General features: G+C 52.0%; 1 protein-coding gene and 1 non-coding gene across 2 annotated transcripts; one reads left to right on the forward strand and one right to left on the reverse strand.

Moving 5' to 3' along the window:
- The first annotated feature begins 31,588 nt into the window (after positions 1 to 31,588).
- Positions 31,589 to 41,863, forward strand: LOC135326025 (coiled-coil domain-containing protein 81-like). Its single transcript, XM_064503917.1, has 14 exons — positions 31,589 to 31,655; positions 32,138 to 32,199; positions 32,486 to 32,642; positions 33,743 to 33,999; positions 35,057 to 35,142; positions 35,472 to 35,578; positions 36,445 to 36,562; positions 37,665 to 37,818; positions 38,485 to 38,718; positions 39,084 to 39,175; positions 39,486 to 39,608; positions 40,393 to 40,516; positions 40,982 to 41,110; positions 41,660 to 41,863. Exons 1-14 carry the CDS (start codon positions 31,589 to 31,591, stop codon positions 41,861 to 41,863), a joined length of 1,914 nt encoding a protein of 637 aa, XP_064359987.1.
- A 23,286-nt stretch (positions 41,864 to 65,149) lies between these two features.
- On the reverse strand, positions 65,150 to 65,222 carry TRNAN-GUU (transfer RNA asparagine (anticodon GUU)). The gene has a single exon. It is a non-coding gene; the product is annotated as a tRNA-Asn (tRNA).
- Positions 65,223 to 70,215: the final 4,993 nt, after the last annotated feature.

Consider the following 70,215-nt stretch of genomic DNA (forward strand, 5'->3'; position numbering starts at 1 on the left):
GCAGACAGTGATTAGATGAACATCCCCACGACTATGGGGGACTTTTGCGGTAAGCCCTGCTAAAATATGGAGGACTGACCCCACAAAACTTCAATGATGCTCTTGCAATTAGTGTTTTTATAGATCAAGCAGCCCCTGATACACAAAAGTATTTTGAAGAGCGTATGCCAGGCTGGCAAGGGGAGGTGGTGCGGAAGAACCAGGAGACATAGATGGAATCAAAGTGAAGGTGGTGTACAATTAAGAGTTAATGATGTTTGTCATTATTGAGGGGAACAAGGGCACTGCAAGCAGGAATGCCCAGTGAGGCCCCATGTACTTGGGAATAGAGGGGCCAGCATGAGACAATCAAACACTAAGAATGAGACCAGGCAATTCCCAGTCAGTCCACAATGACAGGAGATAGGAGACTCAGAAGATACTGTGGAAATTGGGGTAAATTAATGGGATATAGATTTGGATTTTGAGGGGCAGGTAATGGCAAATATAGAAGGTTTAGAAGTTCCTTTTCTAGTGAATACTGGAGCCACCCTTTCCCTTTTAAATTTTGAGCCTAAAGGATGCAAGTCATCAGATAAAATGATGTGAGGAGTAGCGGGAAAAGGTGAACAAATGTTATCTAAGCCCTTATTGCTCACTCTTGCAGGAAAAAGAGTGTGGGGACGTTTTATAACTTCCACAGACTCACCCTCTTGCCTCTTAGGGAGAGATCTCCTGCAAGACTCAGATACTCAGATCTGTTTACAGCCGGAAGGGATAAAGCTAATAATTATGGGTTCATGTGTTCTGGCTAAGACACCAGAACCAGAGTCAACTAATCTGCAAATTCCAACAGGTTTAGAATCAGTTCCTAGAAAGTTATGGAGCTCTTCAGGAATGGATGTGGGACTACTGAAATCAGCTAGTCCAGTCTCGATAAAAACAAAGGGGGGATTGCCTCCCGCAGTTAAGCAATACCCTATCCCAAAGGAAGCAGAGATGAGCATCCAAAACCAAATCAATCATTTGAAACTGGGTATCCTTAGAGTCTGTGAATCCCTGTATAACACCCCAATTCTACCAGTTAAAAAGAACAGGCAAGATTCTGGTGGTGATCCAGAGTATTGGTTTGTACAAGATTTAAGGGCTATAAACCAACATGTAATTGCTCCACACCCAGTAGTTCCTGACCCATCAACCATATTATTACAGATACCTCATTGGGCAACTTATTTTACTGTGACTGATCTAACAGCAGCCTTTTTTAGTATACCGATAGCTGAGGACAGCCAAGATCTCTTTGCTTTCACTTGGAAGGGACAACAATTAACTTGGATGAGGTTGCCACAGGGATTTACTGGGTCTCCAACTATTTTTTCGCGTATACTCAAAAATGACCTCTCAGATATCGAACTTCCAGCACATTCAGTGTCAATACAATATGTGGATGATTTGTTATAAGCAGGTAAAGATTATGAGACATGTTTAAAGACACTATTTCTCTATGTAATGCTCTTGCAGAAAAAGGGCGTTCAGCATCTCTGTCTAAACTTCAGCTGTGTCAATGAGAGGTAAAATATTTGGGTTTTATTTTAAAGGAAGGACACAGGTTAATTGATGCAGAACGAGTAAAGACAATTCTTAATATGCCCCATCCTGTAACAAAAAAGCAACTTAGGGGATTTTTAGGAGCTGTAGGATTTTGCTGACCATGGATTCCTGGGTTAGGAGAACTTACTAAGCCTTTAGTGACGGCAACAAAAAAAGAGGAGATAGAGCCTGTGGCCTGGGCTCCAGAAAGGGAGAAAGCTTTTACATCTGTAAAAAAGGCATTGGTTTCAGCCCCTGCTCTAGGGTTACCAGATTATAGCAAACCGTTGAACTGTTTATCCATGAACAACAGGGAGTAGCTAGACGTGGTAGCTAAAGGCACTCCAGGATGCATCAGAGAAATAGCAGCTACTGCAGCTCTTATTGAAAAAACACGACCTGTAGTTTTGGGTCACTCATTGACTGTGTCTGTGCCACATGAAGTAGAACTGTTAATGAAACAATACGCAGCTCAAGCACTATCCCCACAGAGAGCTCACCGCTATGCACTGATAATACTGCATGCAGATAATGTGACCTTAAAGAGATGCAATATCTTAAATCCAGCAACGCTACTGCCTCTACCGGACGATGGAGAACCGCATCATTCCTGTGAGCAGGTGGTCGTCAGCTCGAGCAAGCCCCGGGAGGATCTTAAAGACAAACCTTTGGGAAACCCGGACTTAGTTCTGTTTACAGATGGATCATCCTATTTGGACGGAAGGCACCACTCAGGTTATCCTGTCAAGGAGCAGAATTAATAGCATTGACCCAAGCAGCAAAAATCGGTTAAGAACCTGCAGGTAAATATCTATACCGATTCTAAATATGCATTTGGAGTGTGTCATGCAACAGGGATGTTATGGAAAGAGCGAGGATTTTTTTTTTTTTTTACATCATCAGGAAAGAAAATAGCTAATGGAGAAGAAATACGTAATTTGCTGCAAGCAATCCAACTGCCCAAAAGAAATTGTTGTAATACACTGCCCAGCCCATACTAAAGACACTATAGAAATTAGTAAAGGAAATGCTTTAGCCGACACCGCTGCAAAGGCTGTAGCCCGATAACCTCTGAGAGAATGCATGGGTGTAGTTCCAAGGAGGAACCAAACTGCATGGCCAAATTTAATAGGCCCCAAAACCATGTATGAAAAGGACTGCTCAGTGGAAGAGAAAAAAACAATGGGAATAGTGGGAAGCAAAACAAGATGATGATGGAATATGGAAAAATTGGAAGAAAATCAATTCTACCAAAGAAAAAAATATTTAATTACTATAGCTAGGTGGTTTCATAATAAAGTTCATGGGGGAGCCAAGGCGGTAGCTAAGCAGGTACAGAAAGTATGGGCCACTCCAGGAATTTATGCGGCTGCAAAAAGAATAACGAATAGCTGCCTGACCTGCCAGAAGTTTTTAAGTAGCAAACCAAGCTCAGAATTAGGGGAATGACCATGGGCCCACTTCCCTTTCCAGAAGCTACAAACAGATTATGCGGATATGCCATCCGCCAATGGGTACAAACACTTGTTAGTGACAGCAGATCAGTTATCAGGCTGGGTAGGAGCTTTCCCAACAAGAAAGGCTGATGCAGGGGGAGTGGTAAAAGCCTTCCTGAAAGAAATCATACCCAGGTATGGGGTCCCAGAAGCCATTGATTCAGATAGGAGTGTCCATTTTATGGCAAGGATAATCACTCAATTATATAAATTGTTAGGAATAAGAAGAAACCTGTGTACCCCTTATCACCCACAATCTTCAGGACAAGTAGAAAGAATGAACAGAACATTAAAAGAAAAAATAGCAAGAATATGCACACGTGCTAGCCTAAAATGGCCAGAAACATTAAACTTAGCTCTATGGGATGTTTGAAATGTCCCACGGAAACCCATAGGACTAACAGCAGCAGAAATTCTCTTCGGGAGACATTTAGCTGTACCAGGGACTTATTATTCTAGCTAAGACCAGCCTGGTAGACAGAGATGAACGACTAGCCCAGTATGTTCTAAGTATGCAAAAAAGGTTTGAAAATCTTTAAAATAAATAAATAAATAAATGCTCAATGATATCAATCCACACCACCTGAAATACAAGTACCTGGTATACAGCCTGGGGATGAAGTTTTAGTTAAAGTATTTTCACAAAAAATCCAGGTTAAAACCTAAATGGAACGGGCCATATACTATCCTAAATGGAACGGGCCATATACTGTCATACTATGTTTTTATTTTGCTGTTAAAGTTGAACTGTACTTGTATATGTTGAAAAAGGATGTGTATGTGTAAGAACACTTTGTAATCTTATATTCATAGATAACGTTATTGTAGATACAAGTAATCACTCAAGTATTTGTAATTGTAACTTTACCCAAAATTATGGGATGTGACTTTAATTATTCAGCTCCTATTAGATCTTATCAATTGTTACAATCTAATTATACCCTGAGCCAAAATTTACTACCTACCCCATTGGGATGAATCTCACCCTGGTAAGGAAACTACTACAACATGATGATTTGCGTTGACTGCTAGAACACACCCGAAAGAATGGACAAAAAACTCTGATTACCATTCATCATTATACAGAAGAGATGCACCATATCTTGGAAAGGGTAAAGAGGGACGGAGAACATCATGGCTGGGAAACTCTTCTAGGGTGGTCACCAACTGCAACAGGGATTTGTGGTCACATGTTCAACTCAGTAGCAACTGTGTTAAGTTTGTCTAATTGTGTTATGCCTGTTACTTACGATCATATTATACATAAGGCTATGGAAAGTACTAGTACGCCTCGAAAAACTTTGAGAACTCTGTTTAAAGTATTAGCAGGGATGCTCCATAAAAACAAAGGGGGGACTGTTAAGGAATAGTGAACTGAAACTGTCTAGAGGTAGCCGCTTAGCACAACTTCTATAAAACTTGCTTAGCATGAGGAGCTAAATTTGCTGAAGCCTTAGGCTGCACTTAGATAAAATAATGAACTTTTACTTAGTCCAGGAAGAAAAGGGCCTCAGAGCTGGTTCAAGCTAGGAAGATAAGGGAGTTACAAGCAGTCTGCATTCCTGTGTCTCACACTCCGAAAGGGAGGGTGTCAAGGCTTTGAAATAAGACCAGTGCAGGGCATTAGGACCTTGAGGGACAAAGCCTTAGCTCACTGCTGGGGCAGTGTTAATTGTTATGATTTAGAATCACATCCACCTCCTCAGGACCTTAAGAGAAAACAGTAAGACCCAACGAAAATAAAGGTACAACCGTCAGCAGAAACCACAACAGTAAAGATAAGGAAGAAAAACAGCCTGCCTAGGAACAACCATGAGAGCCAATAAGGAGCAGGAGACCCCAGACATAAAAATTACTGTTGGTCTGAACTACCATGTGAAGGGTGGGAAACTTAATTTGAAAAAGCTGTAATTGCGCAGGGATTTCTTTGTTCGGGGTCCCTCTTTGGAGGCACCCAGCTTGAGCTGTAATTACTGCACGCGCGTCATTAAAATTTAATTATTTAATTTGTTTTGATTTGGCTCTGAACTTTTCTGCGGGAAGCTAGGGTGAGGCCCTGTTATGGTTGCTAACAAGCCTAATTTCCATAACAGTCAGTAAAATCCCAGAGACTCAGGGAAGCATCAAGACCGTCAGAAAGTGCAAGCCTGAACCTCAGCTGACAGAAACCACCAAACTGCGAGCATCCCTGGGTCGCACCAGGATGCTCCAAGGAGGGAACACGGTCACCAACAGGCCTCACCCAGGTCTCCCAGAAGGACACTGATGGCAGGCTGGGCTCTGGGAGCAGAGCACTGCTGTCGCCAGCCACCTCCTCCCGTGCTGAGCAGCAAAACACTGGGGCCACCACCCAGCTCCACCACAGGGCACCCGACACCGTGGCACGCCGCTACCCCCGCACCTCACAGAGGGTTGGCAGCCAACACGCGCCTCTGCATCAGCGACACACAGGGCACCCCGAAGGGCCACGAAACACAGAAAGCCCAACTCTCCATCCATTCAGTTCCCTTCTAGTCCTCCAAGGCCTTGCAACAGGCACTGCCTCTGAACAGCCACTCACAGCCCGGGGCCTGCTCACTTCCCACCTCCAGGAAGCAGAGGAGAAGGACTCTCACAGGGGCTCATCAGGCAGCTCTTGCCTCTCACTTGTGCCTCACCTTCTCTGAAAGCATCTCTCAGAGCCACTCAGAAATGCCATTTTCAGAACAAGAGAGACCCCTGGGAAGGGCCCCTCGTGAGGACACCAGCAGCCTGCTCACGCTTTGCCACCTGCAGCTCCCAAACGCAGCTCTGAGCTGCTCCTGGGGGCTGCGGTGGCAGCAGCTGCTCAGGGAAACCCTTGAAAATGGGTCTCAGGCCCAGGGCAGGGGCAAAGCTTCCTGCCCCCAAACCCCTCCAGCCGCCCCGGCCCAGCTGCTCGGGGGCAGCCGGCACGTCTGGCTCGCAGGGCAGCTCCCCCGGGGCCAGGGCGCTTTGTCCCGTGCTCGGCCCCACCAGCCCCCGCCCTGGTGGGAGGGAACCTGCCGCCATCGGGATGCACCCGCAGCCCTGCCAGCCCCGCTCTTGTCCCCTCCTCACTCCCGCTTTGATCCCGCCCCGCTTCCAGGGCTGTTTTTCCACATACTGCACTCCGATTGGCTGACAGAGATATCAGTCAATCCCAACCCGGCCCTCCTCTTCACACCAGCCAATAGGAGGCAGTCCTGGGGCGTTGCCAGGGGAACGCTGCAGCCTCCTGCCCTGGCAGCCAGCTCTGCCCCCCCCGCCCCCCCCCCCCCCCTCCCGCGGTGGGTCGCCATGTTGTGGGTGGCAGCGCGGGGCGCGGCGGGGCCTGGGGGAAGCCCGGCGCCGTGTGCCCGGGCAGTGCGGGGTCCCGGGGCCTGGCCACTGCGCCGCAGGGGCTGGGCTCTGCCGCAGGGGGCCCGCGGGGCGCCTGGCTGCCCTGCACCCGGCAGGGCTGGGCCGTGGCCAGGCAGGGGCTGCTCTCTGCGGGGCCGGGCTGGGCCCTGGCGCGTCGCTCCGCAGGGCTGAGGAGCCCCAGGGCAGCCAGGGCCAGAGCAGCTCCGGGCCTGCCGGTGCTGGGCAGCGGAGGGGTGGGGCCGGGAGGGGCCGGGGGAGATGGCCCTGCTGGGCTCCCCCCAGCACTGCCCCCCACGGCTCAGAGAAACAGGCTTGGGGGCAGCAGGGACTTGTGGGGTGGCGATGGCACCCCCACCTGTTCCCAAGCTGCTCCCCCAAACAGGCTGCCTTTTGGGTGCAGAGGTCTGACCCCCGTTTGCAGGAGGACAGGGGCTGTGGCCGTCAGAGGACAACATCTCTGAGCCCAAAACATGCTCTGCCATGTTATAAGAGTAAAAGGATTCAGGGGGAAGGAAGAGAGCTTCTCCCAAACAAGTGGACACCTTGGGGTTATTACAAGGTGAAGGATCCATTTCCAACATGGGCCTTTCCAGCAGGCTCTTGAGAGCGACACAGGAGCTGCAGGACACCCCAGCCTCCAGGACGCAGCAACCCTTTCCTGCCAGAGCCAGATCCCCAAGGGGAACCCACTCTCAGGGAAGCCTGGCCATGGATTGCCCCCCACCCTCCCCACAGGGATGGAGCCAGCCCCACAGGAGGCCTGGGGCTCAGGATAGCCACAGCCCTAGGACCCAGGAGTCCTGGCTGCCACATTGTCCCCTGAGCCAGGTAGACCCTACAGCAGGGCTCTCGTGGCAGCCCCAAGCCCCGTCCAGCCACTCCCAGAGCCCAGGATCCACAGCCATTTTTGTAGTTAATGGTCTCTGTGCGACCCCTCAGCAAGGAACTCCTGAAGCCCTTCCCCTTGGTGGAGAGCTGCAGGAGTGTTGGGAACAAGGAACTGGAGTGCAGGCTGACGGTCTTGGTCCAGCAGCCCTCCATCTCGCTTGCCCCCCTTGCCCGCTTGCCCTCGGATTGCCTCTCCAGCTGGGGAGGACGGACGGTCTTCTCATCTCGTCACCCAAACTCCTCTCCAGTGTGCCCCTTCTCCTCTGCCTGTTGACAAGGGGCCCCAACGTGGCCCTGCTGCCTCCTGTCCCCCATCCTTGCCACTGAGCAGCTCTGAAGAGCAGCAGTGGGGAGTGTATGAGCAGTGCTGAGCAGCTCTTGAGCCTTGCAGGGAAGTGAGGGCACTGCTGCGGCACCAGGCAGACCTCCCTGTGATGTGGCACATCCGACTGTGGATAGCTGTGTTCCCACGTGGTCCTGGAGATTTTGGAGGCGGCTCCTACGGGACCTTAGCTTGTCATGAGGAAAAGTATCTCCAAACACCTCAGCTGAGAAACCTATTTGCCTCCATTGACTAGAGAGGGAAGTCCCGACAGCTGGCTTAGGCAGAGACATCTGCACTGATAGGGTCTGGCATGGGCCATGTGGGATCAGCCTCCTCCCGGTTGTCCCCTAAAAGGAAGTAGCACTTCACTGACTTCCTGCAGGGAATGCCAAGGGCGTGTGGCTAGATGTTTTAGGGCCTCCTTTCAAACATCGCTTTAAGACTGGTATGCTGAGATTTGTGCAAATTTGGCCATGCAAAACTAGACGAAGCGGGTCCCCCTGCTTTCCTCATCAGTTGAGAGAGCTGGATGCCTCAGAGTGCGACATGCTCTGTGCAAAGAGTGAGGAGTGGCATAGACAGCCGTGGGCAGGGGGTGGTTTTCTGAGTACCAGGCTCTGTGGGAGACAAAAAAAATATCTTGCTTAACGGGGCAGGCCTGATTATAGCAGAAATGTTTAGAAAATGACATTACAAATGAAACAAGAAAGCAATTGAAAAAAAGATATTTAAGAGATTTAAAGCAATGTGTTGTTATACTTTCTAGCTTTTTTTTGTGCTCTTCTTGTCTTTCTTGATTTGTTCTGTTTCAGTATACTAGTCTTCTGTGGCGATTAGGCATTCTCTTTTTGTCTGAAAAGGAAAGCGCTTTTCAGAACTGGGGTGTGATGTAGTCACAGGGTCCTGGATTTCAGGTGCCCTGCTCCCCTCTGCCCAGCCTCCCTCTGCAGCTCCCAGGGGCTGCGGTCTCCCACAGGTAACGTGGGAGAGCTGCCAGGCCCAGGCAGGTGCCTCACACACACCGGGGCTTCTCCAAGGGCCACCGGGTGCTTGTGGTTGGACACCTGAGCTCTGCCTGGAAAGGTGAAGAACTCTTCTCAACATTACAAAAAGAAAAAAAAAAAAGAGAGAGACCATTTTCATCAGCTGAAAGGACTGAATAATTCTAATCAAATGTCTGTATTTTCCCATGATGACGTAATGGAAATTTTGAGGAAGGTCATGAATCTGGGGGAAGAACTATTGATGTGCCCCTTGACTTGCATTACCACTGCTCCGTCTTTTATGCTGTGGCTTTAACCTCACTAATGTTTCACCTATTTCCACATGCCCTGATTAATTTGATCACTTCTAAAGTCAACTTTGCGTCAGACGATCTGGGCATATGCACTTTTCATCGTTTCCCAGTCTTCCTCCTCCCCTTGCTCTTTCTCTCAGCCTTTCAAACAGGACAGGATGCAGGGTATACCCCTGCATGCCCCACCTTTACCTGACTTCCCAGTAAAGCATGACCATTCATGAAAATCCTCTGAGCTTGATCATCCAAGCAGCTTTTTGCCCATCTGGGTGTCTACTGGACATCCATGCCTGTCCTCTCCTCCACAAGTGCAGGTCTTTTATCACAGCAGGCAATCAGGTGGGTCAGGAATGATTCACCATCAGGAAATCCATGCTGACTGTTGCCAGGCACCTTCTTCGTGTGCCCAGAAATGGGATCAGAGAGCACTGGCTCCACAACACACTCCTCCTCAGAGGGAGGCTGAATGGCCTGCAGCTCCCTGTTTTGTCCTTGTGGCCTTTTTGGAAGATGGGCACAGCGTATTCCTTTTTCTGCTCATTGGGACCTGCCCTGATCTCCACAACCTTTCCAAGATGACAGAGAGCAGCCTTGCTGTCACTGCAGCCAGCTCTGTGCATGTCCGTGGATGCCAGCCACCCAGTCCCCTAGACTTCTAGGGGTTGAGTTTGAGAGACTTGGGCACTGCGGGTTGTTTTTCTCCTCAGGACTCCTGACTCGAGGCACAACAGCTCAGGAGAACTTGTTGGGGAAGGCTGAAGCCCGAAGGACTGGACTTGCCCAGACTTATCTACATCCACTTTACAACAATCCCTGCCCCTTTCAGCAGTGAGCCCACATCTCCTTGTCGATTCTTTTCCTGTCACTGAAGCAGTAGCAGCTTTTCTTCCTGTCCTTCACATGCCCTGCAAGTGTCTGTATCCCAGAGGAGCTTTGGCTTCCTTAACACCATGCCTACTTTGCTGGACAAGGTTTCCAAATTCCTCCTTTGCAGCCTCTGCCTTCTTCCCCTTTCCAAAGGCTGCCTTATTAGCCTGGAGCTCCCGTGGCAATTCCCTGTTTAGCCATGCTGGGGTCCAGAGAGGTCCCATTTTACAAACTCTTCCTATGGAGGATTCTTGTGCTTGACGGCTGCTGTCTTCAATGACCTAATGGCTTTCCTGAGCTCCTCTGCCCTTCAGAGCTGCCTCTCTTGGTCCATCCCATGGAAGAGCTCCATACATCCAAGATACCCCTTCACACATAGGGCATGCCCCTCCTCATCTTCCCTGGTGGTCTCTCGTGAAGAACTTGCACCCTGCCATTGAAGGACTCCATCATGGGAGTGATCCCACCACATCTCTGGTATTCCAACCATGTGGCAGTCCTGCGACAGCTTGTGCATCTCCATTTGCTCCTGCCCGAACCTCAGGCTGCATGTGTTTGCATCTGTGTTGGCTTCAGCACCTCAGCTGTGGTGCCGACTGAAGATTTGTCACAGGAAAACATGTGACCAAGGACGTCATGTATGCCAAGGCTTTGATTGGAAGTGGTGATATAGTGGCATGGCTAGCAGGTGGCAATGTAATGGTGAAAGGAGGTTGCCACGAAGAAAGCAAAGCCTGCAGGGCCCAAGGCCAGGGAGAAACAGAGCTGGGCTGTGCAGGAATGCCAGGAGAGGGTTTTGCTGCCTGAGCTGACTCTGCAGCACCTTGGGGCCTGTGGCAGACTTGAACCAGTCTCCAGGAAGGACAGGGTGCAACTGAGGAAGGCCCTGGGCCTGGGCAGCTTGTGATCCAGCCACCCTGAGGACGCCATTAGCCCAGTCCCCGTTCTTCTCATCTTGGGGGGTGAGAGGACATTCAGGGGGAGGAGAGCTAGAAGGCTTGGAGAGTGTAGCGACTAGAGCGGAGACCTTGCTGTGATGTGCCTCTCCCATTTAGGAAGCATACTTGGATGCAAAGAGTGCAGACTGCCTAAAGACAGTGGTGGGATTCCTTTGTTTGGGCACAGGCAGGAAACCTGAGATGCCCTGGGACACTGGCACAGCAACCCCTCTGAAGGGGCATAGTTTTCCTGTAGGTCCCATGCTGTATCTAGTAGGAACATGTAGTTATCCTGGACACCCCAGGCATCTGAAATGGCCCTGTAGGCCTCTTTCCGTGTCATTAAATCAAGGGTCTGCACTCAACCACAAGAGCTGTTTTTAACATTGGGATCTTCAGTTGTCTCAGCTTCCTAGTGAGATGAGCTTTAGTTGTCGTAGGCGTCCAGGGTCATTTGAGACACCCAAGAAGACTGCCCAGCTGCTCTTGCCTTGCCCTTCCTGCCACTTGCTCTTGCCTTGCCCTCAGCTCTTCTGTGCATCCAGGGAAAAAGGAGGCTCTTTGCCTCTCGTCAGCCAAAACTCCTCAACCTGCTCTTCTGCCTTTCAGCGAGGGGCCCCAAGGCGGCCCGCTGCCTCCTGTCCCCCCACCTTGCCACTGAGCAGCTCCAAAGGGAAGAGGTGAGCAGTGCGTGAGCAGTGCCCAGCAGCTCCTGGGCCTCACAGGGAAGTGAGGGCACTGCTGCGGCACCGGGCAGACCTCCCTGGGATGCAGCACATCCCACTGTGACCTCAGCTTGTGTCGTCAGGGGGCTCCCTAGGTCACCGCCATGGAGATGGCACAGTCAGGGAGAGAGCAGAGAGATTTCCCCTCCCCTCCCCTCCCTTCACCCCAGGGATTTGCCAAAAACTTGCTGATAAATTCTTCAGCAACATCTCCAGATGGTGCCAAAGGCTGTGATACATCTAAAAGGGGGGCACTGCAGAGGTCACTTCTGCATCCCGGCACTGACAGGTCTCTGCACTGGGCAGATGTGTGTGGGAAGCTGGGGCGTGGGGGTTGGTTTGGGGTTTGGCATTTTTTCAAGACAGGATCAAAGTCATGTGGAATGAAACAGCACAAAGCATGGCCACAGGCTGAGATGCTTTGGTGAGCCTCAAAACTGGTTTCTACTGGGAGTTGCTCTTTTTGCAGAATCAGGATGTAGGACCACATGGGGAGAGGATACAGCCTTCCTCCTTGAGGCACCAAAGCAGGCTCTTTGTTTTTCAAAGTCCTCAGCAAGGTTTCTCGGTCTGCGGTGCTTAAGATAGAGATGATACACCAGAAAAGAGCCAATGTGCCCTGAACACAGAGCATCCTGAGAGCTTTAGCTGGGACCCTGGTCTCTGCCATGCTTCATAGCCATGGTTACTGGAGTGCATTAAGAGGAAAGAAAAAATATATATTTAGCAATGGTCAAAATGTGTGACGTTTTGAAGAGGATTTTTTTGGTCAGTTATCACCTTGAGTTATTTTTGGAGACGATTTCAGCTTATGACTAGATTCTCCTTTTGGGGCTTGATTCATTTGAGCACATAGAGAGGCTGCTGCTGCCTGAGATGCCCTGGGATAGCTGTGTTCCCACGTGGTCCTGGAGATTTTGGAGGCGGCTTCTACGGGACCTTAGCTTGTCATGAGGAAAAGTCTCTCAAAACACCTCAGCTGAGAAACCTATTTGCCTCCATTGACTAGAGAGGGAAGTCCCGACAGCTGGCTTAGACAGAGACATCTGCACTGACAGGGTCTGGCATGGGCCATGTGGGATCAGCCTCCTCCCTGTTGTCCCCTAAAAGGAAGTAGCACTTCACTGACTTCCTGCAGGGAATGTCAAGGGTGTGTGGCTAGATGTTTTAGGGCCTCCTTTCAAACATCGCTTTAAGACTGGTATGCTGAGATTTGTGCAAATTTGGCCATGCAAAACTAGACGAAGCGGGTCCCCCTGCTTTCCTCATCAGTTGAGAGAGCTGGATGCCTCAGAGTGCGACATGCTCTGTGCAAAGAGTGAGGAGTGGCATAGACAGCCGTGGGCAGGGGGTGGTTTTCTGAGTACCAGGCTCTGTGGGAGACAAAAAAAATATCTTGCTTAACGGGGCAGGCCTGATTATAGCAGAAATGTTTAGAAAATGACATTACAAATGAAACAAGAAAGCAATTGAAAAAAAGATATTTAAGAGATTTAAAGCAATGTGTTGTTATACTTTCTAGCTTTTTTTTGTGCTCTTCTTGTCTTTCTTGATTTGTTCTGTTTCAGTATACTAGTCTTCTGTGGCGATTAGGCATTCTCTTTTTGTCTGAAAAGGAAAGCGCTTTTCAGAACTGGGGTGTGATGTAGTCACAGGGTCCTGGATTTCAGGTGCCCTGCTCCCCTCTGCCCAGCCTCCCTCTGCAGCTCCCAGGGGCTGCGGTCTCCCACAGGTAACGTGGGAGAGCTGCCAGGCCCAGGCAGGTGCCTCACACACACCGGGGCTTCTCCAAGGGCCACCGGGTGCTTGTGGTTGGACACCTGAGCTCTGCCTGGAAAGGTGAAGAACTCTTCTCAACATTACAAAAAGAAAAAAAAAAAAGAGAGAGACCATTTTCATCAGCTGAAAGGACTGAATAATTCTAATCAAATGTCTGTATTTTCCCATGATGACGTAATGGAAATTTTGAGGAAGGTCATGAATCTGGGGGAAGAACTATTGATGTGCCCCTTGACTTGCATTACCACTGCTCCGTCTTTTATGCTGTGGCTTTAACCTCACTAATGTTTCACCTATTTCCACATGCCCTGATTAATTTGATCACTTCTAAAGTCAACTTTGCGTCAGACGATCTGGGCATATGCACTTTTCATCGTTTCCCAGTCTTCCTCCTCCCCTTGCTCTTTCTCTCAGCCTTTCAAACAGGACAGGATGCAGGGTATACCCCTGCATGCCCCACCTTTACCTGACTTCCCAGTAAAGCATGACCATTCATGAAAATCCTCTGAGCTTGATCATCCAAGCAGCTTTTTGCCCATCTGGGTGTCTACTGGACATCCATGCCTGTCCTCTCCTCCACAAGTGCAGGTCTTTTATCACAGCAGGCAATCAGGTGGGTCAGGAATGATTCACCATCAGGAAATCCATGCTGACTGTTGCCAGGCACCTTCTTCGTGTGCCCAGAAATGGGATCAGAGAGCACTGGCTCCACAACACACTCCTCCTCAGAGGGAGGCTGAATGGCCTGCAGCTCCCTGTTTTGTCCTTGTGGCCTTTTTGGAAGATGGGCACAGCGTATTCCTTTTTCTGCTCATTGGGACCTGCCCTGATCTCCACAACCTTTCCAAGATGACAGAGAGCAGCCTTGCTGTCACTGCAGCCAGCTCTGTGCATGTCCGTGGATGCCAGCCACCCAGTCCCCTAGACTTCTAGGGGTTGAGTTTGAGAGACTTGGGCACTGCGGGTTGTTTTTCTCCTCAGGACTCCTGACTCGAGGCACAACAGCTCAGGAGAACTTGTTGGGGAAGGCTGAAGCCCGAAGGACTGGACTTGCCCAGACTTATCTACATCCACTTTACAACAATCCCTGCCCCTTTCAGCAGTGAGCCCACATCTCCTTGTCGATTCTTTTCCTGTCACTGAAGCAGTAGCAGCTTTTCTTCCTGTCCTTCACATGCCCTGCAAGTGTCTGTATCCCAGAGGAGCTTTGGCTTCCTTAACACCATGCCTACTTTGCTGGACAAGGTTTCCAAATTCCTCCTTTGCAGCCTCTGCCTTCTTCCCCTTTCCAAAGGCTGCCTTATTAGCCTGGAGCTCCCGTGGCAATTCCCTGTTTAGCCATGCTGGGGTCCAGAGAGGTCCCATTTTACAAACTCTTCCTATGGAGGATTCTTGTGCTTGACGGCTGCTGTCTTCAATGACCTAATGGCTTTCCTGAGCTCCTCTGCCCTTCAGAGCTGCCTCTCTTGGTCCATCCCATGGAAGAGCTCCATACATCCAAGATACCCCTTCACACATAGGGCATGCCCCTCCTCATCTTCCCTGGTGGTCTCTCGTGAAGAACTTGCACCCTGCCATTGAAGGACTCCATCATGGGAGTGATCCCACCACATCTCTGGTATTCCAACCATGTGGCAGTCCTGCGACAGCTTGTGCATCTCCATTTGCTCCTGCCCGAACCTCAGGCTGCATGTGTTTGCATCTGTGTTGGCTTCAGCACCTCAGCTGTGGTGCCGACTGAAGATTTGTCACAGGAAAACATGTGACCAAGGACGTCATGTATGCCAAGGCTTTGATTGGAAGTGGTGATATAGTGGCATGGCTAGCAGGTGGCAATGTAATGGTGAAAGGAGGTTGCCACGAAGAAAGCAAAGCCTGCAGGGCCCAAGGCCAGGGAGAAACAGAGCTGGGCTGTGCAGGAATGCCAGGAGAGGGTTTTGCTGCCTGAGCTGACTCTGCAGCACCTTGGGGCCTGTGGCAGACTTGAACCAGTCTCCAGGAAGGACAGGGTGCAACTGAGGAAGGCCCTGGGCCTGGGCAGCTTGTGATCCAGCCACCCTGAGGACGCCATTAGCCCAGTCCCCGTTCTTCTCATCTTGGGGGGTGAGAGGACATTCAGGGGGAGGAGAGCTAGAAGGCTTGGAGAGTGTAGCGACTAGAGCGGAGACCTTGCTGTGATGTGCCTCTCCCATTTAGGAAGCATACTTGGATGCAAAGAGTGCAGACTGCCTAAAGACAGTGGTGGGATTCCTTTGTTTGGGCACAGGCAGGAAACCTGAGATGCCCTGGGACACTGGCACAGCAACCCCTCTGAAGGGGCATAGTTTTCCTGTAGGTCCCATGCTGTATCTAGTAGGAACATGTAGTTATCCTGGACACCCCAGGCATCTGAAATGGCCCTGTAGGCCTCTTTCCGTGTCATTAAATCAAGGGTCTGCACTCAACCACAAGAGCTGTTTTTAACATTGGGATCTTCAGTTGTCTCAGCTTCCTAGTGAGATGAGCTTTAGTTGTCGTAGGCGTCCAGGGTCATTTGAGACACCCAAGAAGACTGCCCAGCTGCTCTTGCCTTGCCCTTCCTGCCACTTGCTCTTGCCTTGCCCTCAGCTCTTCTGTGCATCCAGGGAAAAAGGAGGCTCTTTGCCTCTCGTCAGCCAAAACTCCTCAACCTGCTCTTCTGCCTTTCAGCGAGGGGCCCCAAGGCGGCCCGCTGCCTCCTGTCCCCCCACCTTGCCACTGAGCAGCTCCAAAGGGAAGAGGTGAGCAGTGCGTGAGCAGTGCCCAGCAGCTCCTGGGCCTCACAGGGAAGTGAGGGCACTGCTGCGGCACCGGGCAGACCTCCCTGGGATGCAGCACATCCCACTGTGACCTCAGCTTGTGTCGTCAGGGGGCTCCCTAGGTCACCGCCATGGAGATGGCACAGTCAGGGAGAGAGCAGAGAGATTTCCCCTCCCCTCCCCTCCCTTCACCCCAGGGATTTGCCAAAAACTTGCTGATAAATTCTTCAGCAACATCTCCAGATGGTGCCAAAGGCTGTGATACATCTAAAAGGGGGGCACTGCAGAGGTCACTTCTGCATCCCGGCACTGACAGGTCTCTGCACTGGGCAGATGTGTGTGGGAAGCTGGGGCGTGGGGGTTGGTTTGGGGTTTGGCATTTTTTCAAGACAGGATCAAAGTCATGTGGAATGAAACAGCACAAAGCATGGCCACAGGCTGAGATGCTTTGGTGAGCCTCAAAACTGGTTTCTACTGGGAGTTGCTCTTTTTGCAGAATCAGGATGTAGGACCACATGGGGAGAGGATACAGCCTTCCTCCTTGAGGCACCAAAGCAGGCTCTTTGTTTTTCAAAGTCCTCAGCAAGGTTTCTCGGTCTGCGGTGCTTAAGATAGAGATGATACACCAGAAAAGAGCCAATGTGCCCTGAACACAGAGCATCCTGAGAGCTTTAGCTGGGACCCTGGTCTCTGCCATGCTTCATAGCCATGGTTACTGGAGTGCATTAAGAGGAAAGAAAAAATATATATTTAGCAATGGTCAAAATGTGTGACGTTTTGAAGAGGATTTTTTTGGTCAGTTATCACCTTGAGTTATTTTTGGAGACGATTTCAGCTTATGACTAGATTCTCCTTTTGGGGCTTGATTCATTTGAGCACATAGAGAGGCTGCTGCTGCCTGAGATGCCCTGGGATAGCTGTGTTCCCACGTGGTCCTGGAGATTTTGGAGGCGGCTTCTACGGGACCTTAGCTTGTCATGAGGAAAAGTCTCTCAAAACACCTCAGCTGAGAAACCTATTTGCCTCCATTGACTAGAGAGGGAAGTCCCGACAGCTGGCTTAGACAGAGACATCTGCACTGACAGGGTCTGGCATGGGCCATGTGGGATCAGCCTCCTCCCTGTTGTCCCCTAAAAGGAAGTAGCACTTCACTGACTTCCTGCAGGGAATGTCAAGGGTGTGTGGCTAGATGTTTTAGGGCCTCCTTTCAAACATCGCTTTAAGACTGGTATGCTGAGATTTGTGCAAATTTGGCCATGCAAAACTAGACGAAGCGGGTCCCCCTGCTTTCCTCATCAGTTGAGAGAGCCGGATGCCTCAGAGTGCGACATGCTCTGTGCACCTCAGCTGTGGTGCCGACTGAAGATTTGTCACAGGAAAACATGTTACCAAGTGTGGCATACAATAACACAGACCTGAGGTAGGGTAGTGCAAAAGATCCTTTATTGAAAACACAATGGCCGGTTATATAGCAATCAAGCTCAGCCACTCCTCCAAGTACCTCCTAGGCATTGTGGCATCTTGTGATAGGTAGGAAGACGTCTCCTGATGCCTGGCAGGCGGGCAGGACAGTCCAGCAGGACAGGCCCACCGCAGCTGCTGGCACGTAGGCAGGAAGGCACACCGTGACTGCTGGCACGTAGGCAAGAAGGCACATGATCACTGGCGACTCACGTGCACACATTCTGGCCACAAATCATAGTTACCACATCATTACTTTCTGCCTTAGAGATTCTCTGCTGTCTTACACAGCATCATTCTATCTTGGTCCCCAACACCCCAGGGCAGCCCGTCCCCCTTCCACCCTCTGGGCACTTCTCCCCTGCGGCACCCTGAGTGCTGGTGCTGCCAGGGCAGAGGTGCAGGATCCCCCGGAGCGGCTCCTCCGGGAGCTCCCCCGGGAAAAGCTGTGCCAGCCCCAGCCTCAGCCCCAGCCCCAGCGTGGCAGAGGGGAGCTGCCCTCTCCCAACCCACCCTGGCGGTACCAGCCCCACCTCAGTCTGCTCCTGAAAGGCTTCAGCACAGCCCTGGAGGGGCCCTGTGGTGTGTGGCGGCAGGATGGTTTGACATGGGCACAGCAGCAGCGGTGCCAGGAGCAGGAGGAGGAGCAGGGAAACTGGGGTGAAGACCCCTGCCCTTGGCTGCATGGCCATGGCACTGGATGGGCGATGCCTTGGTGGCCGGCCAGGCTCCAGGTTTGGGGTGGATGCCAGCTCAAGGGCAGGAGCACCGGCATTTTCATGGGCTTCCAGTGCAGCCGTGGCTGTGGTGAAGGCAAGTGGGCAGAGCAGGCAAACGCAACTGCAAAGGCTGGGCATGAGAAAGGCACAGGGGTAAGGGGGAGCATGGAGGGGCAGTGGGGCAGGGTGAGCAGCCTGGCTCAGGGCCCCACGACTGGCCCGGGGAATGTTGAGGGCTCAGGGGCTGGCTGGGCTCCAGATGCTGCTTCATTGTCAGCTCCGTGCTGGGAACGTTGGGGTCTCACCCTTTGCAGGGAGCAGCCTGCAGTGGGGCCGTGAGCGGGGCCCTATCTGGACCCAGACGATGTTCTGCTCAGAGGCAGAGGAGCACGAGGGAGCGTGGGGCCAGCCAAGGGCTCTGCACTCGCCCAGCAGCAGAGCAGCCCATGGGACAGGCAGAGCCAGTCTCCGTACCCAGGCTTTTACCATTCATGGATTTACAGAGGAGTTTTGGTGGGAAGGCACCTCTGGTCCAACCTCCCACACAAAGCAGGGCTGGTTGGAGCCCTATGGTCTTGTCTGGTGATCACTGGCCTGTGCCTGATGCCGGTTACCAGCCCCAGTCCTGCTCTGCTCCTCTTGTCCGGGCACTGCAGGACAGCATTTCACACCAGTGGGTCACTGCCCTGCCTGCCTTGCCGGCACCCTTGCCTCCCATCTCCCCTTCCCGTACGCAGCAGCTCTGCTCTTGCTGCTCCTGACAACACACTCTTTGTAGCAGGAACCCAGCCACAAGTGATGCATAAACCCTTGAGCTGTGACACAGAAAGACCTGCTCTCCTAACTACCCATCGTAAAATCAGACCCTTTGGCTGCCTTCACTTTGTCACCCAGCTAAGACCATGTGCAGTGGTAGCTGGGTAGTGGGTCCAAACCCAAATCACTCCTTACATATTGAATTTGGCTGTCAGGCAAGAGTTGCTGTGGGGCGGTTTGGGACGCTCTGTACTCACAACCTTCTCTGGGATCTGCCTGCATCCAGCTTTCTTTGCCAACGCTTTCTGACTGCAGTGCCCAGGTCTGTCCGAGGTAGAGATGGGGAGTCAGGTCAGCAGGACGAGGACAGGGTCAGGTCAGGACCTGCGAGGTGCAAGGTCAGGCACAGGCATGTCCACAGCTTAACTCAGGCCAGGCCCAAGGACAAGGGGAGCAGTTCCCCAACAAGGGGGAGGAGGCCCCGCAATGCCGCCGGTCACTCTGTGTCTCCGCTGCTCTTGTGTCCAGCAGATCCCCTCCCTGTCTGCCTGCAGCCCCTCCATGCCCACCCCACTGCCCAGCACAGCACAAGAGCCCTGGCCCTGCAGCCCCTCCAGCAGCTCCTGCTGCCGCAGGGACAGAGCAGCCTGCCCCGAGCTGGGGCACACAGAAACCTGGGTCTCCTTCTCATTTTCCATCTCTGAAGGCTGCCCTGCTTTTCCCCTGCGACATCCCTGCTCCCCAGAGAGCCTTTCCCAGGTGACAACGTCCATGCTGGCCTGCCCAGCCATTCCTGCACCCTTCCCTGCTGCTCCCTGCAGGGTCCCAGGCTGGCGGTGCTGCTCTGCAGCGTGAGCAAACTGGGGGCCGCAGGGTGACTCCTGACTGGGCACTGGCCGTGCTGGTCAGGTGGGAAGCGGGCCCAGCCAGACAGGGATCACCACCACCGACACTGCTGGCACGTGTCTGTGCTCATGGACAGTGCTCAGAGTGACCCCAAGGTGTTTGCAATGGCAGGAGATGTGTTTGGGTGGGCACGAACTCCAGCCTGGGGTGTTTCCCTGAGGGTGCACGAATCCCTCTCCAGGGCCCCTTCCCTGGGCCTCCTGGGTCCCCACTGCCCCTCCACGGGTGGCAGAGCCCTCATTTCCCTGGGCATACCTGCATTTAGTGCTTTACATTCTGGTGACTCCACCATGGACTGTCCCTCCCTTGGTGAGCCTCCACTCACCGCCCACCCCCAGGCACACATTGTCCCCAGAGATCCCCTGAGCTCTGCTGGTGGCTCAGAATCCCCTCCAGAAGAGTGGCCATATGTCATCGGCACTGTCACCTGTGGGATAGCCCAGGGGAGGCAACTCAGAGACCATTCTGCATCTCCACTGGCACCGCTCGCTGAGAAAGGAGCCCCAAATCCAACCTGCGGTCCCTATCAGATCCCATGGAGACTCTGAGCTTCTCCTCCAGAGCCTAGAGAGCTCACAAGCAGGACAGCGAGACCTTCTGTGGTGCAATCCCTTGGGAGTCTTTTGGACTCCCCCTTCTGAAGAAAGGCCAGGCTTGAGGCACATCACAGAGGAGATCCCCTTTCATTATAAAATGTTTTTTGGAGGCCAGGTCTGGCAGAAAGGTGCCCAAAGCCTGCTCCTGCCTGCATTCACAGGAATGCCCAGGGAAGCACAACCCTACCACCACCCATTAGGAGAGTGCTTAGGCCATATATCCACAGCAGAGCACAGCAGGAGAGTGTGGAAAGAAGGAGAATAGCCCTGAAAGGGGAAAGTCCTGCTGGCATTGCTGGATGTGTCTCCAGGAAAGCTGCAGTCCTTGTGCAAAGGCTGCAACCAGGAAATTCCTGCTGTGGCAGTGGGGCGATGGTCCTGAGGAGCACAGGGTCTGTCCCCACAAGCTGCATCCAGACTCCTCTGCCCTCCTGCTCTGCTTTGAGTGTTGGAGCAGTGCAGAGGCAAGGGACCAAGCCACAGTGACAGCTGGCTGCCACCCTTGCAGAAGAGGGCAGTGAAATCACCCTCTGACTGTGGCCAGGGGAGCTGAGCTCTCCTAATGGACACGGGACCCACGGTCTCACCCCAGCTGTGCTCATCCCAGCCTGACTCTGTTCCCCTGCACTCCCTTGGTGTCAGTGCCAAAAGCGACACTGCAAAGGGAAACTCTCCTCATTGCCCTGGGGGCATTGGAGGCAGCTCAGACCAGCGGGCTCCGAGGTTGCCCCTCTCTGCTGATGAAGGGTGAAGCCTGGCTTCCTGCTCCAACACGATCTCTGGGTCAGATTCAAATGAGAGTTTCCTGAGGAGAGGTGGCAGGAACCAAAACAATGTTTTCTGTTAACAATTAGGTAAAAGAGCAAAGTAGGCAAGAAAGAAAAGCACACAGAGCCTTGATGCCAGATAACCTGGGAATGATGAGTGGATGCACGTGGGACAGTTATTGGTGCTGACACTGTCCCAGTTGAATCAGTTTCTTCAGTGCCTCCTTGAGCTCCTTGTTCCTCAAGCTGTAGATGAGCGGGTTCAGTGTTGGAGGCACCACCACGTACAGAACAGCCACCACCAGATCCTGAGCTGGGGAGGACATGGAGGGGGGCTTCAGATGGGAAAACGCAACAGTGCTGACAAACAGGGAGACGACAGCCAGGTGAGGGAGGCACATGGAAAAGGCTTTGTGCCGGCCCTGCTCGGAGGGGATCCTCAACACCACCGTGAGGATCTGCCCGTAGGACAGAATAATGAAAACAAAGCACCCAAAGAATAAAAAGCCACTAGCCTCAATAACCCTGTCTTCCCTGAGGTGGAAGTCTGTGCAGGAGAGCTTGAGGATCTGGGGAATTTCACAGAAGAACTGCTCTATGGCATTGCCTTGGCAGAGTGGTATTGAAAATGTGTTTCCAGTGTGCAGCACAGCATTGAGAAAACCACTGCCCCAGGCAGCTGCTGCCATTTTGACACAAGCTCTGCTGCCCATGAGGGTCTCGTAGTGCAGGGGTCTGCAGATGGCAACAAAGCGATCGTAGGCCATGACAGTGAGAACATAATATTCTGCTGAGAACAAAAAGAAAAGCAGAAAGAACTGGGCAGCACATCCTGCATAGGAAATGGCCCTAGTGTCCCACAGGGAATTGGCCATGGATTTGGGGACAGTGACAGAGATGGAGCCAAGGTCGAGGACTGAGATATTGAGGAGGAAGAAGTACATGGGGGTGTGGAGGCGGTGGTCACAGGCGATGGCAGCGATGATGACGCCGTTTCCCAGGAGGGCAGCCAGGTAGATGCCCAGGAAGAGCGAGAAGTGCAGAAGCTGCATCTCCCGTGTTTCCGCAAATGCCAGGAGGAGGAACTCGGTGGGGGAGCTGCTGTTGGGCATTTGCTCCCTCAGGGCCCACAGGGACTATGCAAGGAAGAGGAGACAATGAGGAGACAGGAGAGCCTTCTACAAACAAAACTTTCACATAGGCTCCACCCCCACCCGCATAGAAGCTTCTTCCCCCTCAAACATACACATTTTCTCTCCTCCTCTTGCCAGGACCATCACTGAGCTCCATGGCTTGAGCTCCCCTTTGTGCTGCCTGAGTTTGCCATGAGGAGCGGGGGCCTCTTCCCATGGGCTCCAGAGGACTCAGTCCTGACCTGCAGCAGTGGGTGCATGGGAACATGGGTATCTAAACTTTCAAATTCATAGTCTTAGTGAGATTTTATCCACTCATAATGTTGAAGGGCTTTTCAGCATCTTCACTCTCAGTTCTAAACAATGGGTGTTCTTAACTAGTTTCAAGGATTCTTTTGTTTTCTTTTAGATTCTCCTGAGTCATCATCCCTGAGGAGGATTCTTGGAGACAGAGATCCTCAGCATTGCAACTGCACTCAGAGTGAATAGCTGTGATTCCTGAGAGGCAAAAGGATTCACTCTCTTTAGTGCAGAGTGAGGAGAGCTGGCCTCTCCATCAGTCTTGCTCCCAGCTGCCCTGTGCTTGCACCTCTGAGGTGCAGGACATTTGCACTCATGCTGACCGTGACCCTGCTGCCTGGAGTTGTCCCTGCAGGGAGCTCTTTCTCTGTCCCACGTGTCATGCCAGTGCTCACAGACCCCCCCATGCCACCCCTGGGTGCTCAGCTCTGCCCTGCAGAAACCTCCTGGGGGCTGGATGAGCTTGATGGGGCTGGAAAGTTGATGCTGGTTCTGTCTGTAGGCTGAGGGGTGGGGGACGGGATTTCTTGAGTTTCTCCCACAACTGTTCCTCTCTCACTGTCGCTATTTGGAAATCTCAAGCCCCTATTTAAAGCGGCCAGATCCAAAGACATTTCATCCTAACAAAGAGAATAAAACTGAAAGCAGAGACTCAGGAAAGCTCCTTCCCTTTCAGGCATCCCAGTCTTGACCTTCCTTTTGGAAAGCCCCCTCCAGAAATGTTCTCAGGCTGAGCCGCAGCTGAGAGCAGCCCTGACCCATGCAGCACCCTCTCAACAGAGGAGGGAACATGTCCTGCCAGGGGTCAGTCATCCCACCCAGAGCTTCTCCCCACAGCACCGTGGGGAGTTCCCTGGGCAGGCTGAGTGCTGACCCTCACAGGTGGCCAAGTCACTGCCCTGGGCACATGGCACCCTGGGGCACAGGCACACTGCTCTGAATTACAGCCCTGGGCAGACCTGTGTGCACACCCCGGCTTCACACCCTTGCAGCATCCCTGGGAGAAGGTGGCAGGATGCCGTTTCCCTGTGATGGTGTGGCTGGAAATCCCTGCTCTAAAGCACCTCCTGCTCCACTCAGGAGGGACTGGCATACCCATCCTGGCAGACCCCATCAGCCATGGCATGTGGTAGCTTTAGAGAACCCCTCAGGATGCCTCAGCTGCATTGCCCTGCAGCCAGAGACTTACTGTGTTAGGGGCTGTGAAGATTTCTCCTCCAGTCACCTCTCAGCCATCTACCCACTCCTGATTGCCTTCAACTCCTGTCTCACTCTTGCTCATCTCCTTTGTCTCGTCGTGGCACCTGCAGGCAGTGCCTGCAGCCCTGCTGCTCTTTGCAGGAGAGCTGCTCCTGGACAGAGCTGACTCTCAGCAGTGCTGCCAGGTTGCCATGAGCTCCCTCCGTCCCAGGAGCCTGGCCCCTCGTGGGAACAGTGGCCCAGCTGAAGAGGTGACTTTATTTGTCCTTTGTACTCCCTCCTCCTGGGAAATGTTCAGTGAGGAAGACTAAAATAATCACTGAGGGTCTCTCTCTAAACACTGCAGACAGACCGATTCCAGCATTGCAGTTTGTCTCATCAGAGGACGTTTATCTACCAGAGGTGGAAATGTCCCACTCTGGAAGCCCCTATTCCATCTCTTAACTAGGCAGGACACCTGGACAGGGACAAGAAGGGAATTCATTTTCCCATGGCTAAGGGATTGATTCAGATGACTTAATCTGCACATCTCATGCCATCTTGGAAGCCCCTGGGATGGAGTGGCATTCAGCTGCCTCTACAAATACCTTGAGGTGTCAAGAGGATGGGGCCAGGGTCTTTTCAGTGGTGCCCAGCGACAGGACAAGAGGCAATGGGCACAAACTGAAACCCAGGAAGTTCCATGTGGACATGAGGAAAATCTTTGCTGTGAGGGGGACAGAGCACTGGAACAGGTTGTCCAGAGAGGTTGTGCAGTCTCCATCTCTGGAGACATTCAAAACCCACCTGGATGCAATCCTGTGCAATGTGCTCTAGGTGACTTTGCTGGTGGGGGGGGGGGGGAAGGGGCAGGGGGTTGCACTAGATGATCTCCAGAGGTTCCTTCCAACCTCAGCCATTCTCTGATTCTGTGTCCTGCACTCGGTGTTGCACACCCCCACCCTCACACTGCCCCCAGGAAGAGCCCTGAGCAAAGCCTGAGGGAAAGGATCACCCCTTTCCAGGGGCTGCCTGTCGGTGCCTGGCCAATCTGCTTGATAAAACGCATCAAGGTTTACTGGACATCAGAGCCAGCTGCACATTGCCTTTGCCTACCTGCAATCAGTGCCTCCAACTTTCTGCTCTAATCAGCCCCCAGGGAGCCTTTTATTGGCAACGTCCCTCAGTGGGACCTATTAACGCTCCAAGAAACTTTGGCGTTTGCTTCTGACTTCAACTTCTGGAGTGGTTTGATCAATCTCCTCTCAGCATCTGAGGTTCGTGGACTCAGCACCAAATACACCCGAGGGGCCATTCAAATGCCAAAAGCCCTAACAACCCATGTCACTCTCCAGGATCTTCTTCAGTTCTTCAATTTCTGTGTGGCTAATTGGAGATTTTTTAGAAGTGTATTAAAATGAGGAGGATTTCAATGAGCAAAGTTTGTCTTATTTTTAAGTTTTATTTACCAGCTTGCAGAACAAGTGATATGCACATTCTCCACTTCATACTGACCCAGAGTGTCTCTTAATGAAGTGTGGACATGTAGGGAAAGCAGTAGCCTTGATGGGAGGGAGATCTTTAGGGACAGCCTTCCTCCTCACCTCCCCAGCCCTGCCGTTTCTCTCATCAGCCACTGGGGACTTAGATCACTCCTGTTAAAATCCAACCTTTTTCCACTCAAGTCTCTAGCTGCATGCTACACTCCCACCTGCTTTCCTTAGAGAACTAGTTGTAGATGCAGAAGAATTTCCCTTAACTGCTGACAAACAAATATAACATACGATAGAGTTTACTAAAAAAATAAAATACACTCCCCAACTGTATGCTAAGTGCAAGCTGCCTCCAGTGAGGTCCACTTGCCACAAGAAAAACTGTCCCTGAAATGGTTTTGACAGAGAGATAGGAAAGGAGAGCTGGAAACACAACTAAGGAGGTGGCTAAAGAGACAATGAGACTCCTGAGAGACAAGGCAAGCTGCAGACTCCCTGAAGCTCAGAGCAGCAACTGGGAGGTGAGAGGCATCTGAATGGCTAAAGAGTAAAGGCAGGAGGGAAACTGGGCAGCTATGGAAAGCACAGAAGTCCAGATCGTCTGAGGCAAAGATGCCTTTAGAAATGATCAATTTAGTCAGGACATGTGAAAATAGGTGAGAGATTACTGAGACTACCTCCACAGTATAACAGACAGAGCAGTGGTAACGCAGGTTAAGGGGACAGATCAACATTTCTTCGCCTGAGATTAAGACTCTTCCTGAAAATTGCCACTATTTCCACTATCACGGGAAAACATTGACATTAAAATTAGCCAATCATTTTAGCTGGTGAAAGTGTGTTCATACTTTTCAGATGTTGAAAACAGTTCTTCCCCTTTCCAGGCAGAGCTCAGGTGTCCAACCACAAAGACCCAGCAGCACTTGGAGAGGCCCCGGTGTCTCTGAGGCACCTGCCTGGGCCTGGCAGCTCTCACGGGGCACCTGCGGGAGACCAGAGCCCCTCCGGGCTGCAGGTGGAGGCTGGGCAGAGGGCACCAGGGCACCTGCGATGGCACCAGATGTCCATGACCCTGTGACGGCATCCCACCCCAATTCGGAGAAGCACTTTCCTTAAAGAAGACCACACACAAAAGCCCCTCAAAACACCAGCATATTGAGAAAACACACCACCAACAACAAAATAAAAAAAGAAATCGAAACAAGGAGGGTTATAAGAACAAAGAATGTTAACAACTGAAAAGTGTAACTAAACATTTCCTTGTTTAACATCCTTTTTAAAATTTCTGTCTTGATTCATTTTTATTGACATTTTCTAAACATTTTTGTTATAATCAGACCCACATGATTAAAAAAGATATTTTTATGTCTCACACAGCACTTAGTGGCCCAAACCACTCCCTGCCTGGGACAGTCCATGCAACTCCTCACTCTTTGCACAGAGCCATTCCTGCTCTGAGGTGTCGAGCTCTCTTGACTCAGAGAGGGCAGCAGGGTAACCAGCTCCAATGAAACACTCTATTTTTTGATGGCCAAATCTTTAACAATCTCAGCACACCTGTGTTATAGTGATGTCTTGAAGGAGTCCCTAAACATCCAGCTGCACTCCCTTTCCATTCCCTGCCCAGGAAATGAAGTGCAACTCCATTTGAGGGGACAACAGGGAGGAGACAGATCTCACCCCATGCCAGACCCCTCCAGTGCAGATGTCTCTGTCTAATCCAGGTGTCTGGACTTCCCTTTCTAGTCAAGGGAGAGAAATAAGGCGTCTCCCTGAGAGGTCTGGAGAGACTTCTCTTGGTGACCAGCTCATGCTTCAGACAGCTTCCCACAGGTCCTGGGCCACCTTTCCCAGCACCACATGGGAACACAGGTACCCCTGGGCATCTTGGGCAGCAATCATCTCTGTATGTGGGCAAATGAACAAAGACCTGAAAACCTATCCAAACAATATCTCCATGCAAAGACTGAAAAGAAAATATATTCATGGGTAGCTCCCCTGCATACCCTGCAGTTCTGATGCTTTAAAATCTCTCATCGTTGTGGTCCCCTCACACTGACTGCATTCAGTCCGGTAAGCCACTGCTCTGCCACCGGCCGGACAGCACCTCCCGCTCATGCAGTAAACCCCGCGCAGAGCTGCTGGAGCGGTGGCTGCACCTTCAGCTGGAGCAACACACACAGCCCCCGGGGGTGGGGGAGTGCGGCGAGCAGCCTGGAGAGCACAGGGGGGTCCCGCGACACCCACTGCCCTGCCGGCAGCGTGCGTGGACAGGGAGCTGCCAGGGGCACAAACCGGGGCCAGGCAGCGTTGCCCACGTTGTACCCGCTTAGCTCCACGGCAGTTGTGGACCAAAAAGCCTTATATCCAGCTGCACTGGAGGACACAGGCATCTTGTGCCGCCTTCAGTTTTACCTTCTGAAATAGCAGCCTGTGCTGACTGAGAATGTATTTTGATAGGAATGGATTGGCATTTAAAATCTACTCCCTCCAATTTTCTCTGCTCGACTTTAGTAGCATATTGACAGCCAATGTTCCCTGTGTGATAGGAAAGGGGCAGTTAAGGATATCGCCTAGGCTCTGGGGGCGTTTTGTGTATCTGTTAGAAAAGGCAGCTAATGCAGTAGTGATGGTACTGGCTGGGTTTGGGAGCAAAAGAGAGGCAAATAATTGATTTTGTTGAGGAAATGGCAGAATATCCTTGCAGTGTCTCCTATTCTTTTTCAAAGGAAATGGGAAAAAACAAAAAACAAAAAACAAAAAACCACCCGAACTTGGAAGTTGCTTTCAGGGCAGCACAACCAATTTTCCTCTCCCCAGCTCTCTGCTCCCTGCGCCTTGCACAGGCTGCCCTTCTTCAGGCACTCCCTAACAGGCATCCACTACAAGGCCACCCCTGCTGCTCTGCCCACTAATCCTCACCCACACGCTCTCCACTGCCTCATCGCCCGTCCCTGCGCAGAGCTCCCTGCATGCCGCTGCTCTCTCTCCAGGGTTTCTTTCCTCCACATCACCCTGCACCTTTTCCTTGCCATCCCACACCACCACTTCCTCACTCTTTCTGCGGTCAGCCTCTCCCCTGAGCTGCCCCCAGTTTAAAGCTCTCCTCACCAGCTTGCCCACCTGGTTGGCCATCAGGTCGGCAGATGGGAACAGTCTCCTTCCAAATGAAGCGTGACAACCTGCAGCTTTGCTCCCTCTCTGTGGGCTCCCCTTCAGGACCTCCTCCAGCTGCTGTAACCCCAGGCCAGCCGGGGAAGCAGCCGCTCCCCTCTCCTGGGAACCTCTTCCTGCTCTTGGGACTCATTTTCAGCCAGAAATCCTGCTGACCACAAAACTGCAAGGACTGTCACGGGCTAAGAGCAGGACTGTAGGCGATGGACCATGCGCTGCTGCAGCATGGTTTTACACCCCCCCCCCCACCTCCATGTGTCACCAGCCCCTAACCTGCCACCCTGAGAAGGGAAAAAAAGGCTCAGCTCTAGTGCTGAGGGTCAGCACATGGGCTAGCTTTCCTCCACGCTCATTCACCACCCCCGAGCCCCCGGCCCTGTGGCTGCCCTGCAGAGCCAGGCCGTAGCCCCTTGACTCTGCCTTTCCCATCCTGCCCCTGACACACTCAGAATGATATTAAGGCCTGGCATTTGAAAGGTGCAGGGGGTATTAATAAAATTAATGAATTGCAATTAAGATGTAAACTATTGACTTTTATTTAAGAAAAAATGCTTCTCCTCTGTTCTTCCTTTCTCTTTCTCTCTCGCTCTCTCACACACACAACCCTTAGTTCCTTCTAAAAAAGGTTCTTCTCTTTTCTCACCCCCCCCACCCACCCCCAGCTCCTTCCCTTTGCTTCAGCAGCATGCTAAGATTGAGAAAGCAGAAGTGGGGAGGGAAAGAAAAGGAGATGCAGGAATGAACAGCAGAGGGAAGAGAAAAGAAGACCTTCTCAGTCAGCACATGCTGCTATTTCAGAAGGTAAAACTCAAGGCGGCACAAAATGCCTCCAGTGTCCTCCAGGGCAGCTTTTAGCCAGAGACACATTTCATGCTGCTCCTTCAGTCACACCTCGCCAGCATCGGTCTCCCAGCAGACACAAAGCACAAGCCAGCCTTCTCCAGCGGTAACTGCAAAGAGGCTGAACACGGGCTGGGGAAGCTCTGGGGGGAGCAGCGGCCCCGGCAGGGCAGGGGCATTCCCCCAGGCAGAGGGGCTGCGTGGGGCAGGGCTGCTCACAGCTCCCGCTCGCCCCCAGGACACTTCCCCAGGGGCTTCTCAGCAGGAAGCTCCAGGCAGGGACCACACCAAAGGCAAGCAGCTTCCCAGAGTCTCTGCTTCCAGATCCCTGCTGCTGGCGTGGCGGGAAGGGAAAAGCAGCTGCCCAGCCGCAACAAGCCCAGCTGCCCCCACGCCCGCCCCGCACACAGGCCACAGCACCCAGAAACGGCCACCGCAGCCGGCACCGAGCCGTGGGGCCGCCGGCAGAAGGGGCACAAGAGCCGGGGGCTCCCGCGGGGCCGCAGGCGGCCCAGGCCGCGCCGGGCCTTCCCCAGCAGCTGCTCGCACCCAGCCGGGCCGCGGCGGCTCCGGCCACCCCCGCGCGCACAGCCGCTCGCTCTGCCCAGCCCAAGGCCCTCGGCCCCGGCGCGGCAGCTCCCGGCGCTGCGGCTCGAGGCTCCGGGCGGCCCCGCCCCAGGACACGCTGCCCCGCGCGGCCGGCAGCAGCCGCCTCTCGGCCCCTCCCTCCCCGCAGGGCCCGGGCAGCCCCGGCACCGCCCCCGCCCCGCCCCTGGGCCACCTCCTCTGCACCAGTGCGCATGCTCCGCCCCGCCCCTCCCAGTTCCTCCCCCTCTGCCCCGCCCCTCCCCTCCCCTCCCCTCCCCGCCCGACCGCCCAGCGCACGCGCACTGCCGCCCCCCGCCCCTCCCTCCCTGCTGCCCGGCCCCGGGAGGCCCCGCCCCGCGGGAGCCAATGGGGGAGGCGGGGCGGAGGCTCTGTCTGCTGGGAGAGCGGTGCTGGCGAGGGGGTGGGGGAGGTGCAGGGCAGGAGATCAGCTTTGTTCTGGGCACCTTTGTGCAGGGGATGCCAAAAGGAGACAGTCGAGGAGTGACGGTACCACCTGGGTCTGGGAGCCTAACAGTGGAAAAGGAGTGAATTTGTTGAAGAAAGGCCAGAGTATCCTTGCAGTGTCTCCTGTTCTTTTTCAAAGGAAATGGAAAAAACAAAACAACAACAAAAACCCCTTAGAAGCTGCTTTCAGTGTCTGTTCCTGAAGGAGAAGTTTCCACAAGACTTCCTCTCTGTCTTAGCTGACGTAATACTTTGACTCTTGCCTTCTGCGTCGTGGGGAAGTGTGCAGCTGAGAAGTTTTGAAAGACCTCGCTCCTGAGCCCTGCTGGAGCAGCAGGTTATTTAAGTGTGCGTATGAGTTGCTCTTCCGTCTTGTCTTTCCTCACCGCCTTCGACATTTCTGCCCTCGATTGGAGTGTGTTCAAAGCAGAGGTGTGTGGAAGACCTTTGAGTGTCTCTTGATTCTCCCAGCTGGTTCTTGTGGCACCTTTTTGAAATGTTGAGAGCTTGCGTTTGACCTGCTGCCAAGTCCCTGCAGCTGCTCCCTCCCTCCCTCCCTCCCTCCGTCCGTCCCTCCGCGAGGGTCAGCCACCCGTGTGGCTGTGGGTTGTCAGCGCTGGCTGCCCCGGTGGCAGCAGCCGCCTCCGCTGTGCCGCCGTGGGGCGAGCGCGGCGCAGGGCCCCCTGCCCTCCCTCGCAGGCAGGTTTCCCTGGGGGGGCCACGGCCGGGGCAGCGCAGCCGCCTGTGCCGGCCCGGCCGGGCCCCGCGGCGGGGTTGTCCCTGCGGCCCGGCCTGCGTGGGGCAGGGGCAGCCCCCGGGCGCCCCGCGCAGCCCCTGCCCGCTGCAGGGCCAGCCCTGGCCGGGGCCCTGGGGGCGAGGGGGGCCGGGCCCCCTCTGTGACATGGGCTGTGCTCACAGGGGACATCCCGTGTCATGGCCACAGCTGCCCTCTCCCGCGCGGCCCCGGCCTCTCCCCACACGTCCCGGCGAGGCCGCGCCAGCCCAGGCGCTGGGGCTGCTCTCGGCACCGCTCTGCTGCCAGGAGCCACCGAGCCCCAGCGGGAGCCGGCGAGGGGAGGCCGGGGCAGCGCGGGGCTGCGGGGAAGTGCGGAGGAGGAGGAGGAGCAGGAGAGGAGCTGTTTCCTCATCATCTTCCGCCGTGGGGGTGACCCAGGGCGAGGAGGACAAGGATGGAGCTCTGGGACGCTGGCCACGGGACGCGGCGTGGGCAGGGGGTGCCAGCGCTCCCCCCGCAGGGTGAGGCCTTGAGGAGCTCTTTCCCGGGAGCTGTCGCAGAGACCATGAACTCTGAGCGTGGCTCCTGCTGGGCTCTGGAGATGCTGCTGGGAACACATGTGCTCCAAAGGAATCCTTGGACTTTTCCTCAGCTCAGCGGGGACTTTTGTCCAGGATCCCAGCCACTGCCCCTAGTTCCTTCCCACTGGATCTCCTTGTACCTGCAATTGAGCTCAGGGACACACTGTGGATGTCCCGTGGCAGGATCTCCATGTCCTAATGCCTCTGTTTCAGCTCCAGAGCCCTCGTGGGGGCAGATATAAGGTTCTACCTCAAGGCAGTGCCCACCTCAGCCGCTGAGCCCCTGTCAGGACTGGGGTTAATTTGGGGAGGGGGATGCTTTTGGAAGACACTTGCACCTGTCATCCCCTTGGTTAGGCATGTGCTGAATGGTTGTGAGCTGGCCCAGCCAGAGCATGACGTGTCTTTCCCTTCTTTTCCAGAGCGCCTTGCTATCTGGGAAGGTGTGTCTGACTACATTGTATGGCAACTGATGCTGAGCCAGGTGGGTCTGCCCTCCTGGGCCTGCCCAGGAAAGCCTTCTTCTGCCTCCTCTGTACCTGAGGGGTGACCTCTGTGCTTTGGCTTGTATTTTTGAGAGGCTGCAGAGGAGGGGGATGAAATCATCTGGAAGATTCTTCTAAAGAACTTCTCCAAAGCTTTCCCGAGTGCTCCATCTGTCCCTTTTGTACAGCAGGAGTGGGCAGGGCACCGAGCACCATCACCATGTGCTGACAAGTCACCAGCCTGTCCACCTAACACTCTCATAACTCTTCTCTTCCTGTTTTCAGGGAGTCAGGATTATTCGGCTGGGCACCTTCAGTGTTGTGAGGGAACAAGTTGTTGGTGGGAAACATGGTCTTCTGACTGTTCGCAGACCCGTGTTCCATCTTTCAAAGAATATTGCACAGGTTCTCGGCCTCTCCCATGATGAGGCCTATGCTCCTGGTAAGAAGACAGGTGGAAACTTTTGCTTCGCCTTGGGACATCTTTGGGCTGTGCATAATTGCTGCTCAGCAGTGACTGTTAGAAATCTGGAATTCCAGCACCAGGTCCTCAGAAGAGGTTCAGATTTTTTTAAATACTCATGACATCATCGTGCACATGACAATTATACTCCCTCTCTGCATGAGTTGCTTGAACAGCTGGCTACATGCCAGATGTGTGGGGGCTGCTGCTTCTCATCAGCTTTCGTTGAAACTGTTGGTCTGTGTTTACTGCCTCAGCAGACCTTGTAAAGGCAAACACCAGCATTCATGCTGGCTCTTCCCTTCTACTTAGAGGTGGGTCAAGGTCATCTGTAGAGAGCCTTGAAACAGAGATGGGGAGCAGAGTGTGTATGAAAAGCCACCCGAGGCCAGCTTTGCTGGGATTGCTGGTCAGTGCTGCCAGCACTGCAGCTGTAGTGGACATCAGTGATGCCTGTGAGGCAGCAGGAGCTCCGAGCTGTGTTTGGAGTGGGTCTTTCCTTTGAAAGGCCTCCATCTTCTCTGGGATGGCAACATCATTCTGGCACGTGCTGGGGACAGCCCTCTGGCAGCAAAAGCAGGGATGTTTGCTGTGCCCTTGTGAGGGTGCTGGGGGTGGCCGGAAGGATCTGAAGGGGTGGAGTGGAGTGCTTGTGTTTTCCTTCTTCCTTGCATCCCCGTGACAAGGCACAGCTAAATGTCTGCCAACCTGGAATGCGCTGAGTGTGGGCACAAGTACTGTGACCTGGCAGCCACTCCCCCAGCATGGGAACTGGCCCCCTTTCTGCTCCCCTTGTCCTGCCATCATGGCTCCTGTTCCTGCCAGATGGCTAGAGCCCTTTCTTTCTCTCTGTGGAGGCAAGAAAGCATTGCTGCACACTTGGCACGTCCGGCTGTAGAGTGCTTTGGAGTTCTCCTGGGGAGGGATGGCATCAGCTTCCCCCATGAGCTTTCCCAGAGGCTTAAAGAAGACAGCTGTGTAGCAGTGTCTTGCTTGAAGCCCTCCAAGCTGCTGATGCTCTCTTTTTGCCTGCTGCAGTGCTCTGTTAGTGACAGTGTTGTTGTTATGTTGCTTGCTAGGTCACAAGGAAATGGAGCCCCTGAAGTGTGCTCGCATAGCCTCGGACATGTCTGTTCCTCGGCAAACAGTGGAGGCTTGCGTAGAAGAGACCCTGCGTGAGTTCTGCCGCTGCCTCAAGAGTGGGCAGAATGTTGCCTTTGTGTTGAAGGACGTTGGCATGCTTGTTATTCAAGGGACCAACGTGAAAATGAGATTTTACAAAAGCCTTCTGCAAAGGCTGAATGGGACTGAACAGCGGCTTGCAGCTCTTCTTGGGGTGAGTTTTCCATTTCTCCAGCACTTCTTGTAGTCCTCTGGAAACCCCAGCACAGTGCAAGTGAATGCATTTCTGTTGGCCTGCCACGACCTCTCTGGGCACCTGGATAGCTGTGGCCTAGAGTAATGCCAGTTCCCGGCACAATTTCTCTTGAGTGGACTTGGTGACCTAGAAGACCCTGGGAATTTCTGTACTGGGTCAAACCACAGCTGCCTGCACCCAGGATCCCGTTCCAATGTGGTCAGGGAAAACTTCCAAGGAAAGGGCAGGTCTATTGTGTGTTTTCCCATGAGATTTCTCTCCTCCTTGAAAGCCACGGTTTAGCGCCATGGTGTTTTAGGATCACATTTGAATGCATGGGTGGCAGTGGAGACACAGGCAGAGCAAGGCCCCGCTGGGAGCAGACCCCTTTTGCTGCTGTCACTGGGTCGGTCTAGTTGTGCTGACCAGCTCTTGCCAGTGCCCCTGGAGCCAGAGGAGCACAAAGCGGGGCTTTTCCTGCTGTGTGCATCTGCACGCTGCTAGTGGTGGCCACAGTGTGTTACAGAGAGAATTGCTCCAGCCCTTGCCCTTCCCCAGGTCTCTAGCTCAGTGCAGCGCAGGCTGTGTCCCTCCATTCCTCCATGCTGCAGACGCAGCCGTTTGAATGTTAGGAGAGACTGTGGGGTTAACCCCACGTCTGACCCCTTTGTTCTCAGCTCAGGAGGCATCAACTCAAGCCAGCAGGGAAAACACAGCAGCCAGGAACCCCGGCTAGTGAAATGCCTGCTCCTGTGCTTGCCTCCATGGACTTCTGCATTAGGAAAGACCTGGTCTCCACGCTGAGTCCCTAGATTCTTACCCCTGCCCAAAGCCTGACAGTGTCCTTACCCTTTCTCATGTATTTCCCTCCAGCTGCTCTGCTGTAGAAGTGAGGGGCTGCTGAGAGGAAGGGAGTTCTTTGTCTCAGCATTTCTGAGAGGAAGCGTCTTCTCTGAGCAGTGGAAAAGTCTGCTGCCCTTGTGAGCACTGCTCTGATTTTCTTGGCATCATCTCCCATGTGTCTCTCACCTTGCAGATGCCAGAGATGAGGGATTCAGTGCTCTCGCGCACCAAAACTGCTGCTTCCCAGACCCTTTCTGGTCGTGTCTTTGTCTTCCCAGAGTGAGTATGTTTGCTTCTTAGCCCCTGGCTCCCACAGGAGATGGGAGATGGTCCCCAATGGCAGCCCAGAGGATTGAGGTTAAAATGAGCTTTCTCACAGGAAGCATGGGGAAGCCCTGGAAGAGCTTGATGAGGAAGCTGGTGCCCCTCGAGGCCCCTCCTGTTACTCAGCTTGCTAATACACGCTTGCAGGATCTGGCATATTCTGCTTTGGGAAAGGATGGACTTCCCAGGAGCTCCCAAATACCACTGTGTTCCCATTATTCACACAAGGTGCAAAGGCAGTGTGGTGCCCTCCCTTTGGACTGATGTGTTTTTCCTGTGTCCAGGTACAAGCTTGAGAGTGTAGCTAGAAAGCCACCTGTGAGGCCCGTGGCAGCTGTGAAGGCCACCCAGGCAGAGGAGAGGGGAAAAGCTGACTGCAGTGGCAGGAAAGGTAATGCAAGAGCTGATTTCTGACAGGGGGTTGTGCCTTCTCCTCGTGTGCTCATGGGTAGGGCATCGGAGCCAGGGTGACAGTGCGATGGCTCAGGGAGCATGAGGTCCTAGAGGTGATGCTGCTTACCCGTTATGGGAAATCTCCTGAGGGAACAAGCCCTCGGGGCAGCCCATCACTCCCACCTGCCGTGGATCCCTCTGATTAAACTTTCCCCCATTTCCATGGGGACTGCATGCCTTGGTGTGTGCATTGCAAGCACTTCTGTTTGAGGAGGTGGTGCAGGAACGAATCAAACTTGTGACCAATCCTTGATTACTGTGAATCCAAAGTTGTGCCTAGAACTGTAGGTGATGGAGGGGCTGAGCTATCTCATGGACTCAATGTGTTTTCTTGTGCCCAGACTTCCTCTCATTTTCCAAGCAAGGAGTAACCTTGCTTTCTTAGTTTCTCGTAATCATCCCCCAAACAATGCCTTTGGGTTGCCTGTGCCAACAGAGGAACTGTAGGCACATGAGACCAGGAGACAGACCCAAAGATGTGTTCCCCTTGTGTGAAATGATTGCCCCCAGAGAGACTCTGTTAGATCACCAGCACATGCCAGCAAGCCCCCTTTCCCATCATGTGAAGAGGATAGAACGTGAGAAAACCAGTAGCACAAGAAATGATGTTGCCCGGGAAAACCTGCAAATTGGACAGGAGCCAGCGTCCAGAAGGGCCTAAGACTGCCCAAGAAACAAGGCTGGAAAGGAATCGGCTTGAGGCCTCCCAGTTTGACCACAGGCTTGAGGAAATCTGCATATCCTTCCTGTTCCAAAGGTCTCCACAGTGCTGTCCTGAAGTGTTTTCTTGTCTCCTGCTTACAGGCAATCTCCCTGCCAACCACCTCCTCTTGAGAGAGCGGCTTCCTGCACGCAGACTAACTGCTCTGAACATGGAGAAAGGAAAGGGAGACACAGGCAAGGGCAAAGCTCCTCCTGGCAGGTGAGAGCCTTGGAGAAATGGCTGAGGGTGAGCCTGTGCTATCATGGTTGTTTGGGTGAGATGTTTGCTTTGGACACAGTGTTTATGGTAACTCTGAGTGCCTTTGACTGTGTCCTAATGCCTGCTGATCCCTTGCTGGATGGCCAGCACACCTGAAGTTCTTGGGAGACACCCGTGTTTGCTTCCTGTTTCTCCTGACTCTGCCTCCAGGTTACAAGCTTTTTGGAAACTCAGTGCAAACCCAGCTTCTGGAAGAGGAGGGCCCTTCTCTCATACCCTTCAGATTTAAGTCAACAGCATCATTTTTCCTTGGTGACAAGAGTGCTGGGAGTCTATAGACATTTTCTGAGGATGAGAGAAAGCCCGAATGCTCTTGTAATGCCTTTTAAGCAGAGGAGGTGTTTGTCTGAAGTCTCTGGGCTGTTCCCAATGGCCAATGAGTACTAAGTGAGAATGGATTAGACCTGGAGGAGCTCTTTCTTTGAATGGAAAGGATGTTGCTTTGCAAGGCAAAGTGAAATTGCACTCATCCTGCCACCCAGGATGCAGAGCAGAGTGTCTTTTCATGATTTCAGTTTAATTTGTTTCCCTCAAAGCCTTCTCATTCATATGAAACCTTGTCTTGTGGCTGGCACAAGAGAGTGGCAGGGACAGGTAAATGGCAGGCACGCTTTACTCCCTCAATGACTTGCTCCCTCTTTGGCACTGGGTCCCCCTAATAATCCATTGTACATCCCCAGACACAGAGTGTTTCGGGCTACCGAGCAGTGACAAATGCAACTGCCAGGAAGCGGGGGGTGGGGGGTAAAGGTGTCTCTTGGAGCCTGTCCTTGCAGAAGACCTGGCTCCGCTCCTTGCTGCGTCAAGAGAGAGGCTGGCTTTGGGCATCCTGAGCATTTCTCTGAACATGTTAGTACAGCCTGGGGCGTTTCAGCCTGGGGGGATCTCTGTCTCTGTGGAAGTGAAGACATTTCTTTGAACCCAAGTCATTGCCCTGCAGAGCTGCCTTGTGCTGCAGAAGCAAGAGCCCAGCTTGTGAGCTGGGGATGGAGTCCAAGCTCGCCCTGTGCTCACACCACCTCCCCGGGATGTGTGTTTCCAGTGTGCTCCCAGCCATCGGAGAGAGCTCCTTGAGGAAGGTGGAGAAAGGCAGGAGGAAGCCAAGTGCTGAAGAATCATCAGCAAAGCCAAAGGAAAAGAAAGAAAGGGCAGCACTGAAGGCAAAGAGAGACATGGAAGAGTCAGAGGGGATCCAGGTACGGGAAGCCTTTATAAACCTTCAGACAGGAAAGGCCTTTCGTCTACTGCAGGGGAGCTGAACCTTGAAGGTCCCTCAGTGAGCCTGTCACAGGTGCCTTGAAATGCATCTGTAAGAGGCAAAGCACCATCAGGAGTGGGGTTTGTAGTCCAAGAGAAGCCCCAGTGTTCTTAAAGGCCCATTGCTGGTCTCTTGGGTGTTAGGGAAGCAGCAAGTGAGGCCATGAAGAGTCATGCTAAGAGTAAGAGCTAAGGTCAGAATGGGTGTTTAGGGGGGGTTGTTCTGGCCGGGTGACCCCAACAGCAGGGCTGCATTCATAGGTTCTGCTCAGGCAACAGCAGTTCCTTCCCCTCCTTTGCTAGGCTATGAGAGAGGTGTGCGACTGGGATGGGAAGTTTGGCTGTGAGGGCTGGTGAGCCTTGGTGAGGCTGGCACATGCCCTGAGGGCTGTGTGGAGGCGGCTGTGCTGTTTCAGCAGCTCTGACTGCAGCGTCCCTGCCTGAGCAAGGGGTTTCTCCTGCCTTGGGGGGCCTGAGGCCCCACCAGACTTGGGGGCTGGTGAAGGCCCAGCTCCCGCAGGCGCCAGCTGCTCTAGTGCAGCATGTTCAGAGCGTCCGAGTGAGGGGAGACCCAGCATACAAATCCTGCTGTGATGCCCATGCAGGTTCGGCGGATGTCAAGGACCCTGACAAACCTGCGGCCTGACCTCAGCCTGCCCACGACCAGCAGGGACGAGAGGGCTGATGACCGTGCTGGGGAGAAAAAGCCAAGCATTAAGGATGTGTACATCTACCACCTGGGGCCAGAGGAGGAGATGACGGTCTACGTTTACTTCTCCCACATAGACGAAGAGGAGAAGAAGAAAGAGCAGCAGTCATCGCAAGAGACAGTATATGGCGTGAGTGTGTGTGATTGTCAGGGTGAAACCTGAGCTGAGAAGGGCTTGTGAGGATTGTGTGGTGTGAGCTGCTGAGCATGGTAGCAGCATTTCCTTTTGGAGTTCTGCTCTGCCAAAGGGATTGCCTTCCCCTCATTGGTGATGTGAGGAGTGAGATCCCGGGGGGACATTGGGGTCCAATGGGCAATTGCTGGGATGCCCTGGTCACTCAACAGTTTCCCCCTGAGAGCATGCAGAGGTCCAAGCTTTCTGGGTTGTCCAGCTGCTGCAAAGTGCTCCCGTGGGAAACTGTCTGTGGGTCTTGTGGGCTGGGCAGCAGCACTGCACAGTCTTGAGGTTGTATGAGAATCTCTCTGCATGTGCAGGATTCGTTCACTTGCTGGATGATGGAGGAGTGGGAGGAATATAAAGGAGCATCATCTGCAGAGTACAAGGCCAGCAGCACCTCCCCAAAAAGGTACGTGTGCCCCAGCTGCAGCAAGGGCTGTGGCATCTGGATGGTGGTGAGCCTCTGGCTGCGGGGTGAGCAAGGCACATTGCTGGGTGGTGGAGCTGGCCTGCCCCAGGAGCCTCTGATTTCTCTGGGCATGGCAATGACTGGGGTAGAGCCTGCTGGCAGGCGCCTCTCTGCATCCTCCAACAAGTACGGAAACCTTGTGCGGAGTTGCAGGCTGCAAGTCCAGCTGGGAGTGTGTGTGTACAGGGCCTTTGGGAGACAGGAGGGCTCCATGCAGAGCGTGAGAGAGACCCTGTGCCCGCTCTCGCAGGATGGTTTCCAAGCAAAGTCTCCAGGCGCTTCAAGCAGCAGTGACGAGCCTAGTGAAGGAGGCAAAGAGTTTTGTAGAAGAGGTGGGAACAAAGAATGCTACTGAAGAACCCGAGTGCCTCAGGTGAGTATCTCTAAAAGCAAGTGTTGCTTCCCCTTGTGCAATGCCCTTCCTTCCATGCCCAGCAGCACGGGGGAGAGAGGGTCTTTTGTGGAGAGCCATCACGGGACAGAGAGCAGCAGGCTTGCGAGTCTGTGCCCTTGAATGAGACAGCTCTTCCACCCAACGGTTATTTTTTGGTCCCTCAGAGGAGGATTTCCACGTGGGACAGGAGTGATGGAGGAATGGAGAGTCAGAGGGACAGAGCGGTGTCCATTGCTAGTGTTTTAGGTTTACTTAGCTACCTAGCAGCTTCTTCTTTTGTGTTCCTGCCTGCTTTTATGGCTGGCATGAGAGAGTGGCAGGGATGGGTAAATGGCAGGCATGCTTTAGGCCCTTGACCACTTGCTCCGTTCTTGACACTGAGTGCCCAGTGAAGAAACATCTTCCATCCCTAGACATGGAGACTCGGGAGCACGGGGCTGTGGTCGATGCAGTTGCCAGGAAGGGGGGTAAGGGTGTGTCTCGGTGCCTGTCCTTGCAGAAGACCTGGCTGCTCTCCCTGCTGCCTCAAGAGGGAGCCCGGATTTGGGCATCCTGAGCTTTCCTCTGGGCCGGTCATGTAGCCTGGGTGTTTCAGCTGGGGCAGATCTCTGTCTCTGTGGACGTGAACGCGTTTAGCTGAACCCAAGTCATTGCCCTGCAGAGCTGCCTTGTGCTGCAGCAGCAGGTGCCCAGCTTGTGAGCTGGGGATGGAGACCAACCTCCCTCTGTGCTCACACCACCTCCCCGTGATGTGTCTTTTCAGTGTGCTCTCAGCCATCCGAGAGAGCTCCTCAAGGAAGGCGGAGAAAGGCAGGAGGAAGCAAAGGTCTGAAGCCAGACTGCCAGCCGTGAGGCCTCTTGGTAGAAGCCAAGAGAGGGCAGGACAGGTATGTGCTACTGACTGAGGTCCCTCTTGTGCCACAGGGGCTTGTGGAAGAGGGCAGTTCTACAGGCAGTGGGTATAGAAGCCCTCTTCCTAAGTGTTCTTTAGACCATGCACTCACCTCTTCAGGGCCTTGCTTTAAAAGGTGCAGGCTATGCTCTGTTTTCTCTAGGCATTTGTCACTACTGCATTCTGAGGATTGGCACCAGAAGCCCCTCTTTGGCCCTGTTTGTAGTGGAGATGTACCTGCTGGGCCTTTCAGGGAAGGGAAGGAGACACCTTCTGTTTCTCCCTGGTCAGAAGAAAACAGGGATTTTCTGTGTGGCCAGGACTAGCTTTAGAGCCTAAGAGCACTGAGAGGAAGGCTGAAGACAAGGGGCTGGAGGGAGGGTGAGAAATTACCTTCCATCCCTGGAAAGAAACAGCTGCCAGTAATGCTCCTTGCTGTGTCTTTTCTGTGGCCCTCCAGCATGCAGGCTTCCTGTCCGCTCTGCAGGGGCAAAGAGATGTTTGGGAATCCTCGGCTAACCTGCAGGAGAAGAAAGAAAAGGCAACTCCGAGAGCAAAGGGAGAAATGGAGGAGCCAGAGAGGACCCAGGTACAGGAAGCCTTTTTAAACTTTCAGAGAGGAAAAGTCTTTCCTCTCCTCCAGGGGAGCTGCGCCTTAAGGTTCCTCAGGGATGCAGATTGGAGGTGCCTTGTTGCTGCAGAAGAGCGGGGCAGGGGAGTGCTGTCTTTCCTGGAATCTGAACCCCCGGGAAGATTTTCCTTTCCTGTGGGTTTTGCTGAAAAGCCAAGCAAGGCAACTGAAGAGAGAGGAGCAATTGCTTCCCCTCCTTTGCTAGGCTATGAGAGAGGTGTGCGACTGGGATGGGAAGTTTGGCTGTGAGGGCTGGTGAGCCTTGGTGAGGCTGGCACATGCCCTGAGGGCTGTGTGGAGGCGGCTGTGCTGTTTCAGCAGCTCTGACTGCAGCGTCCCTGCCTGAGCAAGGGGTTTCTCCTGCCTTGGGGGGCCTGAGGCCCCACCAGACTTGGGGGCTGGTGAAGGCCCAGCTCCCGCAGGCGCCGGCTGCTCTAGTGCAGCATGTTCAGAGCGTCCGAGTGAGGGGAGACCCAGCATACAAATCCTGCTGTGATGCCCATGCAGGTTCGGCGGATGTCAAGGACCCTGACAAACCTGCGGCCTGACCTCAGCCTGCCCACGACCAGCAGGGACGAGAGGGCTGATGACCGTGCTGGGGAGAAAAAGCCAAGCATTAAGGATGTGTACATCTACCACCTGGGGCCAGAGGAGGAGATGACGGTCTACGTTTACTTCTCCCACATAGACGAAGAGGAGAAGAAGGAATAGCAGCAGTCATCGCAAGAGACAGTATATGGCGTGAGTGTGTGTGATTGTCAGGGTGAAACCTGAGCTGAGAAGGGCTTGTGAGGATTGTGTGGTGTGAGCTGCTGAGCGTGGTAGCAGGATTTCCTTTTGGAGTTCTGCTCTGCCAAAGGGATTCCCTTCCCCTCATTGATGATGTGAGGAGTGAGATTGTGGTGGGAGAGTGGGGTCCAATGGGCACTTGCAGGGATGCCCTGCTCACACATGAGTTTCCCCCTGAGAGCCTGCTGAGGTCCCTTTCTAGGTTGCAAAGAGCCACCCAGAGAAGCTGCCTGTGGGCTGTATTTGCTTAAGGGAGTTAAGGCTTAATATTGCAAGTATTAGCTCAAGACTGGGTGGCTCAAGTCAGGAGTCAGAGGAGACAGTTGGAGACAATCGTGCCCTGTGTGAAGAACCGTGCTGGCTGAACTCCCATCACCAGTCTTTGCCTGGGATGAATGCAGTGCCGGTGTCGTGCTCTGCAAGTCACAATTCCCTTCCGTCATTTGTGTTGCCATCAGAGATGCCAGCTTGAGAGAGAAGTGCCAGTGGGAAGCAATAGTGAAAGCTGCTGAGGCTGTGACATACCTTGGGCCTGTTGCAGTGACTCTCGTGGTTCTCCAGCTACGGTTGTAGCATGCCTTGCTGGGGTGCCTGAGGCCAGGCCAGAGCAAGGGCTGTGGTCCAGGTGCTGGCACAGGTCCTGCAGTCCCTGGCTGCTCTCTTGGTGCATGTTGAGAGCCTCTGAGTGTGCTTGGAAGTGGCACTACAAACTTCCTGGGATTGTCTTGCAGGCTCAGCAGAGAAGTGAAACGCAGCCAAGGGTTCGGTCGGGCTCCTCCCGACCCGCAGCTGAGAAAGAGGAGAGTGGTGGGAAGCTGGGTGAAGACAAGCCCTGTTTTCAGGATGTCCTCAAGTACCGCCTGGCATCAGACGAGGAAGAGACTGTCTATGTTTACTTCTCCCGCATAGACGAGGAGGAGAAGAGCAGCCGAGAGGCTGGGGACACAGCAGAGGCAGTAAGTGTGTGCCAGCTGGAGGAAAAGCCTGGGAGTGTTGAGGGGTAGTGACCCACCGAGGTGTCAGAATGCCAATGCCAGAGTCGCTGGTTTGGATATGACATCCTGGGCCTTTCTGTGGCTTGGGATTGACCAGGGGTAGACCTTGATGCCATGCACCTCTGCACAGCCCCAAGCAAATGCCCAGCCCTCCCTTGGAGGTGGATGAGACCTGCCTGCCCTCCAAGGGGCAGCTGTTTAGCACTCAGAATAGGATTACAGTGTGGGACATAGAAGTCCTGAGCAGCTGAACCCCAAGGGATGTTTGTCTGCACCTTTTCCACCCTCTGCCTGAATGCTGAAGCCAAGAAAGGGGTTGAGCCCCAGTCTTAGCCCCAGCAGACTCAGTCTCAGGCTGAGCAACTGTGCATAGGCCCTTGGGTGGAGCCAGGGGCCTGTGTCACGTCACACTGAGTATGGATGTGCCATCAGAAGCACATGTAAACATACGTGGCCTGAGATAGTCTGCAGGATTTCTCTGTCTTTCTCTGTGTGCATCCCACTTAGCATCTTGCTTTCTTGTTCCTTAGCTCTGGGGAGAAGAACTGCCTCCCGAGCCGGCAGGAGAGGGACCAGTGACTGCCAGCCATCCCGGCACACACAGAACTTTGTTCTTGTGAATGAAAGCAACTCTCCAAACTGCTGTGGCTCTTTCCTTGGCATGGTGTGAACTCTGCCATTTGCAGCATGTGAATGTCAGAGGGGCCCAAAACCAACAGCTCAGGAGTCTGGGGTTGAGTATCAGGGCCTGCTCTGAGGGCAGCTCTCTCCCAAGGTCATGCCATACCTACTTGTGTGCAGCTGTGGTGCTGATGTCTCAGGGACCTCCTGCTCTTTGTAGGTCCCCGTCAGAGCAGTGGAGTCAGCCCTGTCATGGCAGCACATTCCCTGCTGACAAGGGGATGCTCCAGGGAGGTGGGAAGAGCTGGTTTGGCCCTCTTGAGGCAGGAAGAGGTTGCGCCAGGGCCTCTGTTTCCTGGTGCCAGTGCTGGCTGCAAGACAGGAGGGGACCTCAACTCTTGTGTGCGTATTTGTTGCATTGAGTGCTTGGCTTTTGGGGGTGAGAAGGGGATAATGTGGATCGCAAGGACTAGCACTGGAAGGTCCCAAGCAGGAGGGTGTGGCCATGGTGGTCCGTGGCTGCCTTGGCTGTAGTGACCATGACATAGTGGAGTTGCGGACTCTGAGGGGAGTGAGGAAGGAGAGCAGCAGAGTGCAGAGCGTGGACTTGATGTGAGCTGACTTGCCCCTTGTCAGGGAAGTGGTAGGGGGATCCTGCAGGGCTGTCTGGAGGGCAAAGGAGCTGGAGAAAACTGGCAGGTGTGTAAGGACAGCACCTTCCAAGCACAAGAATGATCCCTCCTGATATGCAGGCAAATGATCAGAGGTATCATGAGACTGTCTTGGCTCAGCCGGGACCTCATAGTGGAACTGCAGCACAAAAACGGGAGCATAGAGGAGGTGGAAGGAGGGACAGGCTGCAAAGGACTACAGAAACAAGTCCTGGGTGTGCAGGGATGGTGTCCAGAAGGCCGAAGCTGAGCTGGAGTGAGACCTGCAAGGGGCGTCAAGGACAAGAGGAGTTTCCTCTGCTAAATGAGGAGGCTGAAGCGGAAAATACAGGTCTCTTGCTGCATGGGGCATCTGAATTAATGCCAGCAAAGGAGATGCTGCTGGGCCTCTCTGTGCCGCCTTTGCCTCAGTCTTCACCAAAAGGTCTCTGGTCCTCTGTGCTTATGGAAGGGGTTCAAGGAGGAGAAGAACAAGCAGCAGTAGCAGAGGATGCAGTCGGGGATCCTTGATCCGAGTGGGCAGGCTCTGGGATGCCCTGGATGACCTCACAACAGCTGCCCTCCTGCCTGCCTGCTGCTGCCTTATCACATTGCGGAGTCAGGAGTGACCTCCCAGGCAAGGCAGCAGCCATGTCCTCTTTTCCTCCTCTGCCTCTTCTCTCCCCCAAATCTGTCACCTCAGCTGGGGGAATGTTCTGATGCCTTGATGACATCACACTGCCTGCCCACTTGATTCGTTGCTGATGGCCTGTGAAGTTGCTGTGATAAAGATGACCTGGGAGTTTGTCAGGGCCCTGAGGGCACTAAGAGGCCTTAATGTCCCTGAGCAGCCCCACCTGGGGCTTCCACCCACCCCCTGCCCATGGGCCCAGGAGCCCCATTTGGGCTCAGCCCACGGCCTGCAGGCCCTGCCGGAGCTGTGTCACAGAGTGATGGTGTCCAGCTCAGCCAGAGCCATGCCCATGCCTGACTGTGGACACCACTGATCTAGACTCCGACCCATGCACTGCCTTTATGGCCTGCCCTTGGCGCTGCCTTGTCACCATGGACCTGCCCAGCGATCATGGGGCTGGGTCTGAGCCTGGTTATCCTCACCAGAGCTGATCCTGGTCTTGACTCTGACCTGGGGATTGGCTTCCCAGCTTGAACACGAACCTGTTTCTTTATACCCCACTGTACTTCTTAATAAAATCCTACAAATCCTCAGAAGACCACAAGACTGGTGACCCTCCCCACAGATGGGATCTGCACAGTGTGCCACGGACTGACCCAAGGTCCATCCCCAGCTGTATTAGGTCGGGGTTCCCAGCATCAGAAGGGATGTCAGATTTTATAGTTTGCTGTCACCCTTTTCTGGGATGTTAATAAAATAGTATTTTTCCTGAGAGGGAGAATTTGTGCCTTTCTTTTTGCACCCAAAGGCACCAGCACCTCCTGATGCAAAGCAGACGTGCTGGCTGCAGGAGGCAGTGGGCAAGGGGAGGGAGGTAGATCCCGTGAGGATGAGGGGGATGGTTCCAGGCAGTGGCTGGGGGGATGTCACAAAAGCTTCCCAAAAGGTCAGGGCAGTGGCAAGGTCCCCATCTAGTCCCAGGCCTAGGCAGATCATCTCATGCAATTCTCCTGCTCAAGCAGGGTTGCCTAGAGCACATTGCCCAGGACCCTATCCAGGCGGCTTCTGAATATCTGCAAGGATGGAGACTCCACAACCTCTCTGGGCAACCTGCTGCAGTGCTCTATTACCCTCACAGTGAAGACATTTTCCTTATTTTCCGATGGAAATTCCTATGTTTCAGTTTATGCTGAACATTGTGCTCAACATTTCCTGGACATTGCACACACACTTTGCTTTTGTGTTCTCTGTCCCCTCAGTAGCAGCTCACAGGCCCAATGGTGCGATCCTCCCCACCTCCCCTACCCGACCCTGCTCACCCACCAGACTGTCCTGGCCAGCCCAGCTGCAGCCCCTTGCAGCCCCTCGCCCCTGCACAGAGGCAGAAGCCCTGCTCCTGCAACCCCACAAGCTGCTTTGCTCCTCTTGCCCCTCTTGCCAGCTCTTGCTGCTGCTGAACCCTGCTCTCCCAGCAGCAGCTCAGCTACGACTGCAACCCAGGACATCCCGCTCTGTCTCCAGGCTCAGCCTCTCTCCAGCCAACAGGTCAGGCCAAGGATCGAGCACAGACGGGACTGAGAGAGCTGTCCTCTCCCCCGATGATGTGCTCAGGGCAGATGAAGGACTGACCCTGCCACAGGGGTCTCTGGCAGAGCTGTCTGCACATCAGGCAGATGTCAGAATCACTCCCACGTCCCCACACAGTTGCTGGAGTGGGGACTCAGCTGGCCTCTTCCACTGCCCCATGGCACCGCACCCTCTCTTCTCCCCATTCAGTAATGAGATGTACAGACACCACCACTCAGCACTGACACACACTGTTCCCTCTTCTGTCCTTCCCATCAGGCAAGGAGACGCCACAACCATCTCAGCTCAGCTTCAACAGGACCCATGTGCATCCTCCGTGCTGCTCCTCAGCTTCTCGGGCCATCCCACATGCTCCAGAAAGGACGTCCCACAGCAACACGCACGTCCCAGCCACCAGCAGACCTGCTGTGCCAGAGCTGGCTCCCCAGGGATGTACCTCCAGAGGAGTTTGGCTTTTGTTGTGACTGAGCTCAAGTGGGAGCAGAGGGAGGGTCTGTCCACCCAAGCAAGGCCATTGTCTTGCCAGCTTTGAGAATGAGCTTGCGAATGCTTGTCCATAGGGACAGGGACTGCAGGGCTGCCACTGCCCCCAAAGACTCCTTCCAGGTTGGCCTGGAGCCACAAACAGGAGCGTCTTTGATGACGAAGGGGTTTGAGCCCATGTGCACGGTGCAGAAGAGATGAGCAGTGCATTGCTGCAACCTCTTGGCCCCCTCTGCGCCATGCTGTTGTTGTCAGTTTGTCTTCTGCAACTTTGCCTAAAACAAATCCAGCTACAGCTTGTTCTTCTGCTTTTGTTTGCTCTCATCTGGGATGTGCAGCAGGGAGAAGTCTGAGCGATGAGTCCTGTGTGCTTGTAGGCAGCGCTGAATCCAACAGCCCCACACGTCCCTTTTCCCTTGGGGTTTCCCAGGTCAGTTCCTGGGAGCAGAAAAGACCATTCCCTGCAAGCAGGGGAGGTGCAGGGAGGTTCCCAGCACATCAAGGGGCTGCGGAAGACACAGCCACGAGATGCTTTGGGAAAGCGTTTGGGATTGATTTGTGGCTGTTCATGTTTCCCGTTCTTCTCCTCTTTGGAGGATGACACAGGCCAGAATGGACAGCATTCCCTAAATCCTGATTTATTATATTTTAGCCAGAGTCAAGCGTGGGCCTTGTGCTTGGTGGTGATCCTAAGGCTGTTGATCCCTCTGCCCGTTCCCTCCCAGTGTAACACCCCTCCGCAAGACCCATCTCTGCACACACACAGGTGTGAACAGGAAGGTCAGTGGCACCAGCCCTGCCAGCCACGACCCCTCTGTTCCCAGCAGCCCTGGTTCAGGAGACAGCCCCTTCCCTGAGCAATTCACCAGCCTGAGTCAGAGCTGTGCGGTTACCACAGGTTTTTCTGCACCAGGTCATGGGGCCTGGGAGCAAAACCCAGGGTGCTGGGCAGCACAACCCCCAGGCACCCCACCAAGAGGGCACCGTCCCTGGGTGGGCTCGAACCACCAATCTTTTGGTTAACAGCCAAATGCGCTGCCTGCTGCGCCACAGAGACCCCCGCCTGGGGCTGTCCTGGGGCAGCTCCGGCATTGGGACAGTCCCTGGAGCTGCAGGAATGGGGATGTCCCTGAGCCCAGCCCCGTCCCCAGCCCCAGGGAAGGGGATGCTGCCCTTTGCCCACTGCCGGGTGCTGGTGGGCAGAGCAGTGTGGGGGAGGCCTGGTACCCAGGTGAGGGGCTGTGGGCAGCTCCCTGCCCACCACCAGCTCTGCCTGCTCCTCTGGCCCCTCCGCTGCACACCCCGGGGGGCAATCGTAGCTGCGGGCACATCACCCCAGTGCAGCCCTGGTCCAGGAGCAGTGGCAGCTGAGAGGCAATGCCAGCTTGCCCCATGCCAGCCTGCGGCCCAGCACGAGGGGTTGAGTGCTGCTTTCTGCTGAGGCTCTCAGGGCACCAGGGCACAACAGGGCTGTGCTGGTCAGGGACATGTCGTGGCATGAGATGTGCCCGCATCAGCCCCCTCCCCCCGACAATTTGTAAGGGGATGTAGCTCAGTGGAAGAGCACCTGCTTTGCATGCAGGAGGTCCTGGGTTCAATGCCCAGCATCTCCGGCGGACGGGGAGCTTTTTCCTCAGTCTCCACCCCCCTGACCAACAGCGGGGAGGGCTGGCAAGCGGCTGCATTGCTCCTCTCCACAGAGTGTCGGCTTGCCCTCCAACGACATGGCAGGCTGTCATGTGGGAAGTGGAGCTCCCCATGCAGGAAGAGCCCAGCCACATCCTCAGAAAGCCTGCCCAGGGCAAAGGACATCATGAGGGCACGACTCTTGCAACAAGCTGAGTGGCCAGCAGTAGGCAAACAGGCAGGACTTGTCAGATCCTCAAGTGCCTCTCAGCAGAGACCACAGCCCTGTGAGGCAAGAGGGTGTGCCCATGAAGACGAGAGGGCTGGCTGCTGGCTGGGAGCTTCTTTTAGCTGCAGCAGCAGCAGCACTGCCCTGGCTGGGCAGGCAGGCGCTGGGAGGGCATCAGGCCCAGCAGGTACCTCCGAGCACGGGAGGTGAGAGCTTGGCAGGAGGGCAGAGGGCAGGCAGGTGGAGGGGAGCACTGGCACGTCGCTGGGGAATGGCTCCTGTGCCAGCAGCGCCAGCCAGCAGCAGGGGAGCAGCCACTGGGGTCACCAGGAGCGCTGGGAGCTGATTCAACAGCTGGGCATGTGGCAGCGGGAGCGGGAGCGGGAAGGGCAGGCGCAAGCACAATGGCTGCTGTGTTGGTTGTGAGCTCACTTGCATTCCAGTTAGCCCAGTGGCCAGCAGTGGGTGGGCAGGCAGGTGTTAGGAGGTCATCAGCAGCATGGGAGAGGCTGCCCAGCAGCAAGGAGAGCTTGGGAGGAGGTGAGAGGGAGGGGGAGGTGAAGGTGACCTTGGTGGCTGTTAAGGAATAGCAAACTGAAACTGTCTAGAGGTAGCCGCTTAGCACAACTTCTATAAAACTTGCTTAGCATGCGTAGCTAAATTTGTTGAAGCCTTAGGCCACACTTAGATAAAATAATGAACTTTTACTTAGTCCAGTAAGCAAGGGCCCCAGAGCTGGTTCAAGCTAGGAAGATAAGGAAGTTACAAGCAGTCGGCATTCCTGCGTCTCACACTCCGAAAGGGAGGATGTCAAGGCTTTGAAATAAGACCCGTGCAGGGCATCAGGACCTTGAGGGACAAAGCCTTAGCTCACTGCTGGGGCAGTGTTAATTGTTATGATTTAGAACCACCTCCTCCTCCTCCTCCTCAGGACCTTGAGAAACAACAGTAAGACCCAACAAGATACGAAGACACATCCGTCAGCAGAAACCACAACAGTAAAGTTAAGGGAGAAAAACAGCCTATCTAGGAACAACCATGAGACCCAGTAAGGAGCAGGAGATCCCAGACCTAAAAATTACTATTGGTCTGAACTACCGCGTGAGCGGTGGGAAACTTAATTTGAAAAAGCTCTAATTGCCCAGGGATTTCTTTGTTCCCCATGACTGTGGGGGACTTTTGCGGTAAGCCCCGCTAAAATATGGAGGAATGACCCCACAAAACTTCAGTGATGCTCTTGCAATTAGTGTTTTTATAGATCAAGCAGAGCCTGATACACGAAAGTATTTTAAAGAGCATATGCCAGGCTGGCAAGGGGAGGAGCGCGGAAGAACCAGGGGAGATAGATGGAATCAAAGTGAAGGTGGTGTACAATTAAGAGTTAATGATGTTTGTCATTATTGCGGGGAACAAAGGCACTGGAAGCAGGAATGCCCAGTGAGGCCCCTGTGTACTTGGGCATAGAGGGGCCAGCATGAGAAAATCAAACACTAAGAATGAGACCAGGCAATTCCCAGTCAGTCCACAATGATAGGAGACAGGAGACTCAGAAAATACTGTGGAAATTGGGGTAAATTAATGGGATATAGATTTGGATTTGAGGGGCAGGTAATGGCAAATATAGAAGGTTTAGAAGTTCCCTTTCTAGTGGATACTGCAGCCACCCTTTCCCTTTTAAATTTTGAGCCTAAAGGATGCAAGTCATCAGATAAAATAGTGATGCAAGGAGTGACGGGAAAAGGCGAACGAATGTTATCTAAGCCCTTAGTACTCACTATTGGGGGTAAAACAGTGTGGGGACATTTTATAATTTCCACAGGCACGCCCATGTGCGTTTTAGGGAGAGATCTCCTGCAAGCCTTGGATACTCAGATCTGCTTACAGCCGGAAGGGATAAAGCTAATAATTATGGGCTCATGTGTTCTGGCTAAGACACCAGAACCAGAGTCAACTAATCTGCAAATTCTAACAGGTTTAGAATCAGTTTCTAAAAAATTATGGAGCTCTTCAGGAATGGATGTGGGACTACTGAAATCAGCCAGTCCAGTCTCGATAAAAACAAAGGGGGGATTGCCTCCCGCAGTTAAGCAATACCCTATTCCAAAGGAAGCAGAGAAGAGTATCCAAAAACAAATCAATCATTATCTGAAACTGGGTATCCTTAGAGTCTGTGAATCCCCGTACAACACCCCAATTCTGCCAGTTAAAAAGAATAGGCAAGATTCTGATGGCGATTCGGAGTATCGGTTTGTACAAGGCTTAAGGGCTATAAACCAACATGTAGTTGCTCCACATCCAGTAGTCCCCGACCCATCAACCATTTTACTACAAATACCTCATTGGGCAACTTATTTTACTGTGATTGACCTAACGGCAGCTTTTTTTAGTATACCGATAGCTGAAGATAGCCAAGATCTCTTTGCTTTCACTTGGAAGGGACAACAATTAACTTGGACAAGGCTGCCACAGGGATTTAGTAGGTCTCCAACTATTTTTTCGTGTATACTCAAAAATGACTGCTCAGATATCGAACTTCCAGGACATTCTATATTAATACAAATGTGGACGATTCGTTATTAGCAAGTAAAGATTATGAGACACGTTTGAAAGATACTGTTTCTCTATGTAACGCTCTTGCAGAAAAAGGGCATCGGGCATCTCTGTCTAAACTTCAGCTGTGTCAAAGAGAGGTAAAATATTTGGGTTTTAGCTTAAAAGAAGGACACAGGTTAGTTGATCCAGAACGAGTAAAGACAATTCTTAATATGCCTCGTCCTGTAACAATAAAACAGCCTAGGGGATTTTTAGGAGCTGTGGGATTTTGCCGACCGTGGATTCCTGGGTTAGCAGAACTTACTAAGCCTCTAGTACAGGCAACAAAAAAGGAGGAGATAGAGCCTTTGGCCTGGGGCCCAGAAAGGGAGAAAGCCTTTACATCTGTGAAAAAAGCGTTGGTTTCAGCCCCTGCTCTAGGGTTACCAGATTATAGCAAACTATTTGAATAATTTGTCCATGAACGACAGGGAGTCGCAAGTGGGGTACTCACCCAAAAACTAGGCCCTCACCACAGACCAGTGGCCTATTACTCCACACAGCTAGATGAGGTAGCTAAAGGCACTCCCGGATGCATCACAGCAATAGCAGCTACTGCAGCTCTTATTGAAAAAAAACCACGACCTGTAGTTTTGGGTCATTCACTGACTGTGTATGTGCCACATAAAGTAGAACTGTTAATGAAACAATACGCGACTCAAGCACTGTCCCCACAGAGAGCTCACCGCTATGCACTGATGATACTGCATGCAGATAATGTGACTTTAAAAAGAGGCAATATTTTGAATCCAGCAACGCTACTGCCTCAACCGGAGGACGGAGAGCCATATCATTCCTGTGAGCAGGTGGTCGTCAGCTCGAGCAAACCCCGGGAGGACCTTAAAGATGAACCTTTGGAGAACCCGGACTTAGTTCTGTTTACAGATGGGTCATCCTATTATTTGGATGGAAGACATCACTCCGTCACTCCGGCTATGCTGTCCCTAAAGTCTTTGAGGTACTTGAGGCCAATCCTTTGTCTCCATCAGTAAGTGCTCAAGGAGCAGAATTAATAGCATTGACGCAAGCAGCAAAAATAGGTAAGAGCTTGCGGGTAAATATCTATACCGACTCTAAATATGCATTTGGAGTGTGTCATGCAACAGGGATGTTATGGAAAGAATGAGGATTCTTTTCATCATCAGGAAAGAAAATAGCTAATGGAGAAGAAATACGTAATTTGCTGGAAGCAGTTCAACTGCCCAAAGAAATTGCGGTAATACACTGCCCAGCCCATACTAAAGACACTACAGAAATTAGCAGAGGAAATGCTTTAGCCGACGCTGCCGCGAGGGCTGCAGCTCGACAACCTCTGAGAGAATGTATGGGGGCAGTTCCAAGGATGGACCAGAGTGAGTGGCCAAACTTAATAGACCCCAAAACTATGTATGAAAAAGACTGCTCAGTGGAAGAGAAAAACCAATGGGAGCAGTGGGAAGCAAAACAAGATGATGATGGAATATGGACAATTGGGGAAAAACCAATTCTACCAAAAAAATATTTAATTACTATAGCTAGGTGGTTTCACGATAAAGCTCATGGGGGAGCCGAGGCAATAGCTAAGCAGGTACAGAAAGTATGGGCTGCTCCAGGAATTTATGCAGCTGCTAAAAGAATAACAAATAGCTGCCCGACCTGCCAGAAGTTTTCAAATAACAAGCCAAGCTCAGATTTGGGGGGGGGCGACCATGGGCTTTCTTCCCTTTCCAGAAGCTGCAAACAGATTATGCAGATATGCCATCTGTCTATGGATACAAACACTTGTTAGTGATAGTAGATCAGTTATCAGGCTGGGTAGAAGCTTTCCCAACAAGAAAGGCCGACACAGGGGGAGTGGTAAAAGCCTTACTGAAGGAAATCATACCCAGGTGTGGGGTCCCAGAAGCCACTGATTCAGATAGGGGTGCCCATTTTACGGCAAGCATAATCACTCAGTTATATAAATCATTAGGAATAAAAAGAAACCTATGCACCCCTTATCACCCACAATCTTCAGGACAAGTAGAAAGAATGAATAGAACATTAAAAGAGAAAATAGCAAGAAATGCACACATGCTAGCCTAAAATGGCCAGAAGCATTAAACTTAGCTCTATGGGATGTTTGAAATGCCCTATGGAAACCCATAGGACTAACAGCAGCAGAAATTCTCTTTGGGAGACATTTAGCTGTACTAGGGACTTATTATTCCAGCTAAGACCAGCCTGTTAGACAGAGATGAACGACTAACCCAGTATGTTCTAAGTATGCAAAAAGGTTTGAAAATCTTAAAAAATATGTATATAATGCTCAATGATATCAATCCACACCACCTGAAATAGAAGTGCCTGATATACAGCCTGGGGATGAAGTTTTAGTTAAAAGTATTTTCACAAAAAATCCAGGTTAAAACCTAAATGGAACGGGCCATATACTGTCATACTATGCTTTTATTTTGCTGTTAAAGTTGAACTGTACTTGTATATGTTGAAAAAGGATGTGTATGTGTAAGAACACTTTGTAATCTTATATTCATAGATAACGTTATTGTAGATACAAGTAATCACTCAAGTATTTGTATTTGTAACTTTACCCAAAATTATGGGATGTGACTTTAATTATTCAGCTCCTATTAGATCTTATCAATTGTTACAATCTAATTATACCCTGAGCCAAAATTCACTACCTACCCCATTGGGATGAATCTTACACTAGTAAAGAAACTACTACAACATGATGATTTGCGTTGACTGCTGGAACGCACCTGAAAGAATGGACAAAAAACTCTGATCACCATTCATCATTATACAGAAGAGATGCACCATATCTTGGAAAGGGTAAAGAGGGACGGAGAACATCATGGCTGGGAAACTTCTAGGGTGGTCACCAACTGCAACAGGGATTTGTGGTCACGTGTTCAACTCAGTAGCAACTGTGCTGTCTAATTGTGTTATGCCTGTTACTTACGATCATATTATACATAAGACTATGGAAAGTAATAGTACACCCCAAAAAACTTTGAGAACTCTGTTTAAAGTATTAGCAGGGATGCTTCATAAAAACAAAGGGGGGACTGTTAAGGAATAGTGAACTGAAACTGTCTAGAGGTAGCCGCTTAGCACAACTTCTATAAAACTTGCTTAGCATGAGGAGCTAAATTTGCTGAAGCCTTAGGCCGCACTTAGATAAAATAATGAACTTTTACTTAGTCCAGGAAGAAAAGAGCTGGTTCAAGCTAGGAAGATAAGAAAGTTACAAGCAGTCGGCATTGCTGCGTCTCACACTCCGAAAGGGAGGGTGTCAAGGCTTTGAAATAAGACCCGTGCAGGGCATTAGGACCTTGAGGGACAAAGCCTTAGCTCACTGCTGGGTCAGTGTTAATTGTTATGATTTAGAACCACCTCCACCTCCTCAGGACCTTGAGAGAAAACAGTAAGACCCAACGAAAATAAAGGTACAACCGTCAGCAGAAACCACAACAGTAAAGATAAGGGAGAAAAACAGCCTGCCTAGGAACAACCATGAGAGCCAATAAGGAGCAGGAGACCCCAGACCTAAAAATTACTGTTGGTCTGAACTACCGCGTGAGGGGTGGGAAACTTAATTTGAAAAAGCTGTAATTGCCCAGGGATTTCTTTGTTCGGGGTCCCTCTTCGGAGGCACCCAGCTTGAGCTGTAATTACTGCACACGCGTCATTAAAATTTAATTATTTAATTTGTTTTGATTTGGCTCTGAACTTTTCTGCGGGAAGCTAGGGTCAGGCCCTGTTACGGTTGCTAACAAGCCTAATTTCCATAACAGTCAGTAAAATCCCAGAGACTCAGGGAAGCATCAAGACCGTCAGAAAGTGCAAGCCTGAACCTCAGCTGACAGAAACCACCAAACTGCGAGCATCCCTGGGTCGCACCAGGATGCTCCAAGGAGGGAACACGGTCACCAACAGGCCTCACCCAGGTCTCCCAGAAGGACACTGATGGCAGGCTGGGCTCTGGGAGCAGAGCACTGCTCTCGCCAGCCACCTCCTCCCGTGCTGAGCAGCAAAACACTGGGGCCACCACCCAGCTCCACCACAGGGCACCCGACACCGTGGCACGCCGCTACCCCCGCACCTCACAGAGGGTTGGCAGCCAACACGCGCCTCTGCATCAGCGACACACAGGGCACCCCGAAGGGCCACGAAGCACAGAAAGCCCAACTCTCCATCCGTTCAGTTCCCTTCTAGTCCTCCAAGGCCTTGCAACAGGCACTGCCTCTGAACAGCCACTCACAGCCCGGGGCCTGCTCACTTCCCACCTCCAGGAAGCAGAGGAGAAGGACTCTCACAGGGGCTCATCAGGCAGCTCTTGCCTCTCACTTGTGCCTCACCTTCTCTGAAAGCCTCTCTCAGAGCCACTCGGAAATGCCATTTTCAGAACAAGAGAGACCCCTGGGAAGGGCCCCTCGCGAGGACACCAGCAGCCTGCTCACACTTTGCCACCTGCAGCTCCCAAACGCAGCTCTGAGCTGCTCCTGGTGTTACAAGACAACCCTGAGAAGCTCAGAAAGAATGTTTGAAGTAGGTAGATTTGGATAACTTCTATCTTAGATAGAATTTATTTAGCATGAGTAGCCGCACACTTGCTTAGCATAAGTAGCTAAATTTGCTGAAGCCTTAGGCCGCGCTCCTAGTTCGTTAAGAAAAGGCCTCAGAGCTGGTGCAGGCTGGAGAGATAAGGGAGTTGCAAGCAGTCTGCATTCCTGTGCCCCACTCTCCAGAAGGGAGGATGCCAAGGCTGAGAAATAAGGCCTGTTTGGGCGCCAAGACCTTGGGAAGTAAAAAGCTTCCTCTCACTGTTAAAACAGTGATGATTAAGGGGTCTGGATTATGTCTTCTTCCTCAGGGCCTTGGAAGATAACACCTACTGACCCAGCTGGGGCAGTGTTAATTAATTGATCAGAACCTTGAGAAGCAGGGGTGGGACCCACGGAAATGTGAAGAAATCATTAACCAATCAGTGTGAAAGAGGAAGGAAGTCACAAATATGGCAATAAGAGGAAGGAAGTCACAAATATGGCAAATTTGATTGTATAAATGCTACCTGAAAAGTTGTGGGGGTGTGCTTGATTTGTGGGAGACCACCAAGCACCCAGGCTTGCGCAACTCTGAAATAAATAAATAAATAAATAAATAAATAAATAAATAAATAAATAAATGTCTCTCCTGAGTGTGTAATTATTGGCTCATTGCACACCGGGCAACGAATCCGCTTTTCGGACAACAGTTTTCTGGCGACCCAGGTGGGACCTCGCTGTAAAGCCTTGCCCGGATCGTCTTGCCAGTTCCGGCGGGGAGACACTGCTCATCGGACTCCAGCGCGCACCGACCGTTTTGTTCGGGGACTCCGTGAGCACCCTCCCTGGTCGGAACAGGTAAGCGACTCAAAGGTGCAACGCAGTAATTATTAAGAGACATTGCATAAAGGGTATGATACAAGGGTAATTGGTTGTGGTAACCAAAGGTAAGCTTTGTACACGTTTGGACAGTGACGACTGGAGTGTACGAAAGCGTAATTGGTAAGAACGTTCTTTTAAGGGTGGTAATACGGGAACAGGACAATCTGTGGGGGTATCCTCCTGTTCTCCTTTAGGATGCATCCTGAAACATTGGAGAAAGTTTGGTGGGAATCCTTTAACAAGGAGAAAATTAAAGGAATACTGTACTCAGTGGTGGCCAATGTATAAACTGGAGGATGAGGAAAAATGGCCAGAAATGGGAACGCTAAACTATAATACAATCTTGCAACTTATGTTGTTTTGCAGAAGACAGAACAAATGGGATGAGGTCCCATATGTAGATTTGTTCTTCTCTCTGAGAAATGATCATGAAACTAGGAAAAAATGTAAGCTGTTGATTTCTGATTCAAATGTGTTAATGATGATGGGAAACAAAGAGAAAATGTCTCTGTGTTGCTCTGCTTGTAGCATTGGGAAAAGATGTTTAAAAGCGGGTGATGAGGAAGAGGATGTGCAATTATTGGTCTCTCCTGAAAGAGATCAAGATAGTGTTAATAGCAGAAATAAGGGAAGTGAGGCATGTAGCCCGATTGCAGGCAGAACTCGGGCCACTCGGGCTCAACAAAATCCCGCGATTCAGGCCCCGCTGCGTCAGGCAGTCGGACCAGACGGGATGCCTGTGTATGTGAAGGTCCCTTTTTCAACTACAGATTTAATGAATTGGAAGGAGTCTGCCGGGTCGTACCGAGAAAATCCAGAAAAGATGTATCAATCCTTTAAAATGATAATTGAGAATCATAATCCAGATTGGCAGGATTTACAGGTGCTTTTAAATACTTTGCTTTCACCTGAGGAGAAAAGAATGGTATTAGATAAAGCTCAAGAGGAAAATGAAAGGCAAAATGCCAGAGACGGACCAGACCGTTTTATGCCAACCCGGGAACCGGGTTGGGATCAAAACACAGGGGCAGGCAGGTTAATGACTAAACAGTACCAACAGTTAATACTATATGGGGTAAAGCATGGAGTGCCTAGGCCCAAAAATATTGCAAAACTATATCAAGTCGCACAGGGTAAGACTGAGGATCCCTCTGCATTTTACGAGCAGTTATGTGAAACTGCCCGAAAATGGACAGACTTGGATCCCGAGGACGAAGCAAATAAAATAACTTTTACTACATTATTTGTAGGACAATCAGCACCAGATATAAGGAGAAAGCTTCAGAAAGTAGATGGTATGTCGGGGATGTCGATATCGCAATTAATAGAAATTGCAGATAAGGTGTACAATAATAGGGAAGAAGTGGAGAGAAAGGAAAAACAAAAGGAGAAACTGAAAGATAAGAGGCAAAATGCTGCAATCTTGGCAGCTGCATTTGCCCAAGCACAAACTCCCTCTCAGGGAAGGAGTTTTCCGAAAGGACAAGGACGTAGAAGAGGGTATAGAGTAAGAGGGAATTTGGGAGATGGAATTCCGCTAAGGAGAGATCAGTGTGCAATTTGCAGGGGGAAGGGGCACTGGAAAAATGAGTGCCCGAAGAGACAAACAGATCATTGGAAACCTCAGTCTGCATCTGTTCCAGAGGCAGATTTGCTCATGATTGGTACAGAGGATTCAGACTGACGGGGACCGGGGGTTGAGGAATTGGATTCCCCAGCCGAACCCCTGGTTTCAGTAAAGCTGGGGAACGAAACAGTTAAATTTTTAGTAGACACTGGAGCAGCATACTCAGTACTAAATAGCTGTAAGGGACCAATGAGTAAATTCTCTATGCCAGTAATTGGGGCCACGGGAAAGCGAGAGGTCAAACCTTTCTGTCAACCAATTAAATGTGAAATAGGAAATAAAGTGTTAACACATGAATTCTTATACATGCCAGAATGCCCATTACCCCTAATGGGGAGGGATTTACTGAATAAACTGGGGGCACAGATAACCTTTGATCAAAACAAAGTTAAGGTGCACATTCCACAAAGTAACGCCTGGAAGGCACAAGCATATATGTTGCAGAAAGCACTGGATTCCGAACAGGTGGAGGATGGACCAAGTGAAATTCCCTCTGAAGTAATGGACGCAGTAATCCCTTTTGTGTGGGCAACGGAGAAACCTGGAAGAGCCAGATGTGCAGAACCGGTAAAGGTGGAATTAAAACAAGGAGCTAAACCGGTAAGGTGAAAACAGTATCCCATGAAGTTAGAGGCCCGTGTTGGACTGGAGCCTATGATTAATAATTTCTTAAAGTATGGACTGCTGCGAGAATGTCAATCCGAGTACAATACTCCAATCCTGCCTGCAAAAAAAAAAAAAAAAAAAAAAAAAAAAAAAAAAAAAGAGAGAGAGAGAAAAAGAAAAAAAAAAGAAAAAAGAAAAAACCAACTTTATGTACATGAGAGAGGGCACCAGGCTTTGGGAGTGCTTGTACAGACTTTAGGAAATTGGAAAATACCTGTGGCTTACTTTTCAAGACAGCTGGATAAAGTGAGTGCAGGGTGGCCAGGATGCCTCAGAGCAGTTGCAGCTGCTGTGCTGTTAATACAAGAGGCACGAAAATTGACGTTGGGACAAAAAGTGACTGTTTATGTGCCACATGCTGTTGCAGCAGTTTTAGAACAAAAAGGGCATCACTGGTTATCCCCGAGTAGGATGGTGCAGTACCAGGCAGTGATACTTGAGCAAGAAGATGTAACCATGAAGGTGTATAATACCCTTAATCTGGCATCTTTATTACCATTTCATGAAGGGGGAGGTTGGCTCATGACTGTCTGCAAACTATTGAGCGAGTATATTCCAGCCGTCCAGATTTGAGAGATGTTCCATTGCAGAATCCAGACTGCGAATTATTTACCAATGGGAGCAGATTTATAATAAAGGGAGAAAGAAGGGCTGGATACGCTGTCGTCACTTTGGAAGGAGAAATCGAAGCAAGATCACTACCAGCAAATACATCAGCCCAGAAAGCAGAACTGATTGCTTTAGCCCGGGCTCTGGAATTATCAGAGGGAAAATGGACTAATGTGTTTCAGAAGAAGCCCCCCCCAGGGGAAGTAAAAAGGGGCTTTATGCCCGGGGATTACTGGCAAATTGATTTTTCTGAATTACCAAAATGAAATGGATATAAATATTTGTTGGTAATTGTTGACACCTTTTCAGGATGGCCTGAAGCTTTCCCGTGCCATACCAATAAGGCCAGGGAGGTAGTAAAAATGTTATTAAAAGAAATTATACCAAGATTTGGGGTACCAGAAGGGTTTTCTTCAGATAGAGGACCTCATTTTATAGCAGAAATAGTACAGCAAATCTCAAAAATACTACAAATTAAATGGGACTTACATACCCCCTGGAGGCCACAATCCAGTGGAAAAGTGGAAAGAATGAATCAAACAATTAAGAGACAGGTAGGAAAATTGTGTCAGGAGACTCAGATGAAATGGACTGATGTTTTACCTCTGGCATTATTAAGAATCAGAATAACCCCAAGGGTTAGGGAGAAAGTTAGTCCATTTGAGATTCTGTATGGTAAACCTTACACTGTAAATTTAACTGGAAATGAAATTCAAATGCACGTTAAGGGCGATCAAATTTTAAGTGATTATCTCTTGTCTATGGCAAAGGTTCTTACTTCTCTCCGTAGGTACATCCAGTTAAGATCTCCTGTACTTTTAGATTCACCTGTACATTCATTCCAGCCAGGAGATCAAGTGTATCTTCGGACCTGGAAGGACGAGCCATTGGTAGAAGAGTGGAGAGGACCGTATCTTGTACTGCTAACAACAAATACTGCTGTGAAACTGCAGGGAATTGATTCCTGGATCCACTACACCCGAGTGAAAGCAGTACCTCGAGAGACGTGGAAAGCTGAACAAGTTCAACCTCTAAAGTTAAAAATATATAAAGATATATGAGTTGTATTGAAAGCGAATCGGTTTTAAATTTAGATTGTATTCAGGAAAGAATTGCTTTAATCTGTTTGTTAGGAATAGGGTTAATATTGTTGTTATGGTATCTATGGTATCTGTGTAAAAATGATGTTCTCCCAAAAAACCAGGAGAGAAATGTGGTGGTTAGTTTTTCTAAGTTACCTGAGCCAAACAATTAAAGGGAATCAGGAAGGATTTTGGAGCCATAATCTCCATTTGGAAGTAATTACGAAATCTATGGAGATAATTAACCAGAAGGATTGCTGGGTGTGTACCCACTTCCCTGAACATTCCAACAAGGGCTTCCCCCTAATTGGAGTGCCTCTTAATTTTTCCTTTATGGAATTTATGAAACAGATAAGAAATGATAGCGATCAAACGAAATATAATGAAACAACCGAACAGGAATGGGAAGTCCAGAGTGTGACAGGAGATTATTATCAATGTGTCCGAAGATGTAATAATAGTAATAGATGGTGGGAAAAAACTGTACCCTCTGGAAAGCAACCGATCAACTGTACTGGAGCCATTAAGGTGGGAGGTTATAAAAATTGCTCTCATATACCTGAAATAGGTTATAAATGGCCAAGTAAGGAACTAAATGGGTGGCATGTTCCGAAAGGTAGTGGATGGTATTGGTTGTGTGGGAACAAGGCACGAAAAGTGCTACCTCCTAATTGGTCAGGGACGTGTACTTTAGGGGCAATAATCCCTAATGTTACTATAAGAAAAGAACTGAGTAATAAATATCAAAAATCCTGGCTAAGAACATTCATGAGGAGACAAAAGAGGGTCAATAATCCTTTAACAGATCGACCTACTAGGTTTCAGTCATTCGTAAGGTGGCTGTTTCCACAATTGGGAGTGAGTGAACTTGAAAAAGCAATAGTAAATATTTCAGCAGTTATTGAAAAAATAGGGAATAAAACCTCTGATGCCATTGCAGCTTTACAAGAGGAGGTTTCAGAAATTGCTAAAATAAGTACCCAAAACCGAATGGCTCTAGATATGTTATTGGCATCTCAGGGAGGAGTATGTACAGTAATAAATACTAGTTGCTGTGTATATGTGGATCAAAGCGGGAGAATTTCTACCGATCTAAATGAAATCTGGAAGCAGACTGAAATCTTACATGAGGTTCAGAAAGATGATACTTCTTTCGGATTTGAAGAAATATGGAAATGGTTGACTTCCTGGTTCTCTGATGTGAGCTCATGGGTTAAAAAATGTTTAACAATTCTAGGATTGGTGCTAGTAATTTTTGTATGCGTTTATGTAGTGATTCAATGCATTTCTAAGTGTTATATGAAACTAATATGGGAAAGATTTTAAAAGAGTGAGACTAATATGAAAATCATCATATAAGTCTCAAAGGGGGGAATTGTTACAAGACAACCCTGAGAAGCTCAGAAAGAATGTTTGAAGTAGGTAGATTTGGATAACTTCTATCTTAGGTAGAATTTGCTTAGCATAAGTAGCTAAATTTGCTGAAGCCTTAGGCCGCGCACCTAGTTCGTTAAGAAAAGGCCTCAGAGCTGGTGCAGGCTGGAAAGATAAGGGAGTTACAAGCAGTCTGCATTCCTGTGCCCCACTCTCCAGAAGGGAGGATGCCAAGGCTGAGAAATAAGGCCTGTTTGGGCGCCAGGACCTTAGGAAGTAAAAAGCTTCCTCTCACTGTTAAAACAGTGACGATTAAGGGGTCTGGATTATGTCTTCTTCCTCAGGGCCTTGGAAGATAACACCTACTGACCCAGCTGGGGCAGTGTTAATTAATTGATCAGGACCTTGAGAAGTAGGGGTGGGACCCAGGGAAATGTGAACAAATCATTAACCAATCAGTGTGAAAGAGGAAGGAAGTCACAAATATGGCAATAAGAGGAAGGAAGTCACAAATATGGCAAATTTGATTGTATAAATGCTACCTGAAAAGTTGGGGGGGGGGGGTGTGCTCGATTTGTGGGAGACCACCGAGCACCCAGGCTTGCGCAACTCTGAAATAAATAAATAAATGTCTCTCCTGAGTGTGTAATTATTGGCTCATTGCACACCAGGCAACGAATCCGCTTTTTGGACAACAGACTGACCCAAGGTCCATCCCCAGCTGTATTAGGTCGGGGTTCCCAGCATCAGAAGGGATGTCAGATTTTATAGTTTGCTGTCACCCTTTTCTGGGATGTTAATAAAATAGTATTTTTCCTGAGAGGGAGAGTTTGTGCTTTTCTTCTTGGACCCAAAGGCACCAGCACCTCCTGGTGCAAAGCAGACGGGCTGGCTGCAGGAGGCACTGGGCAAGGGGAGGGAGGTAGATCCCGTGAGGATGAGGGGGATGGTTCCAGGCAGTGGCTGGGGGGATGTCACAAAAGCTTCCCCAAAGGTCAGGGCAGTGGCAAGGTCCCGATCTAGTCCCAGGTCTAGGCAGATCATCTCATGCAATCGTCCTGCTCAAGCAGGGTTGCCTAGAGCACATTGCCCAGGACCCTATCCAGGCGGCTTCTGAATATCTGCAAGGATGGAGACTCCACAGCCTCTCTGGGCAACCTGCTGCAGTGCTCTATTACCCTCACAGTGAAGACATTTTCCTTATCTTCAGATGGAAATTCCTGTGTTTCAGTTTATGCTGAACATTGTGCTCAACATTTCCTGGACATCGCACACACACTTTGCTTTTGTGTTCTCTGTCCCCTCAGTAGCAGCTCACAGCACCAATGGTGCGATCCTCCCCACCTCCCCTACCCGACCCTGCTCACCCACCAGACTGTCCTGGCCAGCCCAGCTGCAGCCCCTTGCAGCCCCTCGTCCCTGCACAGAGGCAGAAGCCCTGCTCCTGCAACCCCACAAGCTGCTTTGCTCCTCTTGCCCCTCTTGCCAGCTCTTGCTGCTGCTGAACCCTGCTCTCCCAGCAGCAGCTCAGCTACGACTGCAACTCAGGACATCCCGCTCTGTCTCCAGACTCAGCCTCTCTCCAGCCAACAGGTCAGGCCAAGGATCGAGCACAGACGGAACTGAGAACGCTGTCCTCTCCCCGATGATGTGCTCAGGGCAGATGAAGGACTGACCCTGCCACAGGGGTCTCTGGCAGAGCTGTCTGCACATCAGGCAGATGTCAGAATCACTCCCACATCCCCACACAGTTGCTGGAGTGGGGACTCAGCTGGCCTCTTCCACTGCCCCATGGCACCGCACCCTCTCTTCTCCCCATTCAGTAATGAGATGTACAGACACCACCACTCAGCACTGACACACACTGTTCCCTCTTCTGTCCTTCCCATCAGGCAAGGAGATGCCACAACCGTCTCAGCTCAGCTTCAACAGGACCCATGTGCATCCTCCGTGCTGCTCCTCAGCTTCTTGGGCCATCCCACATGCTCCAGAAAGGACGTCCCACAGCAACACGCACGTCCCAGCCACCAGCAGACCTGCTGTGCCAGAGCTGGCTCCCCAGGGATGTACCTCCAGAGGCGTTTGGCTTTTGTTGTGACTGAGCTCAGGTGGGAGCAGAGGAAGGGTCTGTCCACCCAAGCAAGGTGATTGTCTTGCCAGCTTTGAGAATGAGCTTGCCAATGCTTGTCCCTAGGGACAGGGACTGCAGGGCTGCCACTGCCCCCAAAGACTCCTTCTGGCGTGGTCTGGAGCCACAAACAGGAGCGTCTTTGATGACGAAGGGGTTTGAGCCCATGTGCACGGTGCAGAAGAGATGAGCAGTGCATTGCTGCAACCTCTTGGCCCCCTCTTCACCATGCTGCTGTTGTCAGTTTGTCTTCTTCAACTTTGCCTAAAATAAATCCAGCTACGGCCTGTTCTTCTCCCATCTGGTGTGGGGAGGGGAATTTTCCCTTTTCCCTCAGGGTTTCCCAGGTCAGCTCCTTGGAGCAGAAAAGACGGTTCTCTGTGAGCAGGGGAGGTGCAGGGAGGTTCCCAGCACATCAAGGGGCTGCGGAAGACACAACCACGAGATGCTTTGGGAAAGCGTTGGGGATTCCTTTGTGGCTGTTCATGTTTCCCGTTCTTCTCCTCTTTGGAGGATGACACAGGCCAGAACATTCCTTAAACCCTGATTTATGATATTTTAGCCAGAGTCAAGTGTGGGCCTTGTCCCTAGTGGTGATCCTAAGGCTGTTGATCCCCCTCCCCATCCCCTCCCAGTGTAACACCCCTCGGCAAGACCCATCTCTGCACACACATGTGTGTGAACAGGAAGGTCAGTGGCACCAGCCCTGCCAGCCACGACCCCTCTGTTCCCAGCAGCCCTGGTGCAGGAGACAGCCCCTTCCCTGAGGAATTCACCAGCCTGAGTCAGAGCTGTGCGGTTACCCCAGGTTTTTCTGCACCAGGTCATGGGGCCTGGGAGCAAAATCCAGGGTGCTGGGCAGCACAACCCCCAGGCACCCCACCAAGAGGGCACCGTCCCTGGGTGGGCTCGAACCACCAACCTTTCGGTTAACAGCCGAATGCGCTGCCTGCTGCGCCACAGAGACCCCCGCCTGGGCCTGTCCTGGGGCAGCTCCGGCATCGGGACAGTCCCCGGTGCTGCAGGAATGGGAATGTCCCTGAGCCCAGCCACGTCCCCAGCCCCAGGGAAGGGGATGCTGCCCTTCACCCACTGCTGGGTGCTGGTGGGCAGAGCAATGCAGGGGGAGGCCTGGTGCCCGGATGAGGGGCTGTGGACAGCTCCCTGCCCACCACCAGCTCTATCTGTTCCTGTGGACCCTCCGTTGCACACCCCGCAGGGGCAATCATAGCTGTGGGCACCTCACCCCAGTGCAGCCCTGGTCCAGGAGCAGTGGCAGCTGAGAGGCAATGCCAGCTTGCCCCATGCCAGCCTGCGGCCCAGCACGAGGGGTTGAGTGCTGCTTTCTGCTGAGGCTCTCAGGGCACCAGGGCACAACAGGGCTGTGCTTGTCAGGGACATGTTGTGGCATGAGATGTCCCCGCACCAGCCCCCTCCCCCCGACAATTTGTAAGGGGATGTAGCTCAGTGGAAGAGCACCTGCTTTGCATGCAGGAGGTCCTGGGTTCAATGCCCAGCATCTCCGGCGGAGGGGGAGCTTTTTCCTCAGTCTCCACCCACCTGACCAACAGCGGGGAGGGCTGGCAAGCGGCTGCATTGCTCCTCTCCACAAAGTGTCGGCTTGCCCTCCAACGACATGGCAGGCTGTCATGTGGGAAGTGGAGCTCCCCATGCAGGAAGAGCCCAGCCACATCCTCAGAAAGCCTGCCCAGGGCAAAGGACATCATGAGGGCACGACTCTTGCAACAAGCTGAGTGGCCAGCAGTAGGCAAACAGGCAGGACTTGTCAGATCCTCAAGTGCCTCTCAGCAGAGACCACAGCCCTGTGAGGCAAGAGGGTGTCCCCATGAAGACGAGAGGGCTGGCTGCTGGCTGGGAGCTTCTTGTAGCTGCAGCAGCAGCAGCACTGCCCTGGCTGGGCAGGCAGGCGCTGGGAGGGCATCAGGCAAAGCATGGCGACAGGGCGTTGGGGCAGGCTGCCCCTCCGTCTTGTGCTCCTCCATGGGCTTCTCCTCCTCCAGGGCAGTCTGCATCCATGATCTCTGGGGTGGCTGTGGGGTCTGGAGAAGGGTGGTGCATCAGTCCCAGAGGGTTCTACCCACCATCCTCTTCGTCCGCAGCGCCACCTTCCTCCTCTCCCACAGCTGCTCTGCCTAGCTCGTGGCTGGAGCCCCCCATCGTGGGCAGGAGTGGAGAGCTTGATCCCGGGCCCTCTCCCACCACCAGCCTGGTCCCGGCTCTGGAACAGTGGTGCTGAGGGCACTGCTCACTGCCGCGGAGAGGCCGTGGTGATGCCATGCCTGGGTTGGTCCCTACACTTGGGGGCCCTGCCTGGATCTGCCCCGCAGGCAGATCCTGGGGCCTGGAGGGTTCCCCTGCGGGCTGCTCTCCTTGGCACCCTTCACGTGGTCCCTCTTGCTTGCTTAAGGGAACGGCTGCTCCCAAAGTCCCCCAGCAATGGGAAGAAGGAAAACAGCAGTCAGCAGAAGTCCCTGCCTGGAAGGAGCTGGAAACAGAGGAGACAGCTTGTTTGGGAGAGGTGAAAGAGCTGCTGGGCAGTGAACGGCTTTACTCCACATGAGCTGTGCAGAAATGACCTCACAGCCTCCAACAGCAGCAATGGGGCTGGTGCTGGCCTATGAGCTCCTGAGGCAGCAGTGACCTCACAATCTACATGAAGGCAATGTGCCTGCTGCTCCCTATCAGGTCCTCAGGCACGAGTGACCTCACAATCAGCATCAGAGCCATGAGACTGCTGCTGGCCTATCAGGTATCGAGGCAGAAGTGACCTCACAAGCACAAGCAGCAGCAAGGAGGAGGCCCCAACAGCACAGACAGTGCAATCTTTTACAGACAATACACTCCCTGGACAGCTGGGAAGACTGACTTGGCAGACAGTTTTCCCTAGACAGGCCTGCAAAGGCCTAGGAGGCATCCACTATTTTACTTCCACACTCCTCCTTTGAGACTTGCAGTCTCATGTCCTCTTAAGGTCCAGAGCCTGGCAGAAGGGCACCACATGCCCTGCTCACACCTCCTGGATCCCAGGAGCGATCTCTGTGCAGGCTGTGCTGTCCCACCATCCGACCTGGCCTCTGGCCTTTGCTATCACTTCTAGCCACTAGCCCAAGTACTTCTTCCTTTTCTTCTTCCTTATCCTTTACTAAATTCAGCATCATTACTTGCACCATTGCTTGCGCTATGCCATGTTTTCTCCTTTTCCACAGCAATTTGCCACAACAGAAGATTAACTGCACCAATCCATGCACAATGACCAAGGCCAATAATCCTAATGAAATATACTTGGACATCCTTTCAAGCAGCTTTCCTATCCGTCCTGTCCATTATGGGGCAAATGCAAGCATAACCAACAGTTTGAAGAGATCATTACACTAACTCATTCTTGGGCGAGATTTCGATAGAGCTCCTTTAGTGGCACCTGTATGTGTGCAAGGTGAGGCCTCAGCCATCCTGGGAACATATCTACAAGGACAAGGACATATTAAAATTACAGAAAAGTTTCTAGTAACTTTAGTGTCACTTCCAAAAGCATTGCATCATTCAAATTATACCTTTTAATGGAAGTTACATTACATATCTGTGTGTTATCAGGCAGCTTATGCACGCTGAGGTGAGTTCAATCCTTTCTGGATACTGGGTCTGCACACAAGCACAGCTGGATCCCACCTAAATGAATACAGACCCATTAGAAACCAATGAATAAATTCTGAGTTCTCAGTTGGTTAAAATTTGATTGAAACAGTGATCTGGTGATTGAAAAGTAGTACTCAGTGTGAACTGTTTTTTTGCAATCTTGGTATCTTTTGAATCTGCTTTGCTTGAACCTCGATTTAGCTGCTTTACCTCTAACAATGGACAGGTATTCTTTTGCATGTGGCTCTTTTCCTTACTTCCAAACCTGTCTGGAAAGTGTGTTAAGGGTATCACAAAGAAGATGCTACTCTCTTTTCTCCTTTTTTCACCATGCCTGCCACTCCCAGTGTCTCTCTTAGCCCTTCACCCCTATGGCTGTTTCTCAGCCCCACTGCTGCACATCACTGCTAGCAGATATCACAGCCCAGGCTGCTTAGGACGATTGCAGTTGGTGAGTGTCACAGCCTGGCCTAGCTCCAGTGTTTTATCCTCCCTTAAAGCCTTCTGCCCATTTCCCAAACTGCCTCTGCTGGCTCTGACCGTGGAGGGCTTGGTGTCCCTGCCCAGGCCCCTGGCAGCTGCCCAGGCCCCCAGGGCAGCTGGAGCTGCACGGCAGCAGCAGCAGCGTGTGCTCACAATGTCTCTGGCCTCACAGCAGCACTGGCTGCTTCTGCTGGAAAATTCAACCTTTTCCTCTGTTTCTCTTGTAAAAGACCATGTAGCACTTTATTCTTTTCTGGCTTTTGCTCAGTCAAAATAGCCCTCCTAACATGCATCAGTCACAGCCTGCCCCAGGCCCCCAGGCTGTCTGTGTCACATTGGTGATGTGGCACCTCTGGTATCATGGGGGACAGAAAGGGAGCTCTCAAATAACCTCCCTTGTCTTTTCCTCCTCCTGCAGAGATTCTTCGGGCAGCAGAGGCTGTAAGGGACTGCTAAGCTCAGCAGAATTCAGTGTTTTTTCTAACTGCCCCTAAAGATGCTTCCCTTGATCTTTCCATTTTTCCTGAGAGCCTCTCAAACATCTAGCTTGGGATTCTGTTTTTCTTTTGGAGGTCTCCTTGTACCAACCAACAGTTGCAGCCCACTGACCTTGGGGCACCTTAGGTCCTCTGGACTCCAAGGCCCCCCTTAAGTGCACTATTTTGTCTAAGTTAAAGGTACCTTCTGCAGGGAAGTGCTTAGAGGGATCATCCCTGGTCCAGAAATTCCATTTATTTAAATACCTGCAGCGTTTAGGAGAGTAACACATATACATAGAATATGTTGCAGTCCCTTCTGGGGGTACTGGGACTTCCTTTGACTGTCTGGCTCCCATTTTCATTCACTCAGGGACATGAAGGAAAGGCAGAAGGGACCCGTGCCACCTGCAGTCTCCACTGCTGCAGTGATGATTCAGCCTCACAGTAAAACTACATTCCTAAGGGAAAACAGACAAGACACACAAGGGATCCTCCTGGTCATGATGTCTAGCCCAAGCCCACCATGTCAGCTGAGGTTGGGGTTATTATCAGCGGAGCCCAAGGAGGCGCCTGCTGCAGCCAGAGACAGGGGAGGGAAAGGGATAGCTGCAGCGGAGGACCAAACTGCCACCACATGCCCTTGCTTTCAAGTTATGGCAGCCATCACCAGTGTGGCTCATGAGTGGCTTGGGGAGGCTGCACACAGTTTCTGAGTTGTCTTGAGCCCCGTGTTCATTCCACATTCGTAACATATTTGTAACTGCAACCTGGACTTTCCTGACCGACCTCTCCTTAATCTCACCAGAATCACAATTACCTTTCCCTCTTTTAGTTGGCAGTCAGGTTCAGGAGTGACCTGTATGAAAGGTTCGGATTCAGCAGTCCAAGTGTTCTGCAGGAACCTGCAGACAACCCTTGGCTGAAGCCCCAGGAGGGATTTCAGAGGGTCCCTCATGTCTCTGAGTGGCACCAGGGGGTTTCAGCAAGGAGCAGTCTCCAGTCCTCCCAGGCAAAGCAGGATGCGTGAATCCAAGTCACAATGTCCCCTCCATCAGTCTGTGCCAGCAATACGTTGTCCTTCCTGGCGAACGGTTCCTTCAAACACAAATCCTCCTCCCTGCCCTCCAAGACTAGCTCTCATCTCCTCTTCATGTTCTTTCGGGGGAGAACAGAGAGGTTGCTCTTTTTCCCATTGCCCAAAAGCATTGCAAATTCCTGTCCTGCCCTGCAGCTCCCTTGCTGACCCTCAAACATTCATGGCACTGCATCTGAGGAGACTCAGCTGCAGCCCTGCAGCCAGCAGCAGAGTTCCAGAGCACTGCCGGCCCCACACGCAGCCTGCCA

The sequence above is a fragment of the Dromaius novaehollandiae genome, unplaced genomic scaffold (genome assembly GCF_036370855.1).
Source record: "Dromaius novaehollandiae isolate bDroNov1 unplaced genomic scaffold, bDroNov1.hap1 HAP1_SCAFFOLD_42, whole genome shotgun sequence".
NCBI classification, from domain to species: domain Eukaryota; kingdom Metazoa; phylum Chordata; class Aves; order Casuariiformes; family Dromaiidae; genus Dromaius; species Dromaius novaehollandiae.

Excerpts from the sequence above, each read along its gene's own strand:
- LOC135326025 (XM_064503917.1), top strand. The coding sequence starts at position 31,589 with ATGGAGCTCTGGGACGCTGGCCACGGGACGCGGCGTGGGCAGGGGGTG. Across the intron at positions 35,579-36,444 it reads TGACTGCAGTGGCAGGAAAG|GCAATCTCCCTGCCAACCAC; the intron begins GTAATGCAAGAG and ends TCCTGCTTACAG. Across the intron at positions 39,609-40,392 it reads GAAGAACCCGAGTGCCTCAG|TGTGCTCTCAGCCATCCGAG; the intron begins GTGAGTATCTCT and ends GTGTCTTTTCAG.